At 40.7% G+C, this 72,089-nt stretch overlaps 1 protein-coding gene across 1 annotated transcript; it reads left to right on the forward strand.

Annotated features, from left to right (window-relative positions):
- The first annotated feature begins 37,938 nt into the window (after positions 1-37,938).
- On the forward strand, positions 37,939-56,974 carry LOC134222428 (uncharacterized). Its single transcript, XM_062701578.1, has 2 exons — positions 37,939-38,107; positions 55,890-56,974. Exons 1-2 carry the CDS (start codon positions 37,939-37,941, stop codon positions 56,972-56,974), a joined length of 1,254 nt encoding a protein of 417 aa, XP_062557562.1.
- Positions 56,975-72,089: the final 15,115 nt, after the last annotated feature.

The raw sequence follows: 72,089 nt of genomic DNA on the forward strand, positions 1-72,089 counted from the left end.
AAACTTCAAATCGATCAGAGTTTTTTGAACAGATTCCTTAAACTCATAGAGCCGTTTGAGCATGGATAACATTCTATTCCAACCTCTCTTGGTATCAGCCACTAATACATATTCTTTACCGAATTCAGAACGAACATTTTTGCAGCAAATTATTTATCACAGGTGATCTCCGGAAGAGAATTACTACGGCACGAATCTTTTTCACAATTTCATATATTGTGGGAAAGTTCTCGGCGATGTAAACAATACTTATTGAAGAAAAAAGTGATTGACAATTAAACAGATGGCTAAGAGTATTAAACAACACGTAATTAATGACGATGTTGATCGATTTTTGCTGTAGCGTAAACATCGTTAATGATACTTATTGGTGCAAAGATTTATTCATGCGCGAGTTAACACATAGCGACGAACGACATTAAACTCTACAAGCAGCATCAGCACTTCTCAAGTGGGTCACGAACGCCGGGACAACGAACGCCGATAAAAACAATCACAACATTGTCGAGGGCACCGATCGATCTATGCTGAGTGGGCTCAACCGCCGCAGGACCGTCATCGCTGAAATTACATTTTGAGTTTTGAACCTTGAATAAAGTCTGTTCTGTTTTTACCATCGACCGACTCGGATCATTCTTTTAAAAGAACCTCCCCGGTAAAAAAGTTAACTGGCGCCCGAATAGGGACCTTGCCAAAAGTGGGAATTGTATAAGTTACAAGTGGTGAAAATCGTTAATTGTTAACAAGTGGAAAAAATCCTAAGTGGATATCACAAAATCCGAAAGTGGTTCAAGGAGCCAGTTCACCTGTTACAATCCGGTTCAACGAGCCCCATCACGACAACGAAAGCGAGAGCCAGGACACCGAAGCTGAGAAGCTCGATCGCTACTAGGACCCCGAGTAGCAGCACTGCAGCGGCAAAAGGAATCACCCGAAGTAGCTGCCTGGTTTTCCCCCACCGAGCGAGGCCGCCCTAAGTTACAACCCAAAAAGTCCAGGAATTTCATCATGGTACTGGCATTAATGTAAGTAATTTTTATCATTATTATCTAAAAGTGTAAGTGACAAACCAATTGAAACCAAGAAAAAAAAACATTTTTTCTCCATCGTCATTACCCATAAGTGAATATCTTTATCCGATCAATTGTGACAAAATTTCGTTCTACCGAGTGGAAACAAAACAGTGCGACGGTCGAAAACAGTGCGACGGTTGTTGATTTTTTTTACCTTTTGCTTTCATATGAGCAAGAAAATCCAAGTAGAAGCATAAAAGTGTTACTGTGACGAGTAGATTTTATTTCACTCTTCCTAATTGCTAGCCTCACTAATTGATTAACCATCAGTGAATACAGCTAATTTGCTTTTCAAAATATAATTGATTAAAAGATCATACAGAATTCCTTCAAAAAAACCTAGGGTGGACATTTACTTCAGAAACATAATGGCCACCAACAACGTAGTAAATAATAACATGACTGCAGACGACTTTATCGCTATTGGTAGAGTCCCCGAATTTGTACGGTCAGTCAACTCATTCAGCGGTAATCCTACTGAATTAGTGGACTGGTTGGCCGATGTAGATTCCATTTTCGCACTTATAATGCCAGGAACGCTACAGCTGATCAAATCAATCTCCTTCAGAGAGTGATACGGCGAAAATTACAGGCGAAGCAGCCGACATCCTAAACGCAAATAATATTACGTGTGATTGGGATGAAATTAAAACGACACTTGTTCTCTATTATAGAGACAAACGTGACGTAAAAACTCTAGATTTTGAAATGACTACAATTAAAAAACTTCCCAACGAAAACATCAGTACTTATTATAGCAGAGTAAATGATGTTTTGACCCACATAATTGCTCAAATTCATACTGATGATAAATTGAAACTTAATGCAGCAGTACACATAACATACTTTCGGGACAAAGCTCTCGACGCTTTTATTAGAGGATTGGAAAATCCTTTGAATATTTTATTAAAAAGTACAAATCCGACATCGCTCGGACAAGCATACCAATTTTGCATGGACTATTATAATATGAACTTTAGGTCTGCACCTTTCAGAAACGAGTTGGGCAACCAACCAACACCTAAACCTAATGAGCCACCAAAGATAAATATTTCCAACGCCCGATCAGGTTTACCACCTCCGCTCCCGCCAAAGTATTTCTTCAAACCAAACCAGCCTCAACCAAATCGTTTCAGATTCATGCTACCGCCGCAAAGAACATTTACTTTCGCCCCACCGTAAAGACCATTTCCCTTTGCTTCACAGCAAAGAACATACCCTTTTGCTCCGCCACAAAGAACATTTCCCCCACCGGAACCAATGGAAGTCGATCAAAGCCTACGATCGCGAAATTTAAATTATGGAAATCGCCCTCCAATGAACATGAAACGTCCTCACCCTCCTTCCCAACAACATACAAATTTCAAAAGACAAGCATATCCACTTGAGGATACATACCAAACGTTTGAAGAACAGTATGACTACTACGATTACGACCCATACTATAATTATGACACTGGATACGACTCATATTATAACGAAGAAACACAGCAAGAAACAGAAACCCAAAACATACTCGACGCCAACGTTCCGTTAAGTGACGAAAATAGTGCTGTTCAAAATGATAGTAACCTTGCATCTACCAATTTTTTTAGAATGGACCCCAGAGTGGTAAGTATGCCATATATAATGCTGAAAACCACTATCGGAAATTTTCCTTTTTAATTGATACAGGCGCTAATATTAATATTATTAGTCCCAAATTAGCTTACACTTTCAAAATGCGAAACCATATAAACTACATGCAAGAAATATTTCTAGTGCAAATGGCAACTTCAATACTTCTTCAGCAATTAATATTAATTTTTTTCACCAAAAATTGACCATACGGCACAATTCATACTTCACAATTTTCATAACTTTTTCGAAGGAATCATCGGAACCGGCATACTAAATACATTAGGTGCAATTGTTGACTTGGCAAACAAAATTTAACATTACAATTAGGTGAACAAAACTGACCATACCCTCCTGTCCTACATTCCCCAACGACAAGCATCGAATAGCTTAACTGTGACGACACCCGACACCTTTTACGGCGACAAAATTGAACTCGAACGTACTGACTGCAACGCGGATATACAAAGCAATAATGCATTAGACCCAACTTCATTCAGAACAGCTCATCTTTCAGAGAACCAAAACAAAGCATTGCTAAATGTACTCCAAAAGCATGACTACGCTTTTCATAAGCCTGATAATAAACTTACATGCAGCACGGTAGTTGAATGCTCTATCAACACCATCGACGATATCGCGGTTCACCAAAAGGTTTATCCATATCCAGCAGCGTATGTTGACGAAGTCAATATACAAATAAATAAACTTTAAATGATGGGATCATTCGTCCCTCACGCTCTTCTTGGACGTCACCCGTTTGGATTGTTCCAAAGAAAACGGATGCATCGGGGATAAAAAATTTCGTATGGTAATCGATTATCGTAAGTTAAACGAAAAAACCATATCAGACCGTTATCCCATGCCGGAAATTAATTATGTATTGGACCAATTGAAAGGCCAAAAATTTTTACAACTCTTGATTTGGCATCTGGTTTCCACCAGATCAGAATGAAAGAGAGCGACATCGAAAAACAGCGTTTTCAATCAACAATGGCAAATATGAATTCACAAGAATGCCATTTGGATTAAAAATGCGCCGGCTATTTTCAACGAGCCATTGATGATGTGCTCCGTAAACACATTGGAAAAATCTGCTACGTATACATGGATGATGTAATTGTATTTGGCAGAAATTTTGAAGAAGCCTTGACAAACCTTGAAACTATTGTCAAAGCATTGAACGATGCAAATCTAAAATTCAGCTAGATAAGTCTGAATTTTTGCATCAAGAAATCGAATTTTTGGGATATGTGATTGGATCCACAGGAATCAAGGCCAATCCCCAAAAATCGAAGTAATTCGAAGATACCCAATTCCTAATTCGATAAAGGAATTGAGATCTTTCCTTGGCATGATGAGTTACTACAGAAGATTCGTAAAGGATTTTGCAAAATTGCTAAACCCTCACGAACCTTCTAAGGGAGAAGAAGAACATGAGTTCAACAAAAAAAATCAAACTCGACGAAGCTGAGACAAAATGCTTCGAAAAAATGAAATCAATACTATCATCTTCTGATGTGTTGGCATATCCAGACCATTCAAAGCCCTATATATTGACCACAGATGCATCAGACTTTGCGATAGGCGCTGTACTTTCACAAGGTGAAATTGGGAAAGACAGACCGATCCATTTCGCGTCACGGTCTTTAACAAGAGCAGAAGAAAAACATTCTGTTCCTGAGAAAGAAATGTTGGCCATATTTTGGGCTCTTAAAGTATTCCGAAACTATTTATACGGAGCCAAATTTAAAATTTTTACAGATCATCAGCCTTTGACATTTGCATTATCACCTAAAAATACAAACACCAAATTAAAAAATATGAAATCTTATCTTGAGGAACACGATTACGAGATTGCCTATAAACCAGGTAAATCGAATGTCGTTGCGGATGCTCTTAGTCGCATCGCATGCTCTATGACTTGTACCCAACATTCAGCTGACGATAGTGATGATATGTTCATCATATCTACGGAAGCACCCATTAATGCCTTTAAACACCAGGTAATAATAAAAAGAGGTCCAGACAAAATAGAAACTACTCATCCTTTCCCTAACTATACACGAATTTTAATTCATATAAACGATATTAATGAAAACTCTATATTTCAGGTTCTGAAAGAATACGTTGATCCGACCAAGTTAAACGGATTATTAACTGAGGAAAAAATCATGGGTCAAATACAAGAAGTGTATAAAAACACTTTACTCAAGAAAACATGTTAAAAATCCGTTTTTCTCAAAAATTCCTCATCGACGTACCGGAAGAAAATGTTCAATGGAGAATTATTGAAAAAGAGCACTATAGAGCACACCGCGGTTTAGAGGAAAACAAAGCCCAAATCCTCAGGAAATATTATTTTCCACAATTGAATAGTAAGCTTCGAGAATTCACGAAGAACTGTCAATTGTGTCAAGAAAATAAATATGACCGTAATCCTATTCATTATCCACTTCAAAGAACCCCTATCCCGAATACACCTTTCCAAATTGTACACATTGACATCATGTTTTTAGAAAAATTAATGTTCCTAACGTGCGTCGATAAATTTTCCAAGTTCGCTCAAGTCCAGCTAGTAGAATCAAGAGCAACCGTTGACATAATGCCTGCTGTAAAAGAAGTTCTCACAAAATTTAAATTACCGGAAATTGTCGTAATGGACAATGAAAAATCGTTTATTTCTGGCGAATTAACAAATTTCTTTAATGAAAACAAAATCGCTTCTTATATAGCAGCAACTGGACGAAGTGAGATGAATGGAGTAGTCGAAAGATTTCACTCCACTTTACAAGAAATTTACCGAATCACGAAGGCAGAAAATCCACGAAAAAAACCAAAACAGCTTGTCGAAATGTCTTTGATTAAGTACAATTCCACTATCCATTCTTGTACTAAATTCACACCCTTTGAAATCATTATTCCAAGCTCCCAAAGTTCCAAAATTATCGAAAACGTTTACCAAAATCTGCAGAAAAAACAAAATCGAGACCTAGAATACCATAACAAAAGCTGACTCCAAAACACATAAACGAAAACCAGGAAGCCTTTGAAAAGACAAGAAGACGGATAAAAACCGTCCCACGTTATAAAAATAAAAATCAAAAATGTTCACAATAGCACTATAACAACTTCTGATAACAGACGAGTCCACAAAATGACCTAAAAATTCGATACACTTAATTTCGTTTTAGATTTTTACTGTTACAACTCTTTGGAGGCGGTACTCAACAGACGATCGCCATACATAAAACGGACAAATTACCTCTTTTCCTATATGATAAAGGCCCTGGACGTATTCAAATAAGTTCTCATTACTACATCCACCACTTTAATTTGGAGTCATTCAAAATTCACATACAAGATTTAAAATTAAAATTCAAACAAATAGAAGAAAATCAGTTTACTAGTCTCATATTAGATGAATTTAACGAGTTAGATACCAACTTAAAAAATTTGTTACCAATCAGAAGAAGAAAAAGATGGAATCAGTTAGGAACAGTATGGAAGTATATCGCAGGAAGCCCTGATGCTACAGATCTTAAAATTATCAATAGTTCGATTAATGGCCTTGTTAGCAACAATAATGAACAGATTAGAATAAATAGGGAAATTTCATTGCAAATGAAGGAAATAGTGTATAAAACAAAAGAATCCATTGACTTGCTTAACTCAAAATCATCTGAACTATATTCTGTAAACATATTTTTGAATCTTAAATTCCTGAATGATAAACTAGATCACATTATTCAAACAATTGCTTTAGCCAAAGTAGGGATACTTAATGAAAAGGTATTGAGTCAGACAGAAGTCGAATTACTTGTTAAAGATTTAAGCAAAGAAAACTTGACTGTTTGGAACACCGCCGAAGCACTTACCTACGTCACCACATCAATAGTCACCAACGAACTCGACATCGCCCTTTTACTTAAATTGCCCAAACTAGACCCGAGAGTTTTAGAAAAATCTTCGTTCTACCAACTTGGTTTAATCGTCAACAAATCCATATTTCCAACCACAATTATCTACACCATGGAACTCAATACTACATCGTAAACAGCCTACAGCCAAAGATCTTTGACGCTAAGGACGCTACACTAGATTCTACAGCCTGTGTGTCCAACTTGTTAGATGGGAAACCAGCCAAATGCGATTATCTAGCCAACCCGACGGAAGAAATCGTAGCAATCGACAACCAACATCTTATCACCAATGTGTTAGGAAATTTTACCCTACACACCAACTGTGGTTTGTCTGAAAGGAACCTGTCTGGAACTTATCTGATTTCGTTCAACAACTGTGAGGTAACGATCAACAATCAAACATTTTCGAACTACAACCAGAATATAACAGGTAAACCGATCCATGTACCGATGTATGGCATTCCCATCGAAAAACAACGTATTGTTGTTAATTTGAGCCTACATCACCTGCACAACCTGCATCTAGAAGCTAGGAAGGAGATGGAGCAAATCCGTTTGAACACTACAAGTATTCAATGGCCACATAGGTCAATCTTAGGGGGATTATCATTCGTACCCGTCCTCCTATGTGCCGTTCTCTTTTTGTATATCTTTCGTAACAGAAAACCAGAGGTGGAAATTCAAATGAACCAACAGAAGACGACGCCGGAGGAAACAAGGACATTTCAAATTTTGCCGCTGAGTGAAATTGTTCGTAAGGAGCCTCACACTGAAGGGGGACAAGTTAACACATAGCGACGAACGACATTAAACTCTACAAGCAGCATCAGCACTTCTCAAGTGGGTCACGAACGCCGGGACAACGAACGCCGATAAAAACAATCACAACATTGTCGAGGGCACCGATCGATCTATGCTGAGTGGGCTCAACCGCCGCGGGACCGTCATCGCTGAAATTACATTTTGAGTTTTGAACCTTGAATAAAGTCTGTTCTGTTTTTACCATCGACCGACTCGGATCATTCTTTTAAAAGAACCTCCCCGGTAAAAAAGTTAACTCGCGCACGAAATTGTTGTGTACGGTGAGTCTTTAGCTGATATATGTGAATGTAGGTGTTGACTATTCGAGATTTTTTACATTGACAGCAATATTTTAAATACCGAAAATACCGGTATTTTCCATATCAAATACCGGTATTTCCGGTACTCAAAATTGGCCGGTAATACCGGTATTACCGGTTTCGGTACTACCGGTTAGACCACCCTAATTGGAGCCGACTGGAAATAGTTTTTATGTTGAGATTTCAGCTATCTCAGTCTGATAAAACCATTAAACGATTAGCGTTTTACTCTGCCCGACGTTTCGACCATTGGATGTGATATTTTTTAAGTTTCAAAAACTATATTTTTGAGAGAACGTTCAGTTACAATGTTGTACAGTTCAAGATACTTAATCTAATCTTACTTGGTCAATCGTTTTTGACAATACGACACCTAGAACGACATGTAAATTAGGACAAAAACGATTTACCAAGTAGGATTTGATTAAGTAGCTTGAACTGTGCAACATTGTAACTGAAGATTCTCTCAAAAATATAGTTTTTGAATCTTGAAAAAGACCACATCCAATCGTCGAAACGTCGGGCAGAGTAAAACGCTAATCGTGTAATGGTTTATCAGACTGAGATAGCCAAAATCCCTACATATATAAAGAAAAAAGGGGCAAGAGTACGCAATTAGATTTTAATCGAACATTTAATCGCATGGCAGATGCTACTTGAAGAATAATGGTATGAACTCCTCGTTCTTCGATGTCGTAATGATGAACCATATCGTCGAAAGCCTGACGTAAGCTAACGTTGTGCGGGTCATCTACGATGCTTCGAGTAGCAGTGAAGACACCACAACTCGCCGCTACTGTGGTATTTCATGCTGCGACGATGACTATTGTCAGCCCTTGCACTAGCATAATTATATTTTTGCGGAAGACGGTAAGAGAAAAACGACACACCATCGATGGTTGCACGATCGGAAACCTCTTTCCTACGTCTAACTTCTCTTGCACCTAACAACCACTAAGCTGCGATACGGCAATTTTCAATGGAAGATGTAATGCAAGCAAAGGAGATTCAAATTAATTCGTGAAAAAATGTTACTTAGGTCCCTTTGAAAAGTTAAGCGAGAAATATTCCCTACCAGAGATTCTGGGACATTTATTATTTATTCCTCAAAACTATAAAAAGATACCTATAGCAAAATCTACTATTACTGCCTGTAATCGCATCTCATCTTTGCTGAATTTCCTATTCATATGGGACATTTATCCGATTACAGGCAGTATATGTGTGGTGAACTAGGCATGACAAACGCCCTTTAACTCAATTCTCTCATAAAGTGAATGCTGATGGCTAGCCGTTTTTCATATACTGTAGATGAAATCCCCAATTATTTAAAGTTTAAGATTTTTAACGTTCAAATTCAAAACAGCGTTAACGTACTATTCTCAAACTGTTATATCTGTCAGTCACATCTATTTACCAAAACAATTTGATTCATAAGCCGAATTCCAGTTCCTAAATTCGAGGAACAAAGAAATATCGGCAATATTATACTTTTGATAATTTCCAAAGAATTTTGTTTTTCTCCATTAGGATGATTTTTATTCATTTCGATTTATTTATAATAACATTATATCATGTGGATTGTATTGAGATCCACGTGTTACTTTATTATTAAAAATTACGAATTCAATCGTACAAACCATACAAAAAACTCTCCTTCGAACACCAAAACCTGCCTGAATTCATAAGCAGCAAAACCAGCGGCATTTTTAAAATTCAGCCCAACATAATAAAGATATCACTTCAGGTGAAAAATTTCGTAGGAATCAATAAATAAAGACGCTTCGAACATATTTCTCTGATTGTTTTCTTACTTAACGGCGTTTCAAACCCTCCCCATTGCGCTTCCTGCACATCATTCAGGGACAGACTGCAAAACATGTATCAGACATATCACCGCCCCATCACCAAGCGCAAGACATCAGAGACTGGGAGCCGGTTTCTCTTTCATGTCCCTGGATGAAGTGTCTTAAATTTTAACCTATAAGTCATCTTTATAGCTAACCGAATGCCAGAGTGCGCCGTTTGTAACGAAACCCGTTGGACCGTCGGTCGATCAGTTGCCCATAGGAAAAGACGACTACCAATAATGTTTGTTGCAAAATTCATGAGGTTTGCTTTATTGAATTCCAACTTTTGCACCGGACTCCTAACCGGTGAGGAACAAGAAGTTCCATTCGGTCATATAATTTTGTGTTTAATTTTATCAATTCAAGGAGAAGTTCGTTGGATTGAAAAAAAAAAGAACAAATTGATTCACCTAAACGCGATACAAATTCACTCAGATTTAGCCAGATTATTTATTTTGTAATTTTATGTTTTAATCTAAACATTGAAATACTGAAACAGCTAGGATAGATATTGTACGAAAAAGGCAAAATTCATTTTAGAAGTGAATCTATAGCCAATCGGAATATTTTTTGTGTTTGAGAAACACGACAAAATAAACTCATCCTGAAAATTATACTTGATATGATCGTTACGATGTTTGGGAAGCGAAGCAGATAGAAAGTGTCACAAGGAGTGCAAAATCAAAGATCCTCAGAGTGACGAGAGAGCTTCAAAATTCGCAGCACCTCGAGCGCGTCCTCTGTTCGGGAGTTTCGAGCTGCAAACTGGAGATGAGTTGAGTAAAGTGGAGATTTTCAGATTTTTAACAGGAATTGATACATAATTCAAATATTTTTTTGCTGATTGTTGCTCACAACTTGAAGACATCATCAATCAGTAGCACGACAGGTTTTTATCACTTGTAGCAACACATTGTGGGCACTGCGCGGGGATGTTTCTGATGTGGTTATCAAACATAATGGAAATTGATTTTGGAGATGATGGTCGATGAGAATTTCACACGAAAATGTTGACACTTTTAAAACGAAATATACCTACCAATTCAACAGTGATTTGAATTGCAATTCAACTCTCGTTTATCGCTGGAATGGAACGTCTCTGCACCTGCCGCTCGGGGAAAGAAAACCACAATGTCTAATCCCTCACCTCAATCAAGATAAATAATCACAATATCATTTCCTTCCACAGAAGCACTTCCGTCGCAAAGCGAGAGGATAAATGCTGCTCGCTGGCGAAAAAAATACAAATTCCTTTGAAGGGAAAATGATGAGATCGTAAAATTTAACGACACCTACCGCGAAAATTAAATTTCGGGTTTGATAATGTACTTGAACCAGCGATTGAGCGTAGAGAATCTTGACAGGCGGCACCCTTCGAGGAAAATCTCTTTAGCTTTTCTAGATACCTTCCTAAGCCATTGAAAAAGAAGTGTAGGTGGAAAGAATACGTTGACGAAAAGTTGTTGCTAGGGTAAATGATATATTTTGGACATGTACATATTTTGGACAAGCCTGAGCTTCTTCGATCAATTTTAGATAATGTGTAGGAAAATTTTTATCGAAAATATGATCATTGCATACTTTTACCTCAACTCTAGCGGCTCCTGATGAGAATTCACAAATCAACTATTATTTATCTTTAAAGTTATCTAAAATGTAAAGCTTTCTACCAAAGTGCCTGCTGGACGCCAGTATGCAGGAGAACATGCATTATAGGACTCTTCGTAACATGCACCAGAAACACGTTTAAATTGGTCCAAACGGCAATCTTGAGGTTCTGCGGCCAAAGTTTGATTGTAATTGAGATACTAACATATTCCAATCGCTTAACATGAACTTGAGACGGATGAAAAAGGAGTGACCAAAATGAAGTTATGTTTTTATGCATCAGACATTTATTGGTCACCCCATCTACAGTACATGGATGAACCATTAATTGCCAACTTTTAGGCTGTTTTCAATGATATCGATAAGATTGCGAAACAATGTTAATTTCTGGTTTAATCTATGCCAGTTAAGCAAATAAATGCATTTAAATGAATGTGGATACGTGTAGGTAAGTCATACCATTGAGATCTGTAGGTGGTCATTTTTAAATTAGGAGAAAATGACTCTGTCCAAAATATATGCATTTTCCATGTCGAAATTATATATTTGATGTCCAAAAAGAAAATATTTCAGTTCGCAGTATATCACAGTTTACACCTAGTAAACGTAATTTACTCAAAAATTGGGCAATGGAGACGCAAGACTAATCATAGGTTATGTATTTGGATGAACCTAGTGGTTTTCAATTGTTTTATACTATTCAATCTCGATATATTTTCTAATGAATGTCCTGCGCTTGTCCAAGATACATCATTTACCCTAATCCTCAATAAGTAACAAAAATAAACATAGAGAGCAGGGTGTCGTTGTCAGACAAAAAAAAAATCAATTCCTCTGTCGCAAGACGGCCAACGATAATGACCGTATGAACACTATTTACACTAATTGTTGCTAGAATTATAAGTAGAACTAGAACTATAGGTCCGTATCACTGATGAAGGATGATGGACATGTGTCATGTGGATGATGTCAAGTAAATATGGTGGTAAGTGGTAAATAAACCTTTCTTGTCAATTTTGAGTTTTTTACACCACAGGCTTCTATTTTCAAAGATCTAGTAAGGGAAAAAAAGAAAAAGTGATTTTTGACAACTATATCTGGAAATATGCAAATTTTCATGAAGAAATAGAAATTTTCCATAGAAAAATAGGAATTTGCTAATAAATAAATTGCTACAAATAAATACAAAATTTCGTATTGCAAAATTTCTATGAACAATAGATAATTTTTCACAAAACTAAATAAATTACAGCAATTATAAAAGAAGAACTTTCCATAAAGAAATCAAAATGTTCCACGGAAATATCCTTATTTTTTAAGTATCAATTTTTTAGGTGGTAATCTGGTATATGGTGGTACGTGTACACTGTACCTTAGGGTACCAATGGAATGTATGGAAAAAAAATGTCATCGAATTTCAAAAAACGAAATTACTCACAAGCTTCATTACCCCAAAATATGACAACATGCAAAATTTGAGCTCAATCAGACACGATTTAGGGGTGCCTAAAATTCATCAAAGTTTAGAAATTTTTACCCATGAAAATTTTCCCAAGGACCAAAGGAAAAGTCAAAAATAGATTTTTTTTGATGCCAAATGACTTAAAAATGCATTAAACGTCGAGATTCATTTCATTTATTTAGTCTACATCTAAACAGATAACACTGTATCAATAATTTGACGCCACAATACACGGTTCGAGGCCGCATCTCTCCATCTTCGAATACGCCCCATACTCGCCAAGTCGTTTTGCACCTGGTCTGCCCATCTCGCTCGCTGCGCTCCACGCCGTCTCGTACCTGCCGGATCGGAAGCGAACACCATCTTTGCAGGGTTGCTGTCCGGCATTCTTGCAACATGTCCTGCCCATCGTACCTTTCTGGCTTTAGCTACCTTCTGGATACTGGGTTCGCCTTAGAGCTGGGCGAGCTCGTGGTTCATTCTTCGCCGCCACACACCGTCTTCTTGCACACCGCCAAAGATGGTCCTAAGCACCCGTCTCTCGAATACTCCGAGTGCTTGCAAGTCCTCCTCGAGCATTGTCCATGTTTCATGTCCGTAGAGGACAACCGGTCTTATTAGCGTCTTGTACATGACACATTTGGTGCGGTGGCGAATCTTTTTTGACCGCAGTTTCTCCTGGAGCCCATAGTAGGCCCGACTTCCACAGATGATGTGCCTTCGTATTTCACGACTGACATTGTTATCAGCCGTTAGCAAGAATCCGAGGTAGACGAATTCCTCGACCACCTCGAAGGTATCCCCGTCTATCGTAACACTGCTTCCCAGGCGGGCCCTGTCGCGCTCTGTTCCGCCCACAAGCATGTACTTTGTCTTTGAGGCATTCACCACCAGTCCAACTTTTGTTGTTTCACGTTTCAGGCGGGTGTACAGTTCTGTCACCTTTGCAAATGTTCGGCCGACAATGTCCATATCATCCACGAAACAAATAAATTGACTGGATCTGTTGAAAATCGTACCCTGGCTGTTATACCCGGCTCTCCGCATGACACCTTCTAGCGCAATGTTGAACAACAGGCACGAAAGTCCATCACCTTGTCTTAGTCCCCGGCGCGATTCGAACGAACTGGAGTGTTCGCCCGAAATCTTCACACAGTTTTGCACACCATCCACCGTTGCTTTGATCAGTCTGGGTAAGCTTCCCAGGGAAGCTGTTCTCGTCCATAGTTCTACGCGGTCTATACTGTCGTATGCCGCCTTGAAATCGACGAACAGATGGTGCGTTGGGACCTGGTATTCACGGCATTTTTAAAGGATTTGCCGTACAGTAAAGATCTGGTCCGTTGTCGAGCGGCCGTCAACGAAGCCGGCTTGATAACTTTCCACGAGCTCATACACTAATGGTGACAGACGACGGAAGATGATCTGGGATATCACTTTGTAGGCGGCATTAAGGATGGTGATCGCTCGAAAGTTCTCACACTCCAGCTTGTCGCCTTTCACTCCTCCGGTAGCTGTTCAGTTTCCCAGATTCTGACTATCAATTTGTGCAGGCAAGTGGCTAGCTTTTCCGGGCCCATCTTGATGAGCTCAGCTCCAATACCATCCTTACCAGCTGCTTTATTGGTCTTTAGCTGTTGGATGGCATCCTTAACTTCCCTCAAGGTGGGGGCTGGTTGGCTTCCATCGTCCGCTGAACTGACGTAGTCATCTCCTACGCTGCCTCGACTTTCACTGCCTGTACTCTCAGCGCCATTCAAATGTTCCTCGTAATGCTGCTTCCACCTTTCGATCACCACACGTTCGTCCGTCAAGATGCTCCCATCCTTATCCCGGCATATTTCGGCTCGCGGCACGAAGCCTTTGCGGGATGCGTGGAGCTTCTGGTAGAACTTGCGTGTTTCTTGAGAACGGCACAGCTGTTCCATCCCCTCGCACTCCGCTTCTTCCATGCGGCGTTTCTTCTCCTGAAAAAGGCGGATCTGCTGTCTCCGCTTCCGTCTATAACGTTCCACGTTCTGCCGGGTACCTTGCTGCAGCGCAACCGCCCGCGCTTAGTTCTCATTCAGCAATCATAATGAGTATAGTGCGAAGCGAAGCGAAGCGTCCATACGATTTGACAGCTCCTTATTATTGATTGTTATTCCTTTGTGTGCAAATTTCGCGCCGCGTCGCGTAGACGCGTCTACTCTGGCAGGCACCTAACACGGCCGTGAAGCGATCCGATACAAACCGTCATTTCAAAAGCAACACAATTGAGTTCACCCCTACCGGAGTGCAAGAGGCCTTTGCGGCGAAACCCATCTGTCCCCTCTTCACCCACCCTCACCGGCTATATTTGACAAGCACACGCACACTGAAGCTCAGCCCGAAACCAACCGCCAAACGTTCAACAGCCGCGCAATTTGCCTGCCAGGCAAGTGAAAGTCTCCCATTTTGAGATTTTGGTCGACTCTTGCTGCTAGAAACACGTGTACTCGGTGTGGCTGGAGTACAGGGCCACGATAATTGCTCCGTAGCACGGGAATTGGAATCAGAACAGGTGAGGCGAACTGAAAATACGAAATTTTCAATGTAATGAGCACCAATTGGCTTTTTAGGCCGGAGTTCGTTTCTTTTGAGGCCCAGTTTGCCGAAAAGCTGACCACGTAACATGAGCACAAGCAAGAAGGTGAGTTAGTGATTGGATTTACTTCACCGCATTGTCCCAAATAAAAGTGAATTCCAGAACCGAATCTACGAATTGCCGGCGGCATAAGCGGTCCTGAGCAGCAATCGACCATCCAGACAAGATCCTCGTTAATCGCATATTGAAAACACGATCGACCCGGGTAGAATCGTCCGGACAGGAAAATTGTGCCGAAAGAAGCCCCTGAACAGGGTAAGCAATCCTGAGTGCAAGACCAAGAATCAGTGCTAATCAAACTGGTGCCTTAGGGCTTTTCTTTTTCCTTGTTTCGGTCTCGATTGGCAGATCAGCGAGCTGCGGTAAATCCGGCAGGGAATCGAATCTCAAGGGGGTGAAATTGGTGTGCGCTGCCAGAGCTCAACGCGGACGAGGCTACGGTTGCTTCGAGACGGGAGCCCCGGAGTGCAAGTAGCTGGAGACTGGGAGAAACTCGGAGACGTCGGCAACGGAAACGGCAGGACCGAGTCCCTCTTAGGGATCCCATCCAGCATCCCGGTCGCGCTGGTCGGCCAGAGGGGTCCCCAGCGGAGGGACTGGTGTTTGTGTGCAAAGTTGGTGAGCGTCTTGCGAGGATTGAGACGGCATGAATATCGCTGTGCAGAAAACCTTAGGGGGACGCCCCGTAGAGTCGGACCGTGAGTAGAAATTAAGAGAAATTCGTTAGTCATAAAACTTAATTCCAAAAAGGAATGTTGGAGGCAAGGATGTTAACGATCATTCAGTAATTTGCGTTCGATCATTTAGTAGTTTGTCAATAACACATTCCAGAAGCTGAATTTCAATATATGTTGTATGGTGGACTTCTAGTGCGAAGGATTTTCAACAACTTTGCCTAATGGTTCGTTATTAGAATTCAACTAATAACGGAGTTAGAGCGCTAGTTGCAGTAACTTAAACTAAACGATTGGAATTTCGTTATCATTTAGTCTAAGTAACTGAAACTAAAGCTATAACTTCGTTACTAGTGGGATTCAAACAACGTACCATTAGGCAGAGTTGTAGAAAAACCTTCGCACTAGAAGCCCACCATACAACATATATTGAAATTTAGCTTCTGGAATGTGTTATTGACAAACTACGAAGGCTGTTCGGCCACATTGAGAGTTGACGTAAAGTCAATGTCAACTTCTCTCCCCGAACAGCCAAGATAGCTGTGTGGTGTCGGCAGCCAGTTATCTGGCTAAGAATAACGCTACGGATTGCCTGTTCCGGTGGTAGAAGTCCACCATACAGGTGACCCCAAATTCTTGGTGTGATGCGGCTTTATGCTTACCGTGCCTACGAATGAATGGTTAGGGGGTCTAAAAAGAACCTAACCGCTAACGGAGCCTGTGAAGCACCAGGGCACCCTTCACAGTATCTAGCCCTTACTGCGCTAACCGGAGCTATGGCGTAGTTGACTTTTTGCTTCTCCGAAATAATCGGCTACTCTTATTCAATCTCAACTTGAGGTCAAATAAGGGTGGGATTATGAGCATGTTTTTATTTAGTTTTTCAACAAATTGTCACCTATATGGATTCGCTTTATGCGTTATACACATTGTACTCTATGTTTCGTCTTTCTGATAAGATACCAATTTGGTTTCATCGTTGCTGTTCATATTAATGCTGAAGTTGTGGAGTGCATTATCTTAATTTGCAATGGCTTCAGTTAAGATAGCTCAAATCAATCTTCAGCATAAAAGAACAGCAACGATTAATCTTTGTAGACTCATGCAAAATGGCAAATCCCAAGTGGCTTTGGTGCAGGAACCCTATTTTCGCAAGGGTAGCTTTTACCTAGGTAACCTAGTGAACCCGGTTTTTGCTGCTTTCAGTAAAGAAATGGCAAACTCTCGATCAATGCCGCGTGCATGTGTGCTTGTTAACAATGCTATTGTTGCTACACTTATCTCTGAACTAACAACCAGAGATGTATGTGCTGTCACAATTGATGCAACTGGCGGAACCCCCGTCAGGAAATACGTCTATTGTTCGGTTTATCTACCACATGATGAACCATCCCCTACGGATGCTTTCAAACGAGTTGTCATATATTGCACTTCAAAAGGCCTTCCGCTAATTGTCGGCAGTGATGCTAATGCTCATCACATCATCTGGGGTAGCTCAGATATCAATCTGAGAGGCTCCAGCTTGATGGAATACTTAAGTAGTACCGAACTTAGTTTACTTAACATAGGCAATCGCCCAACCTTTATGGTATCTAATAGAGCAGAAGTGTTAGACATAACCCTTTGGTCCAATAGAATCAGTCACGAATTGACGAATTGGCATGTGTCAGATGAGGAATCGATATCTGACCATCGCTACATCTACTTTGATCATTTGAATGTTACTTCGCAGACCTTGCGTTTTAGAAATCCCCGTTCAACAAACTGGGATCTTTACACAGAGTTGCTCTCTACCAAATTTCATGGATATCTACCTTCAATAGAAACTCCTACCGACTTGGATGATGCAGTTGATACTACAACGTTGCACATCGTGGAAGCTTTCGAAGAAGCTTGCCCTTTACGTTCTGTAAAAACCTCAAGAGGAACCCCTTGGTGGAATTCCGATTTGGCTACGCTAAGGAAGCAGTGCAGAAGGAGTTGGAACAGACGCCATTCAGCAGGGACGGATTCTTTCAAGTTGGCTCGCAAAGCTTACAAGAAGGCTCTACGATCTGCTGAACGATTCGGCTGGAAAAACCTTTGTGCAAATGTTTCCAATTTGAGTGAAGCCAGTCGATTGAATAAAATTCTTGCGAGATCCAAGGATTTCCAAGTTGGCGAAATTCGCAAGCCAAATGGCGACTACACTTCTTCTGATGAAGAATCGTTAGAGCACTTATTTGATACCCACTTCCCTGGATGTGTCGATATAACATCTTCGGATGATCCTGATGTCTTTTCATGTAGCTATGGGTCTTGGGCTCAAGCACGTAGAATCATAACTACTGAATCGATTCAATGGGCACTTAACAGTTTTGCTCCCTACAAATCTCCAGGGATTTATCCCGTTCTACTTCAGAAAGGTTTTGAACATATCAAACATGTTTTGAAAAAGCTTTTAGTATGCAGTTTTGCTACTGGGTATATTCCCATATCCTGGCGGGATGTCACTGTAAAGTTTATCCCAAAAGGAGGACGTGCTTCGTATGAAGAAGCGAAGAGTTTTAGACCCATCAGTCTGACCTCATTTCTTCTGAAATGCTTAGAACGTATTATCGATCATCACATTCGTGATGACTGTTTGTAAACATGCCTCTCCATGTTAATCAACATGCTTACCAACCTGGAAAGTCCACCTTTACCCTTCTACACATGGTTGTGGACGATATTGAGATAGCACGCCCTCAAAAGCAAACGCGCCTTTGTGCGCTCTTAGTTATCGAAGGTGCGTTCGACAACGCGTCTTTCTATTCAATATTGGCTGCCGAACGTTGTCATGGGCTAACTACTACTATTAACAAATGGCTTAACCGGATGCTTAAAAACCGACATCTCTACTCGACATTACGTCAAGCAGCGATTAGGAAATTAAGTGTCTGCGGATGCCCTCAAGGGGGAGTATTATCTCCACTTTTGTTGGTGTCGCCAATATGGCCTTTCGGTCAATCCGAATAAAACATCTATTGTTCTTTTCACGGAAAAACGTAATCGTAATGGTATTCGTCCATTACATCTTTTTGGTTCTGAAATCAATGTAACTGATCAAGTAGAGTAAGAGGGTCTAATTCTTGATTACAAGCTTTCCTGGACTCCTAACATTGAGTTCAGAATCAAAAAATCGTGTATGGCTTTCGACCAATCCCGACGAACTTGTGGTTAAACTTGGGGTCTTAAACCCAAATATATCAAATGGATTTACACAACAGTTGTACGACCAATTTTGGCTTATGGATGTCTTGTGTGGTGGCAAAAGGGGGAAGTGAGGACAATTCAGTCTAAATTAGGCCATCTTCAAAGGATGTGCCTAATGGCAATGACTGGTGCGTTCTCTTCAACTTCCACGGCTGCTCTCGAAGTTCTCTTCGACGTGGCCCCACTACACATACATCTCAAACAAGAAGCATTTTCTTGTACTTACCGACTATGGGTTCTCGGTTTTATGGAAGAGAATCCTGTAAACCGCAGTTCTACACACACTTCGTTGTTACCGCTTATGGTTAATTGGGACAAAATTTTCCTTGCTCCAAGTGATCTCACACACGTTAGTAGTTTTCCTTATAGGACATTTTCAACACAATTCCCCTCGCGGGATGAGTGGACATCTGGCTATTTGGAGAGAAGTATGTCGGACAGCATTGTTTGTTACACTGACGGCTCCCTCCTCGAAGGTAGAGCAGATGCAGGCGTCTATTCGCTTGAGCTGAGATTGGAACAGTCACACTCACTGGGTACACACTGCACTGTCTTTCAGGCGGAAATATTTGCCATCATGTGTGGAGTGCAATCTGCACTGCAGCAACGCATTATGGGCAAAGTAATATACTTCTGTTCAGATAGCCAAGCAGCTATTAAAACTCTCGCCTCGGCCAACTCAAGGTCGAAGTTAGTAATCGCATGTCGAACTCAAATTGAGGAACTGAATTCAGTAAATACTTTACACCTTATATGGGTACCTGGCCATTCTTCCATAGCTGGAAACGAATTGGCTGATGAGTTAGCTCGTAATGGAGCATCGCATGACTTTATTGGTCCTGAGCCAGCTATTCCAATATCCAAGTGTTGGGTGAAGCTTTTGATCAACTCTTGGGCTGTCACTCAGCACAAATGGCATTGGAGTAGTCTGGATTCATGTCATCAAACAAAATTGTACATCCGGGAGCCATCTCCGGTAGTAGCAAGCTATTTAGCTAATCTGTCTAAACAGAATTGCAGTGTCTTAGTCAATGCCTTGACAGGTCATTGCCGACTGAACTATCACATGGCAAATATTCAACGCGTTGAATCATCTGTTTGTGATAGTTGTGAATCCGATTATGGAACTTCTTATCATCTAATATGTAACTGCCCAGTCTATGCACAATTGCGCTTCCAAATATTTGGTAAACACTTACTTAGTGAAATTGACTTCAGAAACCTGAACCTTCAGAGTATTTTGTTGTTCATAACCCGTTGTGGTAAGGAGCTATAAGCTCTTGTACGCTAATGCGTTGTATGCCCTCTTCAAGGGCCCTTTTCCAAACATTCCCTTTGTTCTCCCATCCACATTCCTTTCCTTTTGTTCACTTCCTTTTCCGTCAGGTGTGTGATGAAAAAGGCTGTGAAGGCGATGGCACAAATCTCCCAAATTGAGGTGAACGTGCCCCTGGAGCCGACGTTCTGATACCTGATACCTGATGGTGGACTTCTAGTGCGAAGGATTTTCAACAACTTTGCCTAATGGTTCGTTATTAGAATTCAACTAATAACGGAGTTAGAGCGCTAGTTGCAGTAACTTAAACTAAACGATTGGAATTTCGTTATCATTTAGTCTAAGTAACTGAAACTAAAGCTATAACTTCGTTACTAGTGGGATTCAAACAACGTACCATTAGGCAGAGTTGTAGAAAAACCTTCGCACTAGAAGCCCACCATACAACATATATTGAAATTTAGCTTCTGGAATGTGTTATTGACAAACTACGAAAAGATCGAACGCAAATTACTGAATGATCGTTCACATCCTTGGTTGGAGGAAAGGATAGGAGAGATAGGTGAGGAAGAGAAAATGTTTTAATAAACTCCTACTCATGTAAGCATTCGAGATTTGTGGCTATTTTCAATTTATTGGTGCTCTAGCCCTCCAGTTTGTTGCTTTTTTTATCCGCTTTGGGTAGTTCTGCTCAACCGCTACCGGGAACTCGCAATACTCTTTGTCGAACCAATCGTTCCGTCGACTTCGTCCCATATACCCGACGTTGTTCTCCGCTGCGTCGTTAATAGCTGCTTTAACTGTATTCCAGCAGTCCTCAAGAGGGGCCCTATCGAGCTCACCCTCTTCCGGCAACGCTGCCTCGAGATGCTGCGCGTATGCAGTGGCGAAATCAGGTTGCTTCAATCGCTCTAGGTCGTATCGCGGCGGTCGTCGGTACCGAACATTGTTGATGACGGATAGTTTTGGTCGCAGTTTAACCATCACCAGATAGCTGTCAGAGTCGATGTTAACGCCACGATATGTCCTGACGTCGATAATGTCGGAGAAGTGCTGTCCATTAATCAGAACGTGGTCGATTTGTGATTCTGTCTGCAGCGGTGATCTCCAGGTGTACCGATACGGAAGGCTGTGTTGGAAGTAGGTGCTGCGAATGGCCATATAGTTTTCAATAGTATTAACCTCATGAATTGGTCTATAAAATCTACTTTATTTTGTATGTTGCTCAATAATCTCCAATAACTCAATGCCCAACAAGAACCTTCCCCAGAACATATGTAACCAAAAAAGCATGAGATTTGAATTTGTTCAACAAAAATAAAAAGCCCACACACCCCATCTGAGTTCGGAATAATTTTACCATTTTTCATATTTTCCTCGCCCAACTTCATTCAACTGGGAAAGGTACAAATGCGAAAACAAGCCAAATATTGCTGTTTTTCCTGCAACTCGCTTAGTCACCCTCGGCCGGGAAACAAAAGGAACACCATGTGGGATTTTCGGCTACACCTCCCGTACTCAAGCAGTGCCCTTCACACAGCTTCCAAAAAGCAACAGCGAAACAGTTGCAGGAATATAAAATCATTTAGCCACAATATGAAAACAATTAGAGGAACGAACGAGTTGTGAATCCCGGAATTTTTCTATGACGCCTAAAATGCTTGCTTATGTTCAAAGTTCGCCAACAATCGCGAAGCACCTAACCCAGCCCAAACTCCGATTCGGGGGAGCGTTAGCGTGTTCTGCTGACTGAGCGAGCGCGGCTGCAGTTGGGTGGAAAGGGAAGGCAATTTGGAACAGGACGCGAGATGAATTTTATTGAACCGAAAACCGAACATCGGAGGATATATTTGTTTGATATTGGCTTTGGTTGGTTTTAGTATGAATGTGCAATTTAATTGTTGCCCTATAGGTTTTGTGGAAAATAGTCTTTAATGTTGGGGTCAATGGAAAATTCGATATGATGTTGGTAACAGTTTAATTAGCATATTGTATTAAAGAATAAATTGAATGTTCAGAAGGGAATATTATTATTTAAAAATTATATTTTGTTAATATGTACATCATGATTAAACGTCCTTCATAATCGGCTGCGCCCCACGTTCTTAGTAGTTCAGCCGTCTTAACCACTGTATGTACTAGATGTTTTATTTAGCACCATAGGATCGAATCCCTCAAAGTTCACCATATATGCCAATGCTACTTGGTAGCTGGTAACACAAGGTAGCGGCGAATGCTACACATTGCATGGCTCAGTCAATTGCCATGCAAATCCCATATTTTCATATATTTTCTCTTATCAACAGTGTGTCACCCCTTAATTTCAGTCTGTTACCAGGTTCTCCTACAGTAGTTATCAGGCTAAATTAATTTCTAGCAAATGACGAGTTACACATGTATACAATCGGACAAATATGCTATCCATAAATCCACTAAATACGTCAAACATAAAAATGCTTACAATTCATAACATAACCTGTGCATGGCATAAGTATGTGATTGGTTGTAGAGGATTATCTTCTTTTCTGATGATAACTTTTTTCACCTTTTTCTCCCCCTTCGTACGGGCTTGGTACGCAATATTACAAAGCTTATCAATCGTCATCCTCTAGCTCGTGCAGAATCGATAAATATTTGCCTTCGGTACCTGTTCGAAAAGCCACTGACTAACTTCGGTTTATTGGCTGTCGTAAATCATTTATCGGTTGGCAGCTACTTGTGCCAATTGTTTGACAAGGGTAAAGATAAAGCTGTTAGTGCGATAATGATTGCACCCCCTCAACCTAAACGATTCATGTATCGTTTTAATTAGTAAATACGTGAATTATTCAACACAGAAACGTTCAGACAATTGTTCACTAATTAACCTCGCTCGACTCAAATGTCTCCGCAGTTCATAAATCAACGTCTCAAGAGTTCCCACTCCTCAAGCAACTTGCGACACTAATGTAGACTAACAGTACAACAGTGAATACGGCTTTCCACTTCCATACACATCGGCTCAATAAAAATTAAACGCCCCATTTAGGAGCCAATCCACGCCCGAAACACGCAACCATATTGCTGCCGTTAGAGCCGCATCGAAAAATCCGCCGGCCTCACGTTCTCTCGCCCAAACCAGTGTCCGACATATTTATGGTAACTCATATTCCACAAAACCACAAAATGCATAAGGCGACCCGCTTTTCTCCCCTCCGGCGTCTTCTGGTGGATGGAATTAGCTTGTAAATGTGAAACAGTAAAACGATTAAAACAGTGTCAAAATCTGTTCCGCCAACGCGTTCAAGTGCTCGTGTCGTGCCGCTGCTTCTTAGGTTGTAACCCGCATCAAACTCTGGCTTACAAACGATGTCAAGGCGTGTAGCGTGTATCTGGAATAGGGCTACGATGTGGCAATCATCAGGGATTAATGACTCTTATTTGTATCTTGGGTGTATGTTGACTTTAATCATTATTCGATCATTACAAATACTTACATGGATCCTTAATACATATTGAAACTAGAGGAATGGAAGAGGAGGAGGAGGAGGAGGAGGAGGAGGAGGAGGAGGAGCTTGACAGGGGGCCTCCGGATTGATTGCTATTCTATTGGGAAAGTCTTATTCTACATTTTACCGCATATACCGCGTATACACAAATCAGGAACTCGGTTTCATTAGTGTTGGCTTATATGCTTTCTATTTCGCTATTCACCTTAATGCAGCGTGTATGATGAAATTGTAAAATATTATTTCATACTTACCCAGAATATTCTAATAAATCAGCGAAAGCAAACGAACGAATTAAAAAAATATTAATAATTAGAAACCATATTTTTGTCCATCATTTTAGCTGGTTTTATAAAATACACTTAACCCTATTTTTGCGTCACTTATTAGGGGACATAAAAAGAATATGATGTTAAAAGAATATTTGCTCGAATCACTATTTTTCCACTTAATTCATTTATCTTTTGGACTATTTTAAATACGATACATAATTTGTATTCGCGATGCTCATGTGTTGCATTTGTAGTTCTCGACCTCTAAAATCGACTGCCTACTGGCGTTTGTTGTTTGATTGGGAAAACTCCGAGATTATTTGGTCACAAAGTATGAAGCGGATCATCGCTTTAATGGCGTTGTAATCATAGCAATCCAAAGACCCAAATTGCATATGTTCTTGTTGCATGTGTATTGCCGTGATTCGTATATTTGTCCCATATGAATAGGAAACCCAGCAAAGATGGGACAGATATGCGATTCACAGCAGTGTAGGTCTTCCATCAATCGTTCCCTGGAGTTTATGCTTTCAGGCCTCCATGCATAAACTTAAATCTATAGGTATTTTTGGAATGGTACATGCTCCCAGCTCCAGGGGTGTCCAGTAGGGTGGGACAAAATTTTATTTTCACTTCCTGCATGGGTTTTGCATGCCTCTTGGGTCCTATAATGCTTGTGCGAAATTTCAGATCTATCGGTGAAACTATATTTTAGCGCCGGCGATTTTAATTTTTCATAGGATTTACTATGGGGAAATTTACCTTTACATAGAAAAAATCCCCAAGGTGTCCCATTATTCTCTATCGATAAATCGATCCAACTACATCATAGGAAATTTTACCAGCAAACTTTCATTGGAAGACCGCAAAGTGATCCGACGCTCGTGAAAAATGTTATTTACATAAAACTAATTGCTGTATGAACGCAAGGCTCATTGTACTTTTTGTTCCAGCATCACTGCCGTCTGCTGCTTGCTGTTGTTTGTACGTGGCACCACTTTGCGTGGAGGATTCGCTTAGCATGAATGAAAAGCGGGTTACTAGGGATACGTTTATTGGCCTTGCTGTTTGAGTCTTCGTCCTTCTAGGTAGATGAAATTCAACCAAATTTCAATGAAGGTGTGAATGAAGGTGTGATTAACAAAAAGAGGCATATAACGAACACTTCTACATATTATGCAACGAAGCGATAATGGATGCGATGTATTAGTTGGGGCCTCTGAATCGCGACGTCAATAGTTCGAAGCTGGTCTGAACGGGGATTTTTTTTTTTGGTACTGTTAATCTTTTTGATATTTATATTTATATTCCCAAATTCTAATTTTCGAGAAAATTTCCAGTATTTCTAAAAGATTTATATAAGATACACAGGACTTTAAATGTATTTTCATGCACATATTTGGAGCACGCAAATAGACGCAATATCTAATCGATCTTATTGTTCCTTTAAATCGAATTAAATTCAAACTGTGCCTGCTTGTAAAACTCAGTCAAATTTAATTGAATAACAAATGTTAATTCGTTTGATGGAATTAGCAGCAATTTTACAAGTCGTTGAATTTTCAAAACTGTGTTCTGCTGTGTACTTGTGATACTGATTTCCGAAAAGAATAATTTAATGAACTTGCTCTGCTGCGTTGATACTTGATTGACATGCCGATTATTCAAATCGAAGACTAACGAATTAGAGACACTTTTTGTAAAGTTGTGTATTTTCTAAATTGTGAAATAGTTTAAGAGATTCCTAGATTTGTTTTGCCTCGAGTTGGAAATCTCTTTAATACAGATTATAGAAAAAATGTAGATTGTGTGAGAGATGATTTTCACATCACATCCCATTTTAAATCAACGTCACATCATGGATATTCAATTAAATAAATTTAGCAAAGAAATCAATTATATAATTCTGCAACTTTTACCAACATCATTGGGGCTATTTTAAGCCTGTTGATGGAAAAGAATAAATAAATAAATAAACCAAAAAAATAAATTATAACGATCTTATAGAAATAAATAATATATTTTCCCATAGAAAATCATTTAAAAGCACTTAAAATGAATCTATTTGAATGGTTGTTTTGCAATGGCTCTTTTGTCTCAAGTATATTAATAAATAAGTGATTTTTTTTAATTTTGGTTTAAAGCATATTTATTAATTTATATCACATTCCTACTGTTCGGTCAAGCTACTGTAGTTTTATTATCGGTGATGAGCTCTATCGTTGCCATTGTTAGCTACAGATTATTGTCTAGCTATAAGCTATCTATCACAACGTAGGTTAATAGTCTAGTCATGTTTGTACTGTATCATGTCTAGTCAAATAAATATGAAAACTGTGTAAAATTATTCTTTTTGTCGTGTGGATATGTCGATTCAAACAGTCTTACCACCTGATCGATCACCTACATATGAACTCTTAATATTTGTGTACAACATCAACGGTGATATTAAGAATTATGTGTACAGTAGTTCATGCTTTTAAAATATAACTATTAACTATCAACATCATTACTGTTTAGATGTAAACTAAATAAATAAATCATCACTTCATATTAAAAAAATACACGGCTGACAGAATAGTTTGTATGAAAGTCAAAGAAATACTCTCTGAAAAATAGAAAATTAGTTATAATTCAAGTCTTTGATTTGAATTATTGGCATATCAATCAACTTTCAAAGAAGCAACTTCATTAAATTATTCTCTTCTGAAATCAAATCACAAGAATCATATCTCAGTCTTTTAGAAATACTAGAAAGCTTCTCGAAAGTAAGAATATGGAAATATAAAGAATTTCCTAAAGAATACCAGTATCGAAAAAAAAAATTCCCGCTCAGACCAGCTTCGAGCTATTGACGTCGAGAATGAGAGACCCCAACCTTTACCTTGCATCTATAGTCACTTCTTTGAATTGTGTGTGGAATGTGTGCGTTACATGCCTCTTTTTGTTAATTACACCTTCATTGAAATTTGGTTGAATTTCTTCTACCTAGAAGGACGAAGACTCAAACAGCAAGGCCAATAAACGTATCCCTAGTAACCCGCTTTTCATTCATGCTAAGAGCACCTCCACGGGAGTCCCCATCTGGGTCCCTATCGCTTTTTTCGGGCCCTATATAGGGACTCACTTCTACACCGGTAGTATCTAAACGGGAATGTAAAATGAGAACGCAACTCAAAATTAGCCGTGAGTTTCCAAATTTAGCGCCCCATACTGGGTTGCTAAATTTCTATACAGGGTTGCTATTCTGTGAAACGTCACTTTAGTATTGATTAAAATTGTTTTTCTTTTTCAGAAAAATTTTGGCTTTTGTAATTAAATATCAAGGGAAATAAAAGTAATTACAGCAACAGATCAGGAGATAATGAGGAGCGATACACACCGGCGTCCGGTAGAGCCCACAATATCCATGGATTTTCCGTAAAAGAAAATCCTACTGTTTTGTTTGTTTTGTTGCAAGTTGTTCAAGGAGGAAGTCTTCTAGGAATCCCTAATATTTTAATAATTGTTCAGTATATTCATCAAGGAGTTCCTCCAGAAAATCTACCGCAAGTTTCTCTTTTCTGTCGTTCATCATACAGGAACTGTTCCGATCATGAAGATCACTGAACATATATTCATCTCATCGCAAAACAAAGAAAAACGGCACCAATTTCGGGGCTGCTTTTTGTAAACATGCAAAAAACTGCCGAAAAAATCACAAATATGAGAAATAAATCTAATACCTTTCCATAGCTTTGTTTTTGGGTGAATATGGAGCCATGAGATGAAATTCAGGAGCAGTTCCCCTATATGATTTGCTTTGAAAATTTATCTAGGATCCCTGGAAGATTTCTCCGGGAGTTCCCCCAGAAATCATTGAGTTCTTTTAATAATCTTTACAAGTTCCCCCAGAATAGTTTTAGGGTTTCTTCCAGAATCTTTTATATGTTTTTATTGGAATTGTCCTATAATCTTTTTTGTGGCTTCAAAAAACTTTGCAAGAGAATTCGACGGATTCTTTCGGAAGTTGTTTCGAGTTATATTTCCAGAAACAAGACGAGCCAGCCTAGGGTTAAAAGTCTCGCTAATAAAAAGACAAAAAAAATCCAGGAGGAAGGAAATCCAGAAGGAATAACTTTAAAAAAATGAAAAAAGCTTGATATAATATATTTAAGTACTATGGCGGGTCTTCAGTTAGCTTTGCGAGCAAAAGCATAGGATTAATCCCAGATGGCCTTCCGGAGATGGTGAGTTCTATTCCCGATTCGGTCAAGTATTTTTCGAGTGGGCTTCCTGGGCATAGTGTATCCATTGTGCTTGTTACACAAAATACTCATGAAAAAGCGGGCATAGAAAAACCTTCAAATAATAACTAAGGAAATGCTAATAAAATACTAAGTTGAGCAGCTAGCCCAGTTCCAGTTGGAATGTAGAGCCATTGAAGAAGACGATGACTATATTTTAGCAACGGCCAGTGAGAACTCAATATGTTTATAAAGTCGCTATATCTAAAATAGAAACCAACGGTGGGAAGATGGGGCGCTATCCTAAAATAGCACTCGGGAAGGAGCGCTATTATAAGAATAGCGATGAGGACTCCCGTGGAGGTGCTCTAAGCGAATCCTCCACGCAAAGTGGTGTCTCGTACAAACAACAGCAAGCATCAGACGGCAGTGATGCTGGAACAAAAAGTACAATGAGCCTTGCCTTCATACAGCAATTAGTTTTATGTAAATAACATTTTTCACGAGCGTCGGATCACTTTGCGGTCTTCCAATGAAAGTTTGCTGGTAAAATTTCCTATGATGTAGTTGGATCGATTTATCGATAGAGAATAATGGGACACCTTGGGGATTTTTTCTTTGTAAAGGTAAATTTCCCCATAGTAAATCCTATGGAAAATTAAAATCGCCGGCGCTAAAATATAGTTTCACCAATTGATCTGAAATTTCGCACAAGCATTGTAAGACCCAAAAGGCTTCTGAAAAATATGAGGGAACGAAAATTTATTTTTTTCATATATCCATGTCCCAGGCTAGTGTCCAGTAGCCATGCAAGCAAATGCGTAGGATTGCTAATCCGGAGATGGCGAGTTCGATTCTCAGTCCGGTCTAAGAAGTTTTCGGGTGGGAAACATTATCGACTTCTTGGGCATATTGTATACATTGTACTTACCACACAAGATACATACTCATGCAATGGTTGACATAGAAAAGCTTTCAATTAATAAATGAGGAAATGCTAATAGAATACGAAGTTAAAAAGTTCCAGTTCCAGTTGCAATGTAGAAGAAGAAGAAGAAGGAGAAGAAGAAGAAGACATGCTCCCAGCTCCCATGCATCAATATTCCGAACGATTCTTCAATCAAATCATACATGCCACTCACTTGTGTTCCATTCCAGGCCATCCAAGAACTGGAGTACAGGCCAGATGGTCGATACGTGTAATGAAAGATCTGTTTGCTCCATTTAGAAATGCAACACGCTCTTAGTGATCATTTGAACCAAGTCGGATATAAATTGAATGCATGTTTCAGTAGTTTTCCAGGCCATCCCAGATTTCAATTGGAGCTTAGGCCTTAAAGTCAGAACGAGTAACAAACAAATCCATCTGTTTTTTTTTAAATAAAGTAAACATGCTCTTTCAACATTGCATTCGAAGGCGCCATTAGGAGATCTGGCGTGCAGAGGAACGGCACTATCTTCACACGGTTGCTCCTGGACTTTGCGGACGACATCGACCTTATTGGAATCGATCGCAGAGCAGAGCAGCAGACGACGAGGATAGGCTTAACCGTAAGTAGTAAAATTCTTCTCTTCGTAAAGTAGTAAAATTCTTCTTTATTTAATCATTTTCTGTTCTACAATTATTTTTTACATGTACAGTGCTCGGCTGGCTTGGCCCTCCAACTTCAATTTGAATTTTTTTTGTTTATATTGTTAGCCTCATGATATACGAATGCAAAAATGTGGTAACTTGGCTTAGAAACCTCGTAGTTAATAACTGTGGAAGTGCTTAATGAACAATAAGTTGTGAGGCGGCTCTGTCCCAGTGTGGGGATGTAATGCCAATAAGAAGAAGAGATATTGTTATTTGAGTTTTAAGATATGATATATCATGACGGTACACTAATATTTACAATAAAAAATTGATAACCTAGATTGGAACTAGCGCCCTAATTGGAGCCTGATCCGAATGTAAGCAACGGACCCTACCCTTTTCTTTTCACTCACCAAAGCGTTCATGTAAGGTTTTTATCCCGGCCAGACGGTGGACCTCAGGTGTTCTTGTCCTGGGAGGGGTGTTGAGGATCATCCTCAGGAATTTGTTTTGGACCCGTTGAAGTTTGTGGTGGTGGGTTTTAGCGCAGCTCTCCCAGACCGTATTCGATCACAGGGAGGATGATTTGCTTGTAGACAGCAAGCTTATTTTTCAGGGACAATGACGACCGGCGGTTGATCAAAGGGTACAGTAATTTCAACAAGACTTTACACTTTGTCACAGTTTTGTCATCCTGTTGCCTGAAAATAAGCTTGCTGTCGAGGGTCAAGGGTTTACAGAAGTCGGCCTCATTGGCCCATTCCACAGTCGTGCCATTGAGGATGATTTTACAGTTCTCAGGCGGAACAAGTTTAGGGGATTTAGAGTGGGGGAAAATGATGGCCTGGGTCTTCGCCGCATTGATACAGATCTTCCAGCTGGTGAGGTACTCTGTCAGGGCATCCAGGCTTCGTTGGAGTTTTGCCACTAGCGCTCTGATCACTCTACCGTTGTAGACAATGGAGGTGTCATCTGCGAACAGAGACAGAATGCCGTCTTCTGAAGGTTCTGACATGTCGGAGGTGAACAGATTGAAAAGCAGGGGCCCGAGGATACTGCCCTGAGGGACGCCTGCGACAATGTTGTGCGCATTGGAACTCGCTCCGTTGATTGAGACCCGGAATGTCCTTGCCGACAGGTAATTGTTGATGATTGTAGCGTTGTAGTTTGATTGTAGGGAAGATTGTAGCGTTGTAGTTTGTACATCAGGCCATCATGCCATACATTGTCAAATGCCTTCTCGACATCGAGTAAGGCCATGGCAGATGTTTTTGAGACAAACTTGTTCCGTCTGAGGACGTTGGTAACTCGAGTTAGTTGGTGTACAGTTGACCGACCGCGTCGGAAACCAAACTGTTCTTCGAGCAAGATGTTGAGATTTTCGGCAGACTCAAGTAACCGGTGATGAATAGCTTTTTCGAATAGCTTGGATAACCCTGAGAGAAGGCTGATGGGTCGATAAATTTTGGGAGAGGAAGGATCTATCCCAAGCTTCCGGATGGGGATGATTTTCGCTGACTTCCAGGACGATGGGAAGTAGCTGAGCCGGAGACACTGATTAAAGATCAGCGAGAGGTGCTCAAAGAACGGAGCACTCATGTGTTTGAGCTCGAGATTCAGGATGCTGTCGAAGCCTTTGGCCTTCATGTTTTTCGATGATTTGTTGTAGGCCGTCAGTTCGCCAGCTGAGATCTCCAACTCCTCCGAGAAGTCGTTGGGAACCAAATGGATGTTGTCAGCATGCTCGTTGACGGCTGCTTCGTTATCATGCGGTCCTTAGAGCCATTATTGTCTAGTGAGATCAAAGGTGGAATGGGTCGAGGCTTGGATTTTAGTATTCTGGTCATTTCCCAGAACGGCTTAGCATAATCTGGGAGAGTGCGGATCTTATTCGAGAAGTCGTTATGTTTTAGGTCCACCATTCTGGCCTTGATATTTTTTGTGATTCGATTGCAGCGTGCCTTAAGCTCAGACAGTCCTGTACGCTGGAACTGCCTGCGAGTGACATTCCGCAATCGAATCAAATCTTTGGTGAGTGCATCGATGTTTAAGGAGTGACTTACCGGCCGAGCCGTCGGGACATGCTGCTCTCTGGCCACCGAGATTGCCTTTTCGATGGCGCACAGCTGGCGGTCGATACGAGTTGTCTGGAGCCGGAGTTCTGGAGCCGGTGCCAGTTCACTCGATGGTAGTTTCGCCGTAACTGCTGGTACCGATTGACCGAGGAGCCCACTTCCACCACCACCGGATAGTGATCCGAACTGAGCTCCTGGTGGACGACCGGCTGCGAGACGTGATCATTCATGCTCGTTATGTATAGGTCGAGGGTTGCGTGGATACCGGACCAACTCAGCCGAGTGGGGGAATCCGGGCTTAAGATCGTGTAGTGGCCTTCCTCCATATCGTTGCTCCAGATGCACTATGGGGCGGCTCCATACAAGTAGGTGGCCGAAAATATTTTCATTTCATTTCTGCAATATTTCACACTTATATCGTAGATTTTTGTCTAAAAGATGTGAAATACTTATTTTGCAGGTCGTTATTACTTCTAAGGTCTCCAAACTCCCTGGAATACAGACCTTTGATCTCTATGGAATACATCCCTTTTATCTACGAATGTCTCATGTACACAGCAGTCTATAGATGTGTATTTTATTGAGCGCAGACCTGTAGAGTTCAAACTAGAAAATTGTATACTGTTTTTATGTGAATTGAGTTGTACAGATGTTCTAAGTTGCACAAGGACTCCGTCAAATACAGGCCATTGCATCTACATACGTAACAGGTTGTCTTTGTAGGATTTTTCAGATTGGTTCAGGCTCTTAACCCGTAAAACAAGTAAAGGGAATACAATATAAAGCTCGAATCTATGACAAAAGGTCGAAAGACAAAAGGTCGAAAGGACAAAAGGTCGAAAGACAAAAGGTCGAAAAGACAAAAGGTCGAAAGGACAAAACGTCGAAAGGGACAGAAGGTCGAAAGGACACAAGGTCGAAAGGACAAAAGGTCGAAAGGCACAAAAGGTCGAAAGGGACAAAAGGTCGAAAAGGACAAAAGGTCGAAAAGGACAAAAGGTCAAAAAGGACAAAAGGTCGCCCAAGAACAAGTTGATAACAAGTTTTGTGTATTAGCAGAAATTACACACTCAACTCATTAATCAATGTTGAAGAATGAGCAACTTTCAAAGAAGGAGTTATGACTATGAAACAAAATTATGAATATCTAGATAGTTCTGTTAGTGATATAAAAGATTGTTGAATTAGGAAAGGAATAAAACCTGTATTGCGTGAGACGTTTCAGTTTCTTGTCTATTTCGACCTTTTGTCCCTTTCGCCTTTTAGATCTCATTTATATTTTTTTCTTTCGACCTTTTGTCCCGTTCGACGTTTTGTCCTTTCGACCTTTTGTCCAATTCGACGTTTTGTCCTTTCGACCTTTTGTCCCTTTCGACCTTTTGTCCTTTTCGACCTTTTGTCCTTCGACGTTTTGTCTTTCGACCTTTTGTCCTTTCGACCATTTGTCTTTCGACCTTTTGTCCCTAACCCATAAAGCTCTATTAAAGCTAAACGAACTCCATGCAATAAAAGCTTCAAGATATATAAGTATACTGCAACAACATTTATTTATTCATTATGTACATGAACATCCTCAACCAAATCATCATTTATTTCTTCAAGATCGATTAAAATATCTGCTATGGTATATTTTTCTGTACTCGAATCTGTTGTATTGCAAGAAGTTTCAGTCACTAAAAAACTTTGAACATCTTCTGGATATTCCAGATTAGATTTATTTTGAAGTCGCGTACCTAAGTTGAGGGAGTTGTGTTGACACTCAGCTGCTTCTTCAGCCAACATTCCAAGTGGTGCTGGTGAATGAATAATTATATCCCCAGCATGGGCAAGGACTTTATGCACCGTAGCAGGAATTTTATACCAATCATACAGCTGGAAATATAACCGGTAGGTTGCTTTACAATAACTGTCTAGCTTTTCAGGATTGATTGGCTCTTGGCAGTTTATCGCGATCAGAATGTTCCAGAACCGGTGAATTAGCTCTTCGTTGACATTTAATGCTTCACTTAACAGATTTGTATTCGAAAACGCTCGTCGACAAATGTTTCCAGTTGTACTTAATCCTGCTCCACCTTGCCTTGGCTGGTCGACTCTCACACCAAAGCTATCATAAAGCCTTTTCTGTATAAGTTGTTTTCTCTTCAAGTACGCTTCCTTTAATATCTTTGATACCTGCCACTTTTTAAAATCCATTCGGTAAGATATGTGAAGAAGGCACTCGAAAAATCGCATCCATGCATGTAATGGAGATATTCCATAAATAAGTGTCCCTATCTCTGGTGTATATCTTTTTTCAAACTCCTAGAATATTTGAAAAACAAAACAGTTTTTAAAAATGTACAAGTATTTCTTTTAAAAAAATAATACCTCTAGGCTTGTCATTACATTTGGAGTGGCTTTACAAATTGGGCAATTTTGCATAGATGACGTACCAGTTATGTAATTTAGAACTTTACCATCCACCATGCTCATGACAAAATCGAAGTCAACCAAAACATATTTCTCCTGCTCCAAATCGATTTTAACTGGAACTAATTCACTTAGTTCTCTCTCTATGGTGTTTTTGCAATCGATCACAACTTGCTTCGATTCCTTCACAAACTCTAGCATAATTGGTCTGCAATAACGAATACTTTGTGGGGTCAAGTTGTACCAGAAAATATGTTTACGATTACTTAGTAAATACAAATGTATTGGAGTCGTTGTCACTGAAAATACATCTGAATCATCGTGTTGATTCGTACCTGGGAATGATTGATGGTATTGCGAGTATCCCGTAGATCCGTCCATACCCCAACTACTTAAAAGGACCATTTCGACGAAGTCCTGATTATTTTCATCCATATATTGATTGATTTCGTGTTTCAATGATTTCACTATTCGTTCTACAGTATGTTGCATTAGCGATTGTATTCTAACCTAAAAGAAAAATATGAATACATATATTATTCCATTTCAAGGGAGATGATCTATCTTTCATTACCTGTATTTTTGTTGCCGTTTTTTCGATGGAATCCAGCGGAGGAGAACATATCGCTTTCATTTTTTGTATCACTTTGTAAGTAGGAAATCTTGCAGCATTTTTTTTATGTGTTTGTTCGTACACATATTTACTCATATCACAATCGAAAAAATATTCAAAAGTTTCTTCATCGGACATCATTCCATGAGAATCACTTAGAGTAGTGTACATTCTGGAAGCGTGATCTCGGTTTTTTAAAATATGGCCTATTACTTTCACCATACTCGTATCACTTCTGTTGTAGGCAGTTCTTCTTGCTCCCAGTAGCGCTTTTTCTATGGTATCCTCTCTTGGATCCATTAGCTCGTCATTAATTCTTCTGCGCTTCGTACGCTCACTTAAATCCTCAAAAATTTTTGATGGCCTTCCACGAGTTGTTGAAGCCAGTGGCTCTGGCTCAGCATGATAAAATTCTTCTAATTCAAATTCTGTGTCAAGCCGTTCCTCATTATATGAGTCAAAGTAAGTTTTGGACCGGGATGCGGCCTGCCATTTTTTTTCAAATTTCAAATGCAGATTTTTCAATTTTGTATGGAGTTGACTCTTTTTTTGTTTATCCACAGCGAAGCTTTGGCAGATATATTCCAAAGCTTTTTCAACGCGATCTACCTGACGTCCCTCGTGAGCTCTAAATACTTCAATGAGTTGCCTATAATTCATGATTCACCAAATAATAAGTACAAACACTTCACACGATTTACCTTCGCAATCACAGCTCACTATGCACTCAGATAGACATTCATAAATGTTCTGTTTATTTATTTCACCTAGGTACATACCAATAATTATCGAAAGATGTTCTTAGGTACAGACATTTTGCTTCTTGTATTCACATATTGGATTTTAATTAATATCAAAATTTTACTTTTATGAAATAATTTCAAATGAAGCCTAGAGTATTTTCGTAACCCTCAAGAGTATATTGTTTTTTTTTTCATATTTATTTGCTTGATACTTGATAGATAATGAGTTGCCTCCTCTTGGTGAGCCTACGCCAAATGGAGTATCATATAGCTGCATAAGCTATCGTGTACACGGCCTACCACGAAGCCTACGACACTTTTCGTGTTATCTACTACCTCTATTTTAACTGTTCTTGATGCTCTTTTGTCATACGCATGGGATTTGTATCCAGCCCATCACAGTCTGCCGTGTATTATGAGAATAATTACATTACACAGCAACACACAACAACACACACAACACACAGCAACACTTCGAGACTTTGTTGAATAGAGGAAGTGACGGTGCATCGGTGAACAGAATAAATATTAGCGACGATGGACAAGCAGTGGAGTCACCTACACTAGATGAGGTTGAAAAAGATGTTAAAAAGCTGAAAAACAATAAGGCTGCGGGGAAGGACCAGCTCCCGGCTGAACTTCTCAAACATGGCAGTAAGCAGCTTTATGAAGTTCTCTCTTTAAGAAAGGGCACAGACTGGAGTGCGCCAATTACCGAAGAATAACCCTCCTTAATTCGGCGTACAAAATTATGTCTCGTATTCCGTTTAACAGATCGAGACCGCTTGAAGAGTCCTTCGTCGGCGAATACCAGGCAGGTTTTCGTAAGGGCTAGAACATGGTTTTCCGGCGAAACTGATACGGCTGTGTAACGTTGGCCTGATCAAAATCAAGTGTAAGGGTTGCGGATGAAATATCGACATCATTTGTTACCTTAGATGGATTGAAGCAGGGTGATGCACTCTTGAATCTACTGTTCAATATAGCGCTTGAGGCAGCGATTGGGGAGCTGGTGTACAAAGAAGCGGTACCATTATCACAAGATCGCATATGCATTGCTGACGATATCGATACTATCGGTATTGATCGCCGTGCTGTGAAAGAGGCTTTTGTGCCTTTCAAGAGGCAGACAGCGATGATTGGACTCACGATCAATACCAGCAACACGAAGTACATGGTCGCTGGAAATCAACGTAAGTTCATTAAGGGGTGTTTGTAGTGAAACGGTGCTGGATGGTGAAAATTTGAAGTGGTAGAAGAATTTGTCCAGCTTGGAACATTAGTGATATGCGATAATGATGTTACGCTAAACAGGAGACGGGTATCTCGCGGCGTCGCATGAATCACCAGTTATACAAGGTGTATAAAGGGCTGGATATTGATATACAACACGGCAGACTACGATAGGCTGGATACGTTGTTCGTATGCCGGAAAAACGTCAAGCGAAGATAATATTCAGTAGAGAACTCGGGAGAGGCTGTAGGCTTCGTGGAAGGCCGCGTACACAATGGCTATTTGCAGTTGAAGCGGACCTGAGGAAGCTCAACGTTCAGGGTGACTGGAAGCGATTGGCCCAGGATCGAGTCCAGTGGAGAAGGATACTCCATTCGGCGTAGGTTCATCGAAGAGCTGTAGCCCATCAAGTAAGTAACTTTGCGGATATTTTTACGTGCGAAGGTCTTATCAAGATTCTCATAAAACGCATCCTCCATGCCATCAGGCTTATCGTTCTCGATCGCCATGAAGTCAACTAGATGTGGAACTTGAATGAAATGTTTGCGATAGGATCCATCGCTCGGATTTCACGATCTACGGTTTCAGGCCACCGTTTTCCTAAATTGCTGCCACGCTACGTGCGGGTTCATTCAAAGCTCTTATCGCTTTCCAATCGTTGTCTTTTATTCATTGCTGTTGAATCCATCCGTTTGCTCTATATTTTTGCCTTTCTTGGTAACTGTTGAATCTTCGGTAGGCTACCTACATCGCGTTGAATGGGTTGCCTTCTCGATGCTGACACGATGCAGCACAGTGGGCACAGTTTTGCTTAGGGTCCCTCGCTGGCACTCGGACGATGATCATCCGCCCTCACATGGAGAACAAACGCTCGCTCAGACTTGCACCTCCTAAGATAAGCGTTTCTCCCTCCCCCTTCCCTGTTAGCATACGACCGCAGCTCTCACCGGTGTTGGTTACCCGGTCTTCCATAAGGTTGCCCGTACCCCGACCAGCACCGCGGGAAGGTAGGGATAGGAGTTTCTGGGAAAGAGGCAAAGGACCACGAAATGGCTTATTCTTCAGCCCAGTTCAGATTTCGGCACTATTTCGATTTTTTGTTTCCTATTTTTGAAATAATGCAGCCGTAAGAAAATTTGGGTTCTTTGGATAAGTTGATCTCAATTAAGGCAAATAATCGAATGAGACAATAAAATAAGTTCAATTTAATGTTGGGAATGGTTGAAAGAAGAACGATGTTCGTTTAGGTATTGTGCAAAAACTTATTAGATCATTCAAGGAAACAGTTCAAGCATTTGGATCTGTTGAAGAACTAAAGTGAAATACTTATACATAAACTTAGCACACATACTGTATTTCCGTCTCTAAACATTTCATGAGAATTGGTTGATAGACTAGATTTGACTAGTAGTACAAAGTACTAGTAGTAAAACTGTGGACATTCTTTCAAAAAATAGATAAAGACTTTTCCTACGCAGATTGAAAAGAATCATGATACAAATTCTTGAATTCTGAGAAAAAAATAATGAATAATGGATATTTCCATCCGGTTGTCATGGACATGTTCATCCGCTTGTTTTTGATAATCCTGGAGAAATTAGTAATGACATATTTTCATCACCATGTGATAGATTTTGAGGGTATGTACTTTAAAAAATATTCTTCTTACATTACCCTGATGCACGTAAGAAAATCTTTGTGAATATTTGTAATCGAGAGTCCTCAGATTGAGTAATGGATGACTGAGATATCTAATGCGCAAACATTCGCCAGAAAAAAATGCCTTTTTTATGTGAATACACAGAAAAAAAATCCCATATTTCCCATGTAATCCCAGATATTTGTGCTACAAAAATAAAATGAATGAATGTGTAGGTTGAGATTTGGACCCCTTGGAAATAAAACGCTAAGCCGCATCTCACTCTCCTACATGTGGGTTGAATGAAAAGAAATTAAGACAGCTCCGAACAACCCCGATTGTATTGCTACCGTGGTATGCCGAGTTGAGATTTTCCTTGCCTTCTCAATCTTTTCCGGAAACAATGATGATGACATTGTTTATCCTCGACCGTTCTTGTTCAAAAGGCAACATACAACGTGATATGGAGAACCACACGCCATAAACGCTCCACGATATCTCACGGAATAACCCCTGTGCGACAAGTGGTTTACCGCTCTCCTTGGTTAGTAGCTGCGTTGCGAAGGGATGGCGGCTCCTTAGGCGAGGGTTTGAGACTGTAATAATACCGGCGGTCTTTCTTGCAAGTCTTTCGGTACAATGCTATCACACCCCCACCGCAGAAGCGACAACAGGATATTCTTGTTTCATGGGGGAGAAATCTTGTGACTTGGTGAATGTGAATGAGTGCATGTATCAGGCCCATATGAGCAGCGGTGGAACGTTTTACCTCGCAGTTGAGCAATCTATGCTGTGATGATATTAACTGGATCATTGGCCCTAACTGGATTGTAATTAATGCTGCATAATGTGTGGTTGGGATGAATTTGCTTTAATTTTATGGCCTGTTTTGGGATTGCCGGTGAGGACCGTGCCGCTTCAGCGAGATTAGCTTTATTATTCCAGTTAAGTGTAACGATAGAATTAAATTGCTTTCCAGTTTGGCGTAATTGTTGTCGGGAGTCGGGAGTGTACCTTTTGATTCCAGGCAAATAAATGTAAATAGTTATGAGAATACATATTCCGCATTCCGTGTTTTCCTTCGCCATCTTCAGGGCTGTACGAATCCACTAGAGCTGTTTCTGAGTATAAAATGAGCATTTCTTATGAACATGAGAAGGATAACCGAACTCTTCCAACCCCCGACGTAAGGTGTGGCCGATCCATCCCGACTTCCGATCTTAAATTTCTGTTGCTGATGGCAACGACGATGGAGCTTGTTGTTTGAGATCCAGTTGGAAGGCCACCCGACATGGTTCATGTACTGCAGGCATCTTTTGTTGAACATTTGCAGCCGTTGAGTGTTCTCCACTGATACACACTATGTTTCACTAACGTAAAACAGCACAGATTTCTCGTTTGAGTTGAAGATTCGGATTTTGGTGCGTTCATTTATCTGCCAGTTTTCCAGATATTTCTTGAACTCGCATAGGCAGCCCTTGCGTTCTTGATCCGTGCGTCTAAGTCGATATATTGAAAGCTTTTATCATTCTGCACTGATTGCCCGGCTACAGTGCAACTGGAAGGGGTATTTACATCTAACGATTTGGCTGATGACTAAACCTGCCGAAGAGAAGCGCTCAGCAAGGTCGTTGAGCTTACTCTGCATATCGGAGCGCCACGCCGTTGAGCGAGGAGTACAAAGTCATCAGCCAATTCGAAGTCGTTTAGGTGCTCCATAGTTAACTATTGGCTGCAATAGCAACCCGCGGTTTGGTTCACGGCCTATAGCACATTCGCATCTACCAGAAACTCGTTGATTACGACGAGGAACAGTAGGGGTGATAGAATACATCTTAGATAGTTCCTGATAACTTATTAATATAAGAAAAGTATCTCGAAAAGGTTCGGTAAATTACGTTCTATCTACATTTCTTTTCCAGTTATTCCCACGAGAATCCTGTTTACGCACTTAAAAAACGAATTCCCATAACCGTTTTTCTACATTCATACCGAGAGAGTTTAAATTGATTGACATGACCAGAATCCAACCGCAAATACCAGATTCTGTATTTAGGCCAAAATTTACTGTCGCTTCATATGCACATGATGTCCACAAGCAATCCTCGTTCGGTATGGCGTGTTGACTTTTCAGCCCAAACCCGCACTTCAGATGACCAGTCAATACGAACCAACTCGGAGAACACCCAGTTCACCGAGTTTATGTGCAACATGGCCAACGGCATCGCATCGACGACACGAGTAAGTACAAATCCGCAATGAATAAGTGCCGTCCAGCCAGTGCTGGAGCCTTAGTGCCGCTCTCAATATTCTGTCATCAGAGTTTCCCGATGGACACACAATTATCAGGTCTCATACTGAGCTTTCCGTCGGCACCGGTTGGTTATTTGTGACGGTCCACGCGGGAATTATAGGCGGAGCAAGGATAAGCTTAAATAGTTATTTGCTAGAAATTGTAAATTTTTTTTTGTTATCGCGAACTACAATGATTTCGGTTTTGTTAATTTTCAAAATGGATTTCCTGGGATGAATGATTTTGTGCTAGTTGCTTGTTATACAAAAGCATAAATGCTACTTCACTTTTTTCTCAATTCAAGTTATATTTTAGCGAAGTTCAACTTCAAGCTTTCACTTACAACAGTGTATTGTTATCACATAGTTCAAAAACGAATTTCGCCACATCTCATCAAGAGTCTTACTTTATGGAATCTAACGAACATTAGAAAACTACAGGAGTGTCCAAGTTTACAAATCCATTCAATGAATCCTGAGGACGTAACAAAGTTCTTAAATTTGTAAAACTGACCCCTTTTTCTCTGTTCAGGACACGACAACTACGCCAATGTCGATAACCGGATAGGTTCCACCAGACACATCCTGTAATTTATGGCCAATATATTTGGTGCAAGCGAACTGCCGTTTAACTCTTCAACTGTAGGCTTCGCAGTTTTTTTTCTCTGCCATGATGTAGGTATTTGACTATTTTACGAGCGCAAAAAGACTGCATACCTGGATAGACAGCGGCAGGAACACTATAATCAATATGCCCATAAATTGCCGCACGCGGGCGAGGATTACCGGAGCAACATTATTCGGCGTAGATGTTAATGAATGCGAGACACCGATTTTATGTCGCTAAAACCACTCCAATTTGGAAGCAAACCGAGCGACAGGTACAATGGTGTTGAAATATTGTTTTTATTTGTAATTTTATTGTGCTAATATTCTTCAATGGGTTCGAAATGATCCTATTATGTGCTGTGTGACAATCGTAGATCTTTGAATGGCCCAATATTTTCCGAGGTGGAGATGTTTTACAATTTAATTAAAGAAATATTGGCAGTAGGGCAGTTGTCAGCACTGCGACATTGTCGTACGAATGGTGAACCTGAAAGTAATAACATTTCTTTGAAGCTATCACGTGCTATCATCCTCGTACACGGGAAAGGGTGGATGCCTCTTCGAGACTGGTGTTAATAATATTGCCGAACCAAAGTTGTACATCTAGATCTACTTTTTGACAGCAACATTGTCTTTCTGTTTGTGTCTGTTTGGAGGAGTGTTACTGTTCATGACTTTAAGCTTTTGCACTCAAATAAAAACCGACATTCAACGAAAGATTGATTAAAAAACGGTTTCCAGTGCAACTAAATATTGCTTCTAATCAAATTACAGTGTAGTAAGCTGATACTAAATATTTTATTATTTGTAGAGTTATTTTCTTTATTACACAAATTTTCCGCCAAGATCGAATGGGTTCACTTTCACTCCGCCGCCTTCTCGCTACAAACTTTCACAATGAGAATTAGGCACCTTGCAAAGGACGTCTTCTTTTGCGGCTCCTGTCGCGCTAACGATACCGTTTTATTTGTTTGCTTTATGATTTTCTCAACTGCCGCAATTTAGCGCTCGAATGAAGAGAGCGACCCTCGGACCATTGAAATGGAAACACCGAAGGGTGTGGGTTGCAGTAGCGACCACCCTTACCAAGGGGTTAGGAATATTCAGCAGCAACATCTCTCATTTTCTGGGAATGGTCCGATCACACCGTCCGCCCGGGAAACCAACGCGACCCCACGCTGGTTTCACTTCCCAAGGGAAACAATAAAAATGCGATAACCTATCTAAGGAACGCGGCAAGTGGTATGCAAAAAAAAAAGAATTCGAGACGATAATGAGCAAAATATCTTTCTCCGGAAGGTCGAAGGTTTCGTTTTTTTTTATTTCAAGAATTTCAAATGATAGGAAGTAACAAGATTTTCCACATTTTAATAGCGCATTTTAATTATCTTGATTAACGTTAAAACGATTTACTGACTTTTTTTTCCTTGTGTAACATAGCACTACAAAGATGAAGAGATCAAACCTTTAGAGAAAGGAAAGGGTTGCTACAGCATAAAAAAGCAATCTAGCTTTTTTCCAAAGTTTTTTTTTATCTCTGAGGTGATAATTTCTTCATTATTGCTAAGGGCTACTTTGCGTAATGGACGAAGTGGCATAGTGCGTGGTTGTCTCACAATTAACACTTCGTCTTTCTGGCAGTGGAAAAACTGTTTATTTGCTATGAAGGTCGGAGTGTAAGACCAAGTGTCGAATATATAATTCTGGGAATTGTTAAGATTTCTTAGGGTTCATATTATATAAAAACCCAGATTAATCCACCTAGCGGTGATGGTGCCTTTCTCGACCTTCGTAAAATGTGTGTGCTTTAAAATAGATGAGCTATTAGCTAGGAGTAAAAAAGAAAAATTTCTTTGTCCGTTCTATGAAAATCAGATATTGTAGATCCAGTTGAAAACCGAAAATCATATTTTGTCCTTTTCTCGGATGTCGCAACTGCATCGCGAGTGGTGCACGACCATGGCACAGATGCGCACTACTCGCGATGCAGTTGCAACATCCGGAAATGCGAGAAAATGCGATTGTCGCGAGACCTCGGTTCGGTTTTCAAGTTGATCTACAATATGCTAATAAGAATTTCGACATTTTTTTCCTTTTCCAATCTTTTTGACGTACATACCCCTGTTTTATTTTACCCAGTCATATATTTTAAGGATATCACTTTTGGATGTTTGTTAAACTGAAGCTCCGACTACACAAAAAGGAAATGAAAATGTCGAAAATGTCATTCCCATCAAGCGAGCGGCAATATTTGTTATAATATAAATGTCAAGACCGTCCTTCTGCCAAACTCCCGTATGAAGAGGGAGGGAAGTGTATCAGTGTGAAAGCATCCGATAGTTCGTTTTCGGAGAGAAATTATAGCCTTTCGGTACAACTTTGTTGCACAAGAAAGGCAAACAGTATTTTGGCCATAATTTCTAAGACAATAGTCCAATCTGGCCAATTTTCAATAGAAAATAATAGAACAGGATTCCGCGTCTAATGTAATTTGTTGTGAGAAAATCGATTTAGGGGAGAGTGCATTAAAAGTGAGCTAGACTTTTTTACGCGCTTTTTTATAACAGAAAATATTTTGGCCATAATTTCTGTGCCATAATTTCTCTTCCAAATTTTCAATAGAAAACAATACGACAGGATTCCATGTCGAATGAAACTTGTTGCAAGTAAATCGGTTGAGGATAAGTACCAAAAAAGTGAGCTAAACTTTTCGCACTTTTGTTGCGCGCACATACACATACACACACAGAGACATCATCTCAGTTCGTCGAGCTGAGTCGATTGGTATATAACACTATGGGTCTCCAGGCCTTCTGTAAAAGTTTGGTTTTGCAGCAAACATATAGCCCTTTCGCATACTTTGTAGGTAAAAGGCAAAAATGGTGTTCCGGCCATAACTCCGATCCCATTGTCCGATCTGGCCAATTTTCAATAGGAAATAATGGGACAGGATTCTGCGACGAATGCAACTTGTTGCGTGTAAATCAATAAAGGTTAGGTGTCCGAAAAATAGGTGAGATTTTTTTAGGATTTTTCTAGAAAATAAAGGTATTTTGGCCATAACCTCCGATTCCATAGTCCGACCTGGCCAATTTCCAATAGGAAACAATGGGAAAGGATTCTGTGTCGAATGCAATTTGTTGCAAGCAAATCGGTTGAAGCTAAGTGCCTGAAAAATGAGTGACAATTTTCTACTCGATTTTTTTTTACGTATAAATTTGTATTTTGGCCATAACTTCCGATCCCATAGTCCGACCTAGCCAATTTCCAATAGGAAACAATGGGACAGGATTCTGCGTCGAATGCAATTTGTTGCGAGCAAATCGGTTGAGGATAAGTGCCTGAAAAATGAGTGACATTTTTTGTGCACACACACACACACACACACACACACACACACACACACACACACACACACACACACACACACACACACACACACACACACACACACACACACACACACACACACACACACACACACACACACGGGGGGCAGCAGGGACTTTGTCCAAGGGCTTGACGACCCCTCCCCATGGCCACTGCGAGTTAGACCGGGACCATCGTCCCTAACCCCTAATCCCAAGGCGTCAAGCGACCCGTGCCGAGGGGATGCATGGCCAGGGGGGTGAAATAATAAGCTAGACCTTTAACGGAGCCTGTGGGGTACCTGGGCACCCTCCACAGTAATTGTCCCTTACCGCGTTATGCTGGGCTCTGGCGTGGTGGACCTCTTTTCCCGAGCAACTCGTGGGACCAAAATGGAAAACCAAGTCAATTCTTCAATTAGTGGTAGTAGTGTAGGCGACAACCCCTTCGCAAGAGGTGGGTTGTTCAGGTCTCCGCCTAGGAGGCCAGAGGCAATAGTCGGCAGCTCAGTGCGCAGCGCCAGCGTGGGTCACTCAACCTTCCTCTCGGCTATAAAAACGCCGGAAGGGGTTATTGACGGCCCATGGCTTGTGAAGGCGATGAACCGCAAACGCGATGGGCTTTCGGCCTTCGAGGTGGCGACGGAACAGCTGGACGCCATCATCGACTTTGCGTCATCGAAGCATAATATCAGCAAGGACCTCAAGAGGAGCTTGCAGAAACTTCGAAAGTCGATGCTGGACGCCAAGCTGGAGAGGGCGGTCGGGACGGCCAAGTGTAAACCCGTGAAATCGGTGGAGTCGAGGTCTACCCAGACTGAGGCCCAAGGATTCGTGGACTCGGGCAAGGTCGAGTCGACCGAAGGCGTGCCAGCTAAGACGGTGGTGCCAAAGTCTACCCAGACTGAGGCTCAAGTATTTGCGGGTACGTCGGGGGTGACTGCTCCAACGGAGCAGACACAAAAACGGGGGAGACAGTCTCCAGGGAATGAGCTCCCTGGGGGCCGCTCCAAAACGCGGAGGGTTACTACCCCGAACAAGGGTAGTGGGGCTGGGAAGCTGAACCCCGGGCAGGTACCTCCAAAACCGTCCACTCAGGCAAGACGGTGGTAAGGGGTTACGGCAGGCTGAAAGTTCTCAGCCGCACCAGACCAGGGAAATAGAGGGGAATGACGCCTTCTGGACCCTGGTCAAGAACAAGAGGAAACCGAAGACGTCAAGGGCCGAAAAGAAGGCCCAGGCGAATGAGGGTAGCAAGAAGTCTAGGGTAGGCGCCAATCGCTCCAGGGGCGATGCCCTAGTCATCACGGCGGACGAGGCTAAGTACTCGGATGTTTTGAAGGCGATGAGGAGTGACGTCAAGCTCGGTGAACTCGGCGCCGACGTACGTCGAATAAGACGTACCCGGATGGGCGAGATGATACTCGAGCTGAAGCGGGGCGTCTCGCAAAGGGCGCCGCCTACAAGAAGTTGGCGGAGGAGGTCCTAGGCGAGACGGTCAAGGTGAGGGCACTCACGACGGAGGTGAATCTAAGGGTTAAAGACCTGGACGAGATCACTGAAGTCGAAGAGCTCGTCACGGCACTGCGGCGACAGTGTGAAGTGGAGACGCCCACCGCAGCCGTTCGGCTACGGAAAGGTCCGGCAGGGACGCAGGTAGCATTGGTTCGGCTATCTGCAGCGGACGCCTCCAAGGTAGTCAAGTTAGGGAGCGTCAAGGTGGGATGGTCGGTATGCCCTGTGCGCATATACGAGCAACCCGAAGTTTGCTTCAAGTGCCTGGAACCGGGGCACAAGCAATGGGACTGCAAAGGCCCTGACAGAAGCAATCTCTGCCGACGCTGCGGATTGGAGGGACATAAGGCACAATGCTGCACGAACCCTCCCAATTGTTTGATTTGTTCCAGCAATGCTGTGAACAGCAAGCACCCCATGGCCCGGCGTTTAAGCGTGCTGCAAAATCAAAGTGCAGGTAAAGCAGCTGGCTTGCTCGGCTTCGCCCGAGTGTTTGGTGTGCGCAGGTTTAGAGGAAACGGCGGAACACGTGTTGTTCGTGTGCTCACGTTTTCGCGCAATGCGTGATCACATGCTTGCCACATGTGGTCTGGACACTACCCCGGACAACCTAGTTCGGAGGATGTGTAAAGACGAAGTTGGCTGGAACGCCGTTTTATCGGCTATCGCCCAAATCGTCTCGGAGCTACACAGAAGGTGGCGCGTGGACTCAAGGATGGCTAGTTCAGGCGCAAATAAGAGGTGGTCCAAGGGATCGGAGTCGGCTTCATGGGTCATACCGGTGGTCATGCTCTGTGGTCGAACTCGATCCTTTTATCGAACAAGTGACCGCGCGAAGAACAACACGGTATCGTCGCTTTCGCGGCGTCGGTCAACCGGGCGGGTTCCGAGCCCGAGGACGGAAAGGGGTCCTCGTCAAGGCTGGGGCAGGCGTAGGCACCGCGTCGGCAAGTCCCTCTGTGTGCTGGCGAATAGGCCCTATCGCAGAAAGGTCAATTTGGGGTGCACGCGGCATCATCATTCTTGATACAAGTCGTGCAGAGGGAAGCAGGCGCGAAGTCGACCCTGCCCACCTTCCGAGGACGTGTGGTAAGGCTACCTGGAAAGCCGGCAATGCGCTGGCACGATACCATGGTGTTCTTCTAAAAAAGCGAGTCACGATGTTCGATGCTGCAAGGACACGCAGCTAACCTCGAGGGTGCGTCATGCACTGGCCCCCCTTTGAAGCATTACTTTCTGGTTGTACCGAAGGGACGATGGGTTTGGCGGCAATGGAAACGGTTTAGCTGGTCGGGGATGCAGCCCTGCCTCCCTCATTGGAGGTGGCCCCTAACCCAGCACTTCCTGGTCAACCCAGGATGTCTGTTGAGCAGATTCCCCCTCCATTGTTTAGGAAAAAAAAAAAAAAAACACACACACACACACACACACACACACACGCGCACACACACACACACACACATCACCTCAAGCGGGGGACTGAAAGTATTTAAGAAATATTTCACTGTCATGAGACGAGTTTACTACAATTCCATTGAATTCCACCAAATCGTATTACTTTTACATATACGTATTTCGACCTAAACTGTAAGGTCGTCTTCAGTGTCCTTTGTTTTTCTTTTATTATATTATTCAAAGAATAGGTTTTAGGTTATAGTTGATTGAGGTTGCAAATTGCATATTTGATGATAATTTATTTGGATGTAATCAGGAGGAAATGCACGGTATATATGTAAGCATATTAGTGAAATATTGAACGCAAATATCATTAAATTTGAAACTGTTATAACTTTCGATTACCTGGATGAAGTATTTTGAAATTTTCATAGCAGACGCCTGGATATTATATCTTTCGAAAGGCGAGTTCAGAATGGATGGACATTTTTATTCGTTAATAACCGTCACAGGCACACCGTGTTGATATATATTTCACTCGGCAAATTTCTTTTCGTACTTCACATCGTAACATCAAAACGCTCGTCCTCGACAATTGAGTTTTACCGATATTCTTATCAACTTCGATTATTGCAGTAACCGAATGTGGATAAATTACAGCGCTAGACCCTTTGCGAATGCGCCTCGAGACTAAGGGAACGACGGCGCATTGTACGTTGGATAGACAGCGAGAGTTGAAAGTAAACAACGTGGCTTCTGCACATGATTGCTCCAAGCAAATTTATTATTTTGTACAATTAAACCTAAATTATAGTTAAAAGTTGCATTAGTGGATTTATAAAAAAGCCAATGAAGGTAGAGTTAATTTAAACGAAAATGATAATTCTTTTGAATGTTAAATTTTGAATTTATACGAGACAGTTGAAGTAAAATGTATTTCTACTTTTAGTTCCTTATGAGGTTTCAAGTTCTGCATAATAGCTGTATTTGATTCTATAAGCTACAGAATAACCACCTAATGGTGAGTTAACAATGAATTGGTTAATACATGCTACTAAATGTTGACAATTCTCAGATCAGATAACCTAAAATATTAGCTAAGATCAGTAAACACTAAACCGTATACACTCATAGAAGAAAACTAATTTGTAAGTTTGTCTTTATTTTGATTATTATGCTACATGATCCATAATTAATCTATTTTTAGTCGAGTTTACGAACTAGCGCACCGAACTACGGAAAAGTTTTTCTCTACACCGAAGGATCACTTGAATCTAGAATCATGCTGAGCTACTCATCAATCATTCGCGGTGATCAATACACGTCAATTCTATGACTGTCGATATTTTCAGTTTTAAATTATCTCCATATCGCCCAACTAGGCCTGCAGGCAGTTGATAACAAAGTTTTTTAATGGTTTCCGGTGTAAATATAGCAGGATTTCCTATTCATACAGGACAAATGAACTTAACCGGAATCAACGTTCCCTATTGAGAGACGTGGTTTAAAATTAAAGAATCGTGGCTCGTTCGTTTTTTCTCTTGAACCGGTTCAAATGAACGGCACGTGAGTGTTCATCCATATCTAATTAAAACTTTGAATGCTGTCAGCGTAATCTGACTATGTAAGCGCATTAAAGTAGTATTTCCACTTGACCGGACCACACGACTTTAGTTGTCCTTATGCCCTTTATGGAGTATCCAGGTTCATATGGGCCTTGACATGCAATATACAGTAGATAAAAGTACCCATTAATGGGTAAACGAAATTCCTCGTGTGGGGTTTTCAATTGTTTAGACTGTTGAATTTTTGTGCAGCACTCCTGCCTGGGCTACAGCGCTGGAAAGACGAATCGTAGTGTGCCGCGCTTGACAGATGATAGCCAACGCGTGATAGGGTGGCAGCCAATCAACGCAAAGATGTGAGATGTGACACTAAGTGAGACCCCACGACGAGAAAGAAGCGTTCTACGCATAGCTGGAGCAGACATACGAAGAATGCCCACTGCGGGACGTCATTGGCGACATGAACGCACAGGTAGGAAGGGAGGAAATGTATAGACCGGTCATCGGACCGGATAGTCGGCACACCATATCGAATGATAACGGCCAACGATGCAAAAACTTCGCATCCTCCCGCGGAAGGGTAGTCCGAAGCACCTTCTTTCCTCGCAAAAATATCCACAAGGCCACATGGAGATCACCTAGGATAGGATGTGCCAATTAGTCATTAAAAATCGTACCGATTTGCTGTCAAAATCGTACCGGTTGCTGATTGGATGAAAATGACAATCGATTACTTCGATCGGCGTTATCACATTTTCAAAAGGGAAGCTTATTGTTACCTTGGCCGTGTTGCTGGGTAATTAAATTGAAATTTTTGACAAAATTCAAAAGTTTGATTTCTCATTTTTTGGTTAAAATTAATTTATGTTAGGCTGCACATAATGTATGCATGCTTATTAAGAGTAATGCTAATTTAAAACACTCGATGAGACGCATTATTGACCAGCTTTTTACCCATTCCACTGTAAAACTCTTTCATCTCCATGTAAAAACTTTTTTCTGATAGTACGTAGCATCCTTTATAACGAATTATGGAAGAAGAGAACGATAAAACATGATTTTTTCACATGTACTATTCGGCGGATTTTGTAAAACAAATATTCGGAAGCACTGGCCACCACCTCGTCAAAGCAATCGACTGAGGAAACAACAAGGCAGTTGCAATTCTATTGTCGCATCCTATCCTAGGAGATCACCTAATCAAGAAACGGAAAACCAAATCAACCACGTTCTAACCGACGGAAAATTCTTCTCCGACGTCACGAACGTCTGCATTTACTGCAGTGCGGATATTGAATCCGACCACTACCTCGTTGCAGAATCCCTGCGCTTAAAACTCTCGACGGTGTACAACACGCATCGAATCCAAACGCCGCGGCTTAACATTGGGCGGCTGCAAGCGAGTCCAAGGACACGCACAGCAGCTGGAAGTGGCATTTCCAACAGAAGAGCAGCTAGGCGCAGCTTCTCTTGAAGATGGCTGGAGAGATATTCGATCCGCCATTGGTAGCACCGCAACCGCTGCACTTGGCACGGTGCTCCCGGATCAGAGAAACGACTGGTATGACTGCGAATGTGTGTAGTTACTGGAAGAAGAAGAATGCAGCATGGTTGAGATTGCCGCAACACGGCACGAGGGCGAACGAGGCACGGTATAAACGTGAAAGCGCCAGCAGGAAGATCGAGACCATGAAGATACGGAACAACTGTACCGCGCTAATAACACACGAAAGTTCTATGAGAAGTTGAACCGTTCAAGTAAGGGCCACGTGCCACAGCCTGATATGTGTAAGGACATAAACGGGAGCCTTCTTACGCACGAGCGTGAGGTGATTCAAACGTGGCGGCAGCACTACGGCAGCACACTGCACCTGAATGGCGATGTGGCAGACAACGGAGGTTGTATGGTAATACATCTGGGAACACGCAGGACATACGTATTCAGGCTTTGGATCTCCAAGAAATCCAGGAGCAGATTGGCCGGTTGAAAACTAGCTAGGGTGGACCAACTACTTGGAGAACTATTCAAACACGGTGGTGAGGCACTGGCCAGAGCGCTGCACTGGGTCATTACCAAGATTTGGGAGGAGGAAGTTTTGCCGTAGGAGTGGGTGAAAGGTGTCGTGCGTTCCATCTACAAAAACTTTGAGAAGATGGAGAAGCCGACATCAGACTGAAGAGGGAAGCTAAGCGGCTCGGACTAGTCATCAACACGTCGAAGATGAAGTACATGATTGGAAGAGGTTCAAGAGAAGACGCGAGATTGCGTCGGTGGTGACGAGATCGAGGTGGTAGAAGAAATTGGCATTGTGGCGGTTTTGCTCGCAAGGCTAACTGGATGCGTTGGTTGCCTATTTCCCAAAATTTACCTTTGAACAAGTACTAAGGTTCACCCGTCAACCAATTCAAATCAGTTCAAATATACATTGCGTTGCGTTGTTGTAAACAATTCCAATCTGCTCAAATATGGTCCAGGAAGTACAAAACTATCATTAAAATGCCACTGCCTTTAAAATCATGAAGTTTGATATGCCGCATGATGGAATTAGCTTATTTCCCAAAATTGACCCTTGAACCTTATCTTATAAAATCATGAAGATTGATGTGTCGTATAATGGTAATCGCCTATTTCCGGAAAGTGACCCTGTAACAGGTTCCGGCGGAACGGGCCATATATTGGACGGATCTTTTTGGCTTCTTGATCAAATTTGGCATAATTTATGTGTCGTTTGCAATCAAAGTATCTAAAATAATAATAATGTTGAAAGACAAAAAAGTTACAGCCAAAAAGATTTTTATTTTCGTTTTCAAAAGGGGTGTTGGTAACGGAAGGGTTAATAACAAATTTAGTTTGGAGATAATGGGCTGCAAAGTTTGTCAATAATTTACCGTTTTAGAAAAATTGTACAAATATCTTAATATTGTCGCAAAGCTCTAGATCCAAAAAAGTTTTCGCAATATTAAACTTAAGTTTGAGCTTCTAACCCCCTTAATCAAATATCAAACACAAAAAAAAAAAACATCTTCTGTATTCTGTATCGGACTAAATAAAAGTACGTCCAACTTGACTGACAGAAAAAACCGAATGATTCTTTATTTCTAATCAACAATTAATGTAGCTATGAAGTTGCTATACAACAGTAGTTCTTGACCTACTACGGTAACCACGGTTGTAGAACACGCGACATCACATCTTCCCCGCAAGCTATTGCCGGTTTGGAATGCGCACCATTCTATTGCTTCTAGTGACATATGTTCCATCCTCACGATAGTGGCCTCGTTGTGGTAGAGCTGGAACTGAATCTTCGAAATTATCATCCTCTGCCGACACATATTCATCATCAGGAACAACTACTTGATCTTGATCTCTATCGACAATTTCGCGTCTATCAAAATCATCGGCTTCATAATCGTCATAGCTATATTGCAGCAGCTGATGAGTCCTCCGTATGAACGTACCCAGTTCTATTGCATAGCATTCATAGATATTCACACCTTTTCTTCGAACAATCTTCGCTTTCCAACGTTGTATGTCAGGATTTCGATAGTCTCTCGCATATACTATATCGTCCACAGAGAAAACAATGTTCTTCTTATCAACGTATAGCTTCCAAGTCTTAACAGTATGCCTCACAACACTATCCTTCTACAAGGAATCAAATCTTGTTTTCATCTCACGCCCGAACATTAATTTGAATGGAGTTTCGTTGGTAGTCACGCTATGTTTAAAGGCAACTATTATGCAAAGTGAATGCACCTCGGATGTTAAGTCGTTAGGTCATAGTTTTTGACCTCTAGTTTAAGGATCCGTGTCGATTGAAATATTTCATCGGTGAAAATTTGACTTTTTTACCATTTAAGGGGATATTTTTAACCTAAAAATCTATTCTGATTTTTTAAATTTTTTTGAAGCAAGTTACATAAAATACAGGCACCACATTTTTTTCCTGACACTTCAAGGAAAATTTTCATATAAAAACAATTTTCATATGATGAAAGTAGCAGAAGTTATACTAAAAATACTGTTGACACCGAACATTTATTTCATTGTTTGATAGCGAATTCTTGTGTAACTGCATATCTCATACGTGTTTATTAAAAAAACAGCAACCCTGCACCACTTGTTACCATAGAAACAGAATTTAACGCTGGACAGTTCAAGGAATTATATTTCAATTGTGTTCATAATCATTTTCTGGAAGGAGGAGACTATGACACAATTTAGACAAAAACCCTCCTTCAGCGCTACATTAGCTGGTGGGATTGGTCTACCAAATCTTCGGCCCTGTAGCAAAAAAAAACCATCCAGACAAATCTGAAGTCTCGACATCAGAGGTCAACGCAGCTCATCACGCTCAACTTGGTTTCACTGGGCATTACTGCCGTTGTCTTTTAGTTAAACGGGGTGTTTTGAAAGGAAAATAACGCAAAGGTTATTACAATGTATTGGGGAGTCTACCACAGGTAGTTGATTGCTGTTTTAGTATAACATTGTTGGACTTCTATTCAGACGGCGTTCGAGCTTTTTGTTACAGTTGGATAGCAGCCGGGCTACCAATCACCGAAAAATTTCTTATTTTGAAATTCCATGTTCTTGAATAGAGCGCATCACAGAGAGGCCTTACAAAGTATACGGAGCAAACAACGGAAGCCATCCACAGAAATTTCTATACTATCTACCAAAACTACAAAATGCCATATAACCACGAACAGTATGCAAGTAAACTGTTATCCACGGTGGGAGCATATAACAGTGGTCACATAATGCAGGCGTCCATTGAGGTTCAATCAAGTTTGAAATACAGGACAAACATAAATACTACTTTGAACTAGTTCGTAGTTTTAATTTTTTGTTGATTTGAAATGTTAAAGAGTGATATTATGTTCTTAAATTTAATAATACTTCTTCTTATTGGCATTACATCAACCACTCTGACATATGCCGCCTCGGAGCTTAGTGTTCATTTAGCACTTCCATAGTTATTAACTGCGAAATTTCTAGTCCAAGCTACCATTTTCGCATTCGTATATCATGAGGCTACGATGATACTTTATGCCCAGGGAAGGTGAGAATATTTCCTAGACAAGGCCGGGAATCGAACCCAGCCACTTTTAGCATGGTCTTGCAGTGTAGCAGTGCATCTCACCGCAGGGCTAAGGAAGGCTACAGATCTATTCATAATATACCGTAAGAACATTTAAGACTTGCAGTAATTTTAATACAATTTCTACTATTTTCATCATATGAAAAAGGTTTTTATATGAAAATGTTGCTTTAAGCATCAAGAAAAAAAAGGTAGTGGTTGGGTTTTATATAACTTGTTGCAAAAAAATTTTAAAAATCGGAAAAGTTTTTTAGGTTAAAAATATTACCTTAAATAGTAAAAAAGTCAAAATTTCACCGATGAAATATTTTAATCGATGCTGATCCTTAAACTAGAGGTCAAAAACTATGATCTAACAGCTTAACATCCGAGGTGCATTCACTTTGCATAATAGTTGCCTTCAAACATAGCGTGATAGTACAATGCGGCGTAGCTCGATACATTTGAAGATAATTATTCATCAGTGTAGTAAACGACTTACCACGGGAGGAACTATCCACAAGCATCTGCTTGAAAGAGTTCTTGAATGTCTTGACTGCGTTTTCTGCTGCACCATTTGAACATGAGATGTATGGCGCAGAAGTCAAATGCCGTATTCCTCTCTCCTTACAAAATCCATCGAATTCCGCTGATGTGAAAGATCTAACGTTATCGGACATCAAAACATAGCAATTTCAAAATCGACCAAAACAACCTTCAAGTTTCTCTATTTATTCTCTCGTTGACAATGAGCTGACCATGTAGATTTCTACCCGTTTTGAAAAACTGTCGGTTACAATCAAGAAATTTTTATTTTTCAAAAATAAATGATCTATGTGCACTCGCTCAAATGGACGCGAACACAATTTCCATGGCTAAATAGGTACTTTTGATGTTTCCGGTCTGCACTGGATACATAATTCACATCGCTTACCCATGTCTTCTATATCCTTATCGATGTTTGGCCACCAAAAATAACTTCTTGCTAATGATTTCATCTTAACTATACCCAGATGCGTTGAATGCAATTCTTGCAGCAAAAACTGTCGGAGTTTAGTAGGCACCACAATACGATAGCCCCACATCAGCACACCTTCTTCAACAATAAGTTCCGTTTTTCGCACGTGAAACTTTTTCAGTTCAGGATCTTGCACATTGTTGGCCAGTCAGATTTTACATATCTAACCACTCGACTTAATATAGCATCCCGTCAACTTTCAATTATCAGCTGTTTCCGTTCTATACCAATGATCTTGTTTCGGATTCTATGAACTGAGAGCAATACAGATACCTCGTGCCTATTTCCCGAGCGCCTGCAACAGACATCGAAGACTTGCAGCTGCATATCTTCGTCGACGGCAGCGAGACTGCTTACGCTTGCGTCGCCTACTTCAGGGCCGTGATCCAAGGAAACTTCCACTGTGCGCTCGTCGGAGGAAAGACGATAGTAGCACCACTGAAAGCAGTCTCCATTCCCAGATTGGAGCTGCAAGCGGCGCTCATAGGCTGTAGGCTGATGAAAACGCTATGCAATAGTCACAGTCTGCCAATTTCGCGACGAGTATTTTGGACCGACTCGAAAACCGTCCTTTCTTGGATCAATTCCGATCACCGACGCTACCGGCAGTTCGTCGCCTGTCGAATAGGCGAGATACTATCTAAATCGAACGCTCAAGAGTGGCGATACGTTCCGTCGAAGATAAATGTGGCAGATGATGGAACAAAGTGGGGAAGTGGTCCTAATCTGCAATCGGACAGTCGTTGGTTCAAAGGGCCGGAGTTCCTGCGGAAGGCAGAAGTGTTTTGGCCACATCAAGTCGAACCAGAGCAAGTCGAAGAGGAAATCAAACAGTGCAACGTCCACCTAGTTGCAGAGCGGAGCGAAGTTATCGATTGGCACCGCTTCTCCAAGTTCGAAAGACTTAGGCGAACAGTCGCCTATACTCACCGCTTCGTGGACAACTGTCGACGGAAGATTTTGAAGCAGCCACTACAGTCATCGCATGTCAATCAGGAGGAATTCATTAAGGCTGAGAATACACTCTGGCGACTGGCTCAGCAACCTGAGTTTCCGGAGGAAATGTTCCAGTTACAGCAGGCGAAAGAAGGGCGAAAAACGAAACTGGATAAAACTAGTCGCATCTACAAATTGTCGCCGTTTATCGACGAAGCCGGCGTCGCTAGGATGGACACACGCATCGCGAAGGCATTCTTCGTATCGTACGACACCAAATTCCCAATCATTCTTCCGAAAGGTCATCGTTTAACCAACCTGGTCATCGAGTGGTACCACCGTTACTACCTGCACGCAAACAACGAAACCGTAATCAATGAAGTCCGCCAGCGATTCCACATCCCCTGTCTTCGGACGCTGGTGCGGAATCTCTCAAAAACGTGTATGCAGTAAAGTGTAATGAAAGCGAAACCGACGTATCCGAGAGAAGCACCCCTTCCTGAGGAGAGATTCAGTCCGCATATTCGGCCGTTTAGCTTCGTGGACTGGACTACTTCGGACCCATCTTAGTCAAGGTTGGACGATCTTTGGTCAAGCGATGGGTAGCGCTATTTACCTGCCTTACCATCAGGGCCGTCCATCTAGAGGTGGTCCACTCGTTATCCACCGAGGCGTGTAAGATGGCTATTCGACGATTCGTAGTGCGTCGGGGAGGTACCAACTTCATTAGCGCCAACCGAGAGTTACAGCAGCAGATTAAGGAGATGAATCAACAACTGTCCGAGGTTTTCACCAACGCAGTTACCAAGTGGGTGTTTAATCCACCATCCGCTCCCCACATGGGCGGATCATGGGAGAGGCTCGTCAGGTCAATTAAAACAGCATTCTCTACACTGACAACCAACCGAAATCCAGACGACGAGACTCTTCTCCCATTAATGACCGAGGCAGAAGGGATAGTCAATTCTAGACCATTGACGTACGTGGCACTCGAACGGGAGACACAGGAAGCACTCACGCCAAACCATTTCTTGCTCCTGATCTCGCAAGGCGTCACCCAACCTCCGATCCCGATTCCGGAACGCCCGAAGTCCCTACGGACCAACTGGCGACTGGCAATAAATTTGGTGAATCAATTCTGGAGTCGTTGGATTCAGGAGTACCTCCCAATCATCGCGAGCCGAACCAAGTGGTACGAAGAGGTGAAGGAACCGAAGATGTGAGACCTAGCTGTCATCGTCGATGTATCGGTGCGGAACGGATGGCTGCGCGGACGGATTATTTCCGTCATCAAGGGACGTGATGGACGAATCTGACAGGTGCTGGTCAAGACGTCTGGAGGCGTGCTACGGCGACCTGTGACCAAGGTTGCTGTTTTAGACATTGTGGTCGTAGACAACGATCTAGTGGATAGTAACGCAGTACCACCAGAAGCGCTGGACGTGCATTACGGGTCGGGGGATGTTGGGGGCGCCCCTACGTCACTGCTACTCGATAGCGCGCAACCCTGTGCCGCGTCATCAATATCGGCTGTCAAACGTTGACATCCGTCGTGTCATAATCCTGCAAATCATTCGTTCCTCAAAACCATTATTTTTGTGAAGTCAAAAAAGGTAGAGCTGAATTACAAATTATTGAACTAGTGATCGTTAAATTCCCGAAATATCATCCAGTAGACACTAGGAAGACCAAATGTAAGAATAAATTCTCGTATATAAACAAATGTTATCCTAATGTATTTATTATTTAATAAATCTAGCTTTGAGCTCGCTAACCTAAAAACACGCGTGCTACAAGAGGGTCCGAAAACGTTTCCGTTCCAACAATCTTGATATTCCAACACAGCATCAAATGCTCCTTTCGGTGTGGCTTCTCTACCAGTGTAGAATACCACCTTTCCCCGAAATGGTTGTAATGTGAATTCTTCAAACTGACTCTTGTAAAACTCATCCGAGATGACTGTGATAGGTGATCTAGTATCCACCTCGAACTTCGTATTCCGTCCATTAACGGAAACACACTGAAAATAAGAATCGCTGTAGGCTACATTGTTGACTTGAAAATGATTCACGTTTTTCTCTTTCTTTCCGCAACCTGCTTTAAACTTTTTCGGACACACCACGGCGACACACGACAAATCGTGATTGAGTTTCCCACAGTCAAAACAGGATGCAGGTTACATCTCCCATTGATCTCCCAGGGTAAATCGTGGTGGACCATAACCTTCCTTTTTCAAAAACGTAGGTTTTAACTCCAATCGTCGCCAATTGTTCTGTATTGGACTAATTAAAAGTAGGAACGTCCAACTTGACTGACGGAAAATACGGAAGGATTCTTTTTCTTTTAATCAACAATTAATGTAACTATGAAGTTGCTATACAACAGTAGTTCTTGACCTATTACGGTAACCACGGTTGTGGAACACGCGACATCACATTCTGTTTACAGCTGTCGGTCGTTTTTTCAGTTGTTGGTGAATTCGAAGATGCAATTTTTGCTTAATCAGTCTTGCGTACAATGATCTCTACAATTACTACAAAAGATGTACCTAAAACATGTTCATTTGGTGTGACCCCTTAATAGTATTTGTTGGTACGGTTCTTTGAAAACCAAGAAAAAAGAACGGGTTACACAACTGTCCAATATTCCAAATAGGATTGACGAGTTAAGTCGGTTTTAACCAAATAGACATTTCAATAGGACCTGTCAATCGAAAAATATTTATCTTTCACAAAGGCGGATAGGGTTAACAATTGCGGGCTTCCGCAGTTCAACACCCCCTTCCGGGCAACCGACATCTCAATCGAAACCATGCATAAAAGAAATGCGACTCCTACCATTCCACATCATAATATGCATGCTGTCGAAAGTAAACCCAATATAGATCCTTCGAACCGACTGTTTCTGGTGATAGCGCTTTCATACAAGGATAAAACCAACATAGGATGAATGTACGCTTCCATCCGGAACCGTATGTAAATTTAGTGAGAAAATCATAAAAATGGTAGGAAAACTACCTCCGAGAAAACGGACGGACACGACGACAGGCGGCAAGGATGAGTAGCAGCTCGAATCGCTCACTTGGAAGTTGTAATATATTTTGAATGATATCCGTCTTTAGCCCTTTGCTCCGGATGGTTGGTGTCACTGCAAATAGGGGAGATTTAGTGTTTATAAATGTTTGCAATATATTTAGGACTTTCACTTCGGGAGAATGGGTAGCGGACTAGGTATTTTGGCAAAATGATGTTGTAGCTATGCATTCACACGTCATAAATTTTTAGTGTTCAGTGCTATGAATGGAGCGATTTATCAACTTGGATGAGGAGATTCTTGGAAGTTGTATTCGTATAGTTACATAGTAGTAATAAAAAGAGCAAATCTTAAAGCTTCTCTTTGATTGAAATATACTTTTAATATAAATATACTTCATATTTTTCCATCTACGAACAATGTATTGAATATAACCTTTTTCTGACCTGTGTTGTTTGTGCTGGAGTAAAGACAATCAACAAAAAGATTACTTACTTACCATTACTTTTGTTACGTTAATCAAGATCGATACTGTGTCACACCACGAGTTGCGTCATTTGAGCACACCACCTAGCTTAAATGTGAATTATAATCACATCCTAGTAATAAACTATCATTTTAACTTAAACTGAAATCAATTTGAACATTCTCAACTCGTGTCACTTGCGTGGTCCAAACATCAGCCAACCGAAAGTGGAAACACACTTTTTGTGTTCTCTGAACACACTTGTGTTCTCATTGCATCATATCGTGACATTTGTTATCACAAATGGAAGTCAATTTATTGCACCCCAAAACAAATATTCGTTTTTTTGCTGCACTTTTTTTAGTTGAAACTCAGCCATCAGAGTATCTAAACATGTTCCCACCCTCAAATCTTTGCACTTTTTCCTAGCTTACAGGAAGATTGAGGCTAACTGTTAAAATCATAGAACAACAAAAATGCAACGAAAAAATGTTTCCCTTTCCAGAGTCAATTTGTCCAAGATGAGAAAAATATGATGATGATTATGACGATTATCTGCCACTATCCTCCCTTCGAATCCCTACACTTTAGCATGTGAAACGATAAAGCCTTTTCTAGTAGCTATCCGTTGAGAGGGAGCCTCCGATTGGCTTTGCCGGTCAATCGTTCGGACAACGTCAGCAGAGGAATGCTTACCCGCTTGTTTGATCCACGCAATTATCATATAAATTTGAAAATTATCCAATAAAACATAAATGTGGGCTTGGCCACTCGGTCGACATGATGTAGTTGCTGCAGTCAGTGCGAGGGAGGCAACATCGAATAGGATTTTGATTTCGGGTCCAGTCGGAGGATTACGAGTGGTGGTATTGTTCTTTTTTTCCTGTTTCGATAGGGAGGGGGAACAACCTGCTACTCGTGATAGAGAGGACAATAAATCATCTTTCTAGTTCGAAAACCTGCCCGGCTGTGTGCTAAGCCCCTCGTGTAATCGGAGGATTTGTGAGGTTTGTCTAGCTTTCGGGGATTCTCTGTTCATAAACATTCAGTCGGATGATTCTGGGGGCTGACAGCCGAACAAGGAGGGACTGATTGGGCAAACATATAAGGTTCGTTCCGGTGAATCGGTACAAATTAATACTTATTTGAGTTGAAGTTGGCCGAAGAATGGAATTACATGAGATCAAGAGGATGTAGGTGGTCACTAACGGTCAGTATGAATAATTGACCCTAACAAGGAAAGGATGCTAAATTTCACACATAATTCATGCAAAAGCGAAAAAGGGTTCCATTGGTTTTCAATGTGGGTGAGGGTTCCGTGGCCGAGTAGGATCAATTTTAATGGGTAGCTTGATTGATTTTAACTTCTGGTGTGTAACTCTTCATGTATGCGTATTTGATATATTAAGAAAGATATGTATAATATTTATTGCTAGTATAATACTTTTGAAAAAATGTTTTTTTTATTAAATTGAAACTCAAACTCTGAACGATATATAAATCTATGTTTAGACCACCCAGAAAATCTTTCTAGTGGTCATAATAACATAATAATTTTTCAAAGCATTGATCAAATTGGGAAAAATATCAATTGTGGGAAACCTAAGCCTTTCGCCAGATTGAAAGATAAAAATAATCAATTTTTATCCCACAATACAGGTATTGCTTAAGGTTAAGGCTGGTTTGATAGTAATGGTTCAATGAAAACATTCATTTTCTGCAGTAGTATTGGTGTCGTATTTATTACGCCACCTCACCCACTTGACTCCATTCCATGCTCCAAGTGTCCTGAAAAAAAAAACCTGAGCCGATTTGAAAAAAAAATCTGTCTGAAACTCGATTTGCGCTATTGCACAACATGTGAAAGATTTAGTTCGAGAGGTTTTATTCCACGAAACCAGTACAATAGACAGGTGCTTTCCCTAATAATTAGCTACGAAGAACCTCCGTCGTCCTCCGCAGCTCAGAAGGCTACTGATGAGATCGAATTTTCAACACCAGGTACATAGCCTAATGGAACGTACACACGGTCAAGCAGTTTGACCAACATTGTCTCCACCTCTCTATTCAAACATCCATCAAGTTTTACCAACAACGGCACGAACAATCAATTTATTCGACCAACAATATCACAGACGAACGACCGAAACGCCAACTTGAGCACCAACCATAAAAAATATATGAGGGCTTGTGCAACTTCACTACAAATGCTCAAACATGTTTGGCGAACCTTGACTCCGCCCCCGACAACTCAAACCAAAATCAAACCGTTTTAATTTTTTCCAACCGAGCCGCCAACTGTCAAATGGTTGTTCGAACAACTTCACACACGTTCAAACAAAACAGCAACCGATGCGCTTTCTGGGGGACGGAGTCAATATTTGACTAGTGTGTACGTTGCGTAATGGAACGTACACACGGTCAAGCAGTTTGACCAACATTGACTCCACCTCTCGTTTATTCAAACATCCAACAAGTTTTAGCAACAGCGACACGAACAATCAATTTATTCGACCAACAATATCACACACGAACGACCGAAGCGCCAACTTGAGCACCAACCATCGAAAAATATATGAGGGTTTGTGCAACTTCACTACAAATGCTCAAACATGTTAGACGAACCTTGACTCCACCCCCGACAACTCAAACCAAAATCAAACCGTTTTAATTTTTTCCAACCGAGCCGCCAACTGTCAAATGGTTGTTCGAACAACTTCACACACGTTCAAACAAAGCAGCAACCGAAGCGTTTTCTTGGGGGCGGAGTCAATGTTCGTCCAACTGCTTGACTGGTGTGTACGTTGCATAACACTCGCAATCTATTTTCAAAACCAACTCTTTCACAAGCATTGTTTTGTGCAATGCCAGCCGAATAGGATGAGTATTTAGTTATGTCTGGCATCTGGCATGTGTGGATGCTCCCTAAACATGCAATTTATGGATGCTCTCTATACATGCAACAATGCTGCTGTTGTGAAAGATAACACAGCCAAAATTAAGGTACTATGTTGCATTGCACGTTTCAGTGATGCCCTCTGAGGACCAGGACCAAAGATTCGGTACTTGGTATAAAATCGATTAATAATTATTGGAACGACCAATTAATATGCGATCCCTATTGAGTGAAAGCTCCTGAATATTACCCCCAGTCATATAGGCTCTGCCCCTGTCATAGTCAGTACAATGAAAAATTTAACCTCCCCATACCAACCGTCATACGAGCATGAAACGGCCAATCAGCCTCTATCCAAACCAGCCCAAACAATCGGAGGGCACCCAGAATATGGAACAGTATCGACCAGAGCTTTAAATATTTAACTTCATGAAGTTACGTCAGTCCGATTTTTGACAAACATCACATGATTATTCAAAACATAGAATATCGTAGTCAGATGACTACTCCATCGACTTATTCATTCGACTGTCACTGAGAATGCTTCATTTACCGTTATTATAAAAAAAATACCATTTAATCGGCAGCCGCCATTCGATTTCTACTATATATCTACGCTTCTGGACAACTTTTCGAAAAAATCGTTAGTAAGATTTTCGAGTTAGGACGTTTTTAATACTTTTGATGAAAAAAGCCTTGTTAGGCAATAAAAAAACGAACAGTGGGTAATGTCTGTGACATAACCGCTAAGTGGACGTAGGACTTGACTTGACCATGCCTTTAATATACATAATATGTCCAAATTTCTCACATCAACTATTTTGGATAAATAATCGGCGTTGCATACCATTCCTTGGCAAAATCTTCTCATCAAACCGACACAGAAATCAAATCTACCTCAAACAAGAATCATAAAAAAAATCAGGAAGTATCTGTCCGGTCACGAAATATTAGCCTCGACAGTGGCAACCTTCCCACTGAAGGACTGCCTGAAATAAACCACAAGTTGGCTCAGCAGGGGATGTAGACTGTATCTCAGCCCTTCCACTGAAGAGTAGACTGGCCCAGGAAACAAAAAGTTGTCTGATTCCACGGGGCACCCCCCAGGATTGTGTCTTTGGGTGAGAAAATCAATCTCTGAAAATTTCAGCTCAATCGCGTGTTGCATAAGCTGGGGCATTTGATTTGAAGTTTGTATGGGGATTTCAGCCAAAATTTATAGGAAAATATACCTCCGTCACTCATTCGAGCTGGAAATTGGTTCTGATTGCTCGATTGACCTCAGAATTGCAAAAACGGCAGTTGGTATGCTACAGAACAATTTCACAGAACATTGAATGATGATTAAATAAACTTTTATATGGGTTTCGGCTGATGCGATTCGATCAAAAAACTCAAAAATACACAAATCAGCTCCTAATAATTCAGCCGAAAATTTTATAAAAGTTCATTTAATCATCATGCAATGTTCTGTGAAATTGTTCTGTAGCATACCAACTGCCGTTTTTGCAATTCTGAGGTCAATCGAGCAATCAGAACCAATTTCCAGATCGAATGAGTGACGGAAGTATATTTTCCTATAAATTTTGGCTGAAATCCCCATACAAACTTCAAATCAAATGCGCCAGCTTATGCAACAAGCGATTGAGCTAAAATTTTCAGAGATTGATTTTCTCACCCAAAGACACAATTCTGGGGGGTGCCCCGTGGAATTCGACAACATTTTTTTCTCCCCATAGTAATCTGGACCAGTCTACTGAAGAGCCTTCTAATCCGTGCGATAGCGACTGAAGGAGAACATTATTTTTAACTCTTATGGAACGTACACACGGTCAAGCAGTTTGACTAACATTGACTCCACCTCTCGTTTATTCAAACATCCATCAAGTTTTACCAACAGCGACACGAACAATCAATTTATTCGTCCGACAATATAACATACGAACGACCGAAGCACCAACTCGAGCAACAACCATCAAAAAATTTATGGGGGTTGGAGCAACTTCACTACAAATGCTCAAACATGTTCGGCGAACCTTGACTCCACCTCCGACAACTCAAACCAAAAACAAACCGCTTTGATTTTTTCCAACCGAGCCGCAAACTGTCAAATGGTTGTTCGTACAACTTACACACACGTTCAAACAAAGCAGAAACCGAAGCATTTTCTTGGGGGCGAGGTCAATGTTCGTCAATCTGCTTGACTGGTGTGTACGTTGCATTAGAGCAAAGGGCTGTTTGCTTCGGCTAAGTGCAAAAAGTAAGAAAACGATCTTTTCAAATAACCGCGAATTTCTAGTGATGGTATAAAAAAGACTGAATGCTCTGCGAGCGAATGCACTTTTCTTTTATACCTTATTTTGAATTTTCTCTGCTTCCCAATTGGTGGGCGAATCAGCTAGTGTCTTGTATCCCGCTTCTTTGTTAGCCAAAGCGTCATCATCATTAACGCGTTCGAGAAGGGCTTTTCTTTTTAACGCTTGTTGCTCGCTGCTGGCGTCTATTTCCTAACGGGACTTTTCGCTACAGGCCAATAAGCCGGGCAAGCGAGCTTAGAATTGCAGTTCAGGTGTGAAGTACGTGTTCTTTTCTGAGAAAACATTGTTAGTAGTAGAACGAAAGAAAAAACCCGGACATGGAATTTCGGGTGATAAGATTTGGAATTGGTAACATGGGACGATCATTCAGTCACGTTCGCTTTGTGTGCGGTCAGTATCAAACAATGTTTATCTACATATTTTTTTTATAAATGCCAAAAAATCCAACATTTGATGAAAAATCGATTGATAGTTTATTGATGTTTGAGCTGTTATCGGTGTTTTTTATCCAAATAAAATTATGTGAGAGATTTGGACATCTTATGAATCTTCAAAGGCATGGTCAAGCGAAGTCCTTCGTCCACTTCGCGGTTAAATCAGAAAAAATATCCACTGCTAGTTTGGACGCTATTTATGAAGATCACGCATAAAATTTTATCTCTAGAATATTGGATTTGGCACCGAAGTACAATTTCTATCCCGAAGGGTATTGAAAGCATTGATATTGATCTCTATTATTGGCTCTCTGAAGAACTGTTTGTTTTTGGACATACATGCTGCATCATGTGGCTTTTCTTCAGCCTGTCTTGGCTCAGCACCGATTCCGGCCGGTCTCGGCTCGACTCTGCTGCTGCTGCCGGTATCTGCTCAGCATTGCTGCTTTCACCTGTCATAAGACGAGTTTGAACAATCCCATTGAATTCCACCACTTAATTGTATCCTGACAGATACGTATTTCGACCTCAACAGTAAGGCCGTCTTCAGTGTCTTGTACTTGACTCGACTCGAAGTCGAGTCAAGTACAAGACACTGAAGACGGCCTTACTGTTGAGGTCGAAATACGTATCTGTCAGGATACAATTAAGTGGTGGAATTCAATGGGATTGTTCAAACTCGTCTTATGACAGGTGAAAACATTCCACTAAAAAGCTCAAAATAATTTTCTTATCATTGCTGCTTTGTCGGGTCTGTAGGGTGGACTGCTGATGTACTGGCTAGGTTTCGGCTGATGATGGTCGCTTCGATGGTGTCGAGCCGAAAAAGCGGTCGGTACAGACTTCATTCCCTGCTAAAAGGTGTGAGTGCTGTTCAATCGATGATGCGGTTGCTTCGCTTGTCCCGGTCAGAATGAAAGGAAAAAATCGCGTTGCGCTATTTTATGGCTTCTCGGCAGACCCAGCGGCTGCTCATTCGCTGGTGTCTGCACCAATCAGAACGTGGTAATGGAATGATGCAAGAATTATGCGGTACCCATATTTATAGGTTCCCTTGATCTCAATGTTTTTCATTGAAAACAGTTTCATGCCTATTGAAACAAGTTTTTCGGGTCTTATCAAGCATAGACATGGAAGGCATACTCGAAATCTGTCGATTGAGGGGCTTACCGCAGAAATTCGTCCACTGAGACGAACGCTGTTAACGTTTAAAATCTTTCAACACAGCGTAACGCGGTCGATTTGAATATTTTGAAATGACATCCGGTATAGTAAAGAGAGACGTAAGTCCTACGTCAATAGCACAATGTTATAACTTTAAAACAATTTTTTATGCAAAATCAATATAATCTCTATACTTATAAAAAATATACATTTTCTTTTGAAGCAATATTTGATTGTTAATAATTGTGAAAAATAAAAGAGCAGATTTTTTGCCAAGTGTGTAAGACACAAGGTAAGACATCTCTGGCTCAGGAAGGTGCAATCAAATATACTATATTAACAATATGATTCACTCTCACGAAATTTTGGCGACACCACATGTGGCGCCAACTCGCGTCCGAAAGGATCGATACACAAGTAAATCGAACTACCCAAAATATGACGATCGTTTTACACACACTTCAAAATGTCATCATGGAAAAAAAATAGGGATGCTTGATGTTTTTTTTGCAAACTTGATCGATTATGTTTAATCGAATGCAAATGGAAAATCAAATGTTGTAGCAGATGTGTGGTAGGCATATTTTTGTGGAAATGTATAATAAATTTGATATAGCTCGTTGAACTGTATCCGGCGGGACCATGCCGGTGCACCTACTCGCTCTCTGTTTTGCACACCATGTTGCTGTTTTCTCATTTGACTGCAACACTTTTATCAATTGTACTATTGTCGCGCTAATCTTTTCCTAGAATGCTGCGGCGGTCTTACACTCGCAGGCTCGGAAGCAGGAAGCCGCAGTATTCTATTTTATCTCGAGATGCATAATATATTAACAATATGATTCACTCTCACGAAATTCTGGCGACCCCACATGTGGCGCCACGATACACGATACACGTTATAATTAAACTACCCAACATATAACGATCGTTATACACACACACTTACGGAGCCGAATTTATTGAATTCAACATTTGGCTAGCAAACATTACCGCTAGGCAATGGTTAAACTCACTGGTATTTTTTAACAGCAAGGAAGTGACCCTGATCAATTTACTTATGTTTTGTTACACTTTTTGAATTTAAATGTAAATTAACAAAATTCGTAGAGATTTATAGATTTATGATTTATAGATATATAGATGCATAATAGTTTACAAAATGATTGTTTGAGCTCGAAAAACGATGGAATTCCGACATTCAAGACTTAAGGATTTTTGAAAACGTAACGATTTTTATCACATTTTCAAGGATGATGTGATCAAAATATTTTACCTACTTGTGAGATGAGCATTAGGGTGGTTCAAAAAATTGATTTTGATCCACAGTGCTCATCTGATTCTTTACCATGTTCTGAGTTTCCCCTGAAAATTTGAGCTTATTTGGATTAAAACTGATTTAACAAGCCGTTTCAAGTTTGCATGCAAATTAGTATAGAGAAAATTATTTTTTCGTTGTACTGTTAATGAAGTTTCCCCATCAAGCGCAGGTTAAAAGAAAACCTACACAGCTAAAAGGAATACTCAACAGCTTTTACTCAGTGTAAACCGCATCTCAATTAATCGATCCAATAATTCATGATTAGACAATGTTTTCACCACGTAAAACACTTTTTTGATAGTTGATTTGCATTATAAATATATTAGGGAGAAATATCAATATACTCAAGGGAGATTATATATTGCTGTTACAATTATTTTAAATTGATATTTGAAAACCATCCCTAGAGCGGAATAAAACTTGTAATGTTGCTTGGGATATCACCGCATAGCTAAGGAAGGCTTTTATATTACTATGGTAGATTATTGTTTAGCATGATCAATCGTTTTGAATAATTTTATGACACCAGTTAAACTTATTCATTCGCATAACAAGTTTCAATTTTGGCAGGTGTTTAGAAAGAATTGGGTATATATGAAAAAAGATATCGAACCAGTGCATAATCTCCATCCAAGCGTTTCTCAGCTATTTTCAGAGGATTTCATACATTTATCGAGCTTGGCTTCGTTATGCTCTTTGACGCTTGAGCTTCAATAAACAAGTTATTTAGACTATAACTTGGTAATAATCGATTCCTCCTTAATTTTTTATATGATGATTGGAAGAAAAAAACGAGGAAACTCATTTAGTAGTGACGTGGTAAATAATTGACTGTTTTACAACTAAAAGGTTCCGTTTAAGGGAGAAAAAAAAGTTGTTTGGGACCCTCGGTAGATTTTTTTCAAATAGTCACGAAATGAACGCCTAAAGGGTCAAACACAATGGACACGTTTGCGTGCGTTTTGACAGTTTTCCCATGAGTTTGGCCCATAAGAGCTATATTTTCACGTAGTTCATTTTTTTTGTCACACACCGCGTTGAATTATCTTGATTTTATAAAATCAATGATGATTTCTTTTCAAATTAACTCGCATGCATAATCCCATTTTTGAGAATTCCCAAATTGTTATCAATTTGTGAATATGATTTGACAGAGAGAAACGTACTTTTGTGAACAAACTGCCCGATATGAGAGTCTGATATAAATACAATTCAAACATAATTACGTTTGTGGTACAATCTCTCTATATAAAAATGAGTTTGAATTTCCTTTGAGGCAATATAAATGTAACCAAATAATCATACCCATTATGATAAGCGTAACATAACAAAACGCAATCGGATGAGTGTCATCTTCATGGCTTTCCACTCAAGATACATATTCATTCAATCAATGGTGGGCAGCAAAAAGTTTTCAATTCATAATAAGTTGCAACGCAGGTGTTAAGTTCCAGTAGGAATTTAGGACACCGAAGAGGAAGAAGAATGATGCATTGGAATAATATCGATAATATTCAGAAAGAATTAATCAAATTTCTTGCTGAAGAAAATGATAGAAATGTTTACAGTGGAACTATCATATTAATGTTTGCGGAACGGCTTTCACAGTTTGAACGATTGAAGCAAAGGTGTAGTTTGTCTGCTTTGCACTGCTTCATCGAAATATGTAAAGTAGTGTTTGCATTTAACAAAGTCGATATTTTGCATTTAACAAAGTCGATAATCGATTTATTGAAAAATGTATGGACATCCCCACACTGTAAAATGTCATCGAACAACTGTATGACTACTCACCAGAAGATGGCAGGAGGGTTTTCCAGCACAAGCTAGAAAAAAACATGTTTAGATTCCTCTTTGCTCGCTAGATGATGTTGTTATCACCGGCAAATTGTTCGCCATTTCGTTGTATGGAAAAACTCGAAGTGAACCATATTGTTAATATAATATATTTGGTGCAATCCAAAGATCTGGTGTGCAAAGAAACGGAACCATCATCACAAGTTATACATGCTCCATTCTACATGCTAACATGCTTACATGGTGAAAAAGGATGGGATGCGATTTGAGATTGTCAACGAATTCATATATTTTGGGCCACTAGTTACATGTGATAATGACGTTAGCCGCGAGGTGAAAAGGCGGCTGCAAGTAGGACTTTCTACGGTTTGCGAAGCCAGCCAAAGTCTTGCAGCCTATAAACATGGACAAAACTAGCACTTTACACATCCAATTATCCTGTTGGGCCATAAAGCATGGACGTTAAAAGATGCTTACTATCGAATTCTCGGGGTGTATGCGCAGAAAACACTGCGCTCAATACTTGGTGGTGTGGTGGAAAATGATGAATAAAACAGACGCATGAATCACGAGTTGTACCATGTGTATAAAAATGCAGACATAGGCAGGCTGATAGAATACGACAGATTACAGTGAGCTGGACATGTAATGGTTATGTCGGAAGAGAGATCAGCAAAAGTCATGCTTAACAGAGAACCTGAAATAGGACGTCGGCTCCGAAATAGACCCCGCACTTGCTGGCTGTGCTACAATCGAGAAAGATGCGCGTGCGGCTAACGTGCAGAGAGACTGGCGGCCCAAGCAGTTACCTAGAACAAGACATTACATTCGGTTTTGCTCTGACAACGCGGAGTGTACGACTTTCATAGGAGATTCTATTGATTTTGCATAAAAATAACTCGTTTGCAAGCTATTACGTTGTTCTACGGATTTTAAGAATGATTTACAAGGCGTTTTTCATCGAATAACTTAAAAACAGCAAAACTAGAAAATCTCATCAACAATCTATCTGAAAATTTGTCCAGAAGCGTAGAATTAAAGTAGGAATCGAATGGCGGTTGCCGATTGAAAAGTGTATATTTTTGCCTTTCTCGTACAACAACAAAGTTGTACCGAAAGGCTATATGATTGCTTCAAAAAAGAACTTTTGATAGAAGGCCCGGAGACCCATAGTGTTATATACCGATCAACTCAGCTCGACGAACTGAGGTGATGTCTGTATGTGTGTGTGTGTATGTGTGTATGTGTACAAATTTTGTAGACACACTTTTTGGAACTTAGCATTATCCGATTTACTCGCAACAAGTTGCATTCGACGGGGAATGCGATCCCATTGTTTGTTATTGAAAATTGGCTCGATCGGACATTGCATTTCGGAATTATTGAAAAATCATTATTTTTTCCCAAGGGTCCCCCTTGGAAAAAAAATTCAAAACCAAAAAAAAATTATTTTTTTCCGAAAATGATGGCGATGCATTTTAACTAATGCAAAAACATGCAAAATGATCGAAAAAATGTGATCTATTCTCCTAAAGAACTTTTTTGACCTTTCTAATGTGATTCTTTCAATATATTTTATGATGCACGAGAAAGGCATCATCACTGCTAGGTGGATTAATCTGGGTTTTTTTCTTTTTGTTTTATAATAATGGTAAATGAAGCACCGTGGCACCGTGGCTTACTATGTGCAGAAATAAACATAATTAGTAAATACTAATACAAACAAACAAACAATTGTTTCTTTTGACGTTTACCTCAGTATTACATAAAGTTTTGACGTAGGACTTACGTCTTTCTTTTCTTTACTATACTGGGTGTCATTTAGATTTTTGGAAATCGAGAGCGTTACACTGAAAGGGAAGATTTTGAACGTTACTAGCGCCTTTATCTTTCAATGGATTTTTAAGATTTATATATCAATCGACTCGGACACTCTCCAGCTATTTGCCAATTTAATTGAAACTTAAGATTATTAACGACCAGCTATTGAAAATTTCAATTCTTTTCAATTCCAGCAAAAATTTCATATGTAATCAATTCCGTGCATTCCTAACACGGACATCAGAATGCGGTATCACGGGCCACCGCAAGATTTTCTTTGCGTATAAAAGAAGCAGTGCCTGCCGTGTACAAATCATT

Source organism: Armigeres subalbatus, chromosome 3, assembly GCF_024139115.2.
Source record: "Armigeres subalbatus isolate Guangzhou_Male chromosome 3, GZ_Asu_2, whole genome shotgun sequence".
NCBI lineage: Eukaryota > Metazoa > Arthropoda > Insecta > Diptera > Culicidae > Armigeres > Armigeres subalbatus.

What these genes read in the sequence shown, in the direction of transcription:
- LOC134222428 (XM_062701578.1), top strand. Translation starts at nt 37,939, where the DNA reads ATGATCATCCGCCCTCACATGGAGAACAAACGCTCGCTCAGACTTGCA. An exon ending in CCGACCAGCACCGCGGGAAG is followed by an intron (nt 38,108 to 55,889) that starts GTAGGGATAGGA and finishes CGCCTGCAACAG; the next exon opens with ACATCGAAGACTTGCAGCTG.